The sequence below is a fragment of the Pseudochaenichthys georgianus genome, chromosome 4 (assembly GCF_902827115.2).
Source record: "Pseudochaenichthys georgianus chromosome 4, fPseGeo1.2, whole genome shotgun sequence".
Taxonomy (NCBI): Eukaryota; Metazoa; Chordata; class Actinopteri; order Perciformes; family Channichthyidae; genus Pseudochaenichthys; species Pseudochaenichthys georgianus.
In genome coordinates, this window is record NC_047506.1 from 26,955,798 (window position 1) to 27,027,886 (window position 72,089).

The 72,089-nt window shown below is 41.0% G+C and overlaps 1 long non-coding RNA gene across 1 annotated transcript; it reads right to left on the reverse strand.

Moving 5' to 3' along the window:
• Positions 1-31,646: 31,646 nt before the first annotated feature.
• LOC139433773 (uncharacterized) lies at positions 31,647-32,962 on the reverse strand. The gene is made up of 3 exons (XR_011643166.1): positions 32,942-32,962; positions 32,499-32,590; positions 31,647-32,117 (listed from the first exon to the last, which is right to left on the reverse strand). It is a non-coding gene; the product is annotated as an uncharacterized lncRNA (long non-coding RNA).
• Positions 32,963-72,089: the final 39,127 nt, after the last annotated feature.

The following is a 72,089-nucleotide window of genomic DNA, read 5'->3' on the forward strand; positions in this document are numbered from 1 at the left end:
CGCTGAATAATCGCTTTACTGGGTGCCGGGGTTTAATGACAGCGGGTGTTAAGGAGCAAATGAGCCCTCTGGAGCAGAATTACTCCTCGGCAGCCTGGACACTAATCACAGTCCTTGTTTCAGAGGAGACAGATTTAATAACACCCAGACTGTCAGACCTCAAAATAGTGCTTGTGCCATTCTTATGCCCATCTTGAGACAAAATGAAGCACGTCAGTCATTTAGTTTCATACTTAAAGGGACACTCCTTCATTTTTACACAGGAATGTCTGTTAACTTGTCATGTGATGTACTAGTCAGATAATACAGATTACACCGTTAGACTTGGGACTTGAAATGAATTGAGTGTGATCCTTTTCCACAGAGAAGATCTAACAGGAGATGCATTATCAAGGATATGTTGGCCTCTGATTCTCCAGTAATGGCGATTCATTCGACTAATCTGTCTCTTGCATGTTCCCATGTGTTCCTTCTTTGTCTAAATGCTTGATCCAAGGAAAATAAATATTATAAGGACATTTGCCCCATAAAGCTAAATATTAAAGGCACACTAATATACCAACGAAACCAGTACAACAACTTCCCCTGTGGTGTAGTTACAGTAGGTCTACAACAAGTTGAAATGAAAGATGATCTATTTAAAGAAGAAATGTGTGTTACGATCTAATATATTGAACACATGGGTTTTTTATTAAGTTAAGGCTGGTACAATGGGTGAATAAAAAGAGCAAGGAGCCAGAGTTAGGTACATTCGTTCGATATTTGCTCAGTGATGCATGAAGCGAAAACAGCTTGACTTTTGAGTTTAAAATCATTCCTATCTTCTGGCGAACTTCTATATTCCTGGGACCCATAGGGATAGATAGATTGAATAGAATAGATAGAAACCTTTTATTGTCATTATACAAAAAATATACAATGAGATTATGTAGGGAAATGTTCTATATTCCTGGCACACATAGAGCATGCCCACTTGCGTTTTCCTTGACCCCGCCTCAGTCACGCCTTCGTCGACTCAATCAAATGAATGAAAAGTGAAAAAGGTAATTTTTCAGATTTGGGTAGTAGTGCATTTCACAGCTTTTAGGCTCTAATGATTTAATTAAAGGCTTTTGGAGTGTTCATCGTGGAATGTTTTATGTTAACTCTATGAACAATAATCTGCTGATTTACAGTCGTCTCTTACCAAAGTCATTTTGAAAAAGTATTTTTAGGCCCCATGGCATTACCTGACTGACATGAAGGTTGTTATTCCACGTTTCGGCCACCCTGACGTTAGCTTCCAAGCCTGGTGCTCTGGGGGCTTGGAGGGCACAGAAAAATAATGCTGTCCTATCAGTTGACGCAATGAGATGTGACGGCCCCAGAGCCTTTGGCCTGTGAGTGTGCAGGTGTGTTGCAGGTCCTGTGATGGGGGTGGAGCTGAGGAAGCCAATCAGCATGACTGGGGACACTTGGCCGGAGCCAAGGTGCTACTTAAGCCCAGCTGCCTGGAGTCACATGGCCTTTGTGACTCTCTCCAAGCCCGCTGCAGGAAGACTCTCGCCGGGATCCTTTCCCCTCGCCCATCCTCTCATATTCTTGGTGTTGTTTTGGAACCCTCTCTCTCTCTCTCTCTCTCTCTCTCTCTCTCTCTCTCTCTCTCTCTCTCTCTCTCTCTCTCTCTCTCTCTTTCTCTCTCTCTCTCTCTCTCTCTCTTTTCCTGTTGTGGCCTACGAGCCGGTCATGGAAATACTTCTATAAGTTGTTTTGAAGGACCTACACAGTTTTTTACATATAACTCGAAGGACTTACATAAATGCACATAATGGTTTGCAGGTAAAATACTTTATAAGATACAGTTACAGATTATTGTTTTATTGGATATTTGTTTGGAAAATCCCTTGCGTACTTATTTCACAATGTTTAGCAACCATTGTCATCTTTTAACACTTCCTGCAGCCTTTCTATAAGGATGTAAGGACATAAGGACCTTGAGCTGAACTCCATTCCCCTACACACACCCCCCTCCCTCCACTCACACTTTACAAAATTTAAATTAATGAGATATGTATGCTTTATGAATCCTAATAAACCGGCTGCGTGAGTCTATTTGTCAGATGTGCTCGTGTCATTATGCGAGTCACAACTTGAGGTCTCTGCACAGTTAATACTTTCTCCCTCCTCTCCATCTATCAAAGTTAATGCTAAGCAGACAGAAAAATGCAGCTGTTTCTGGTCACTGTGGTAAATTACATGTTCACACTATAAAGTATTGCCTCTACCATATTAGAATGACTGGAAATAAACTGTCATATTGACTGCTTAAATTTCTAGTATGGATGTAAACTTTTTTTTGTATGTATTAAATATAATATGTGTCAGTCTTGTGCACTACCAAACCAAGTGTTTGCCAGTACAAGATATGTACAGTACTGCTTCCCATTTGACACATATATTACTTATAATTCCTCATCAGTTACTGTGGGGCTGCCTTCTGGAAAGACTTGCGTTATGAGCCCCTTCCTGAGAAAATGTTATCAATCTCAGGCCTATTATCAATGTGTGTATGTGTGTGTGTGTGTGTGTGTGTGTGTGTGTGTGTGTGTGTGTGTGTGTGTGTGTGTGTGTGTGTGTGTGTGTGTGTGTGTGTGTGTTTGTGAGAGTCTGTATGCTACAGTATATGACTTTACCAACCTTAGCTACATTGCTCAGAACACCAAACAGCCTTGAAGTGAATTAGTGAAGTGATTGGGTGAGTTATTTTCATTTAGTGTTGGCTAAAGTTCATGGTTTATGTTAAGTCAAAATTAGCAATTTGTAGAGCAATATTATAAAAAAAAACGCAACTGCAAAAATGTTTCTGTCTGATCTGTCTGGTCCTAAACCTTCCTGTATTCTGAGGCCTATAATCAGTCAAGAATAAAGCATCATTTATGATAAGTGGCGAAACGTCTTTGCGCTGACGTTGCAGTTTTGTTTCTATGGAGAGAGCGGTGGCGTGATACCCTCGGCTTCACAAATCACTCTAAATGGTTGTCGACCGCTGTGCTCAAAGTTCAAATTATTTTTACTTTGACCTAGTTACCTTAACCTATCAACGCGCAGTTAATCAGATAACAGCTGTGTTTATCCCTGCAAGCTAGCAGTAGACATAACCATTCACTTGTAACATAAATACTTGTTTTTTTATTGTCCAATGTGCTGTTCTTTTTTCTCTATTTCTTCTTGCAAATGTAAAGCAAATTGAGGGTTGTTGTGATAAATGTTCTATGAATTACTCGTTGCCTAAATAAAACATTGGATCAATACAATTTGTTTAAAAAAAAAAAACAGACTATAATTTACTTAAAAAACGGATTTCCCTACTCTTTATGCAAACTGAAATTAATTCAACCACAGGGTGATATCAGTTTGAATGAGTTAAGTTAAATAACCTGAAAGTAACAGAGCTGGTGTGCAGCAGAGATTCACACATCAACCCTCAGCAGCATTTTACCAGCAGCCCTTCCCACACCCCCCTCATCCCTCCACCACCACCCCCCCCAGTCTTCTTGTCCTCCTGACAGGCTTTGAAACATTGTGATTCTGAGAATAAGAGAGGTGACATTGGACTCAGGAAGAGGCAGGGAGGTAACACATCCAGATATATAAACCCAAAGAAAGACAGAGAGAGAGAGAAAGGTGTCATCTCCTCACACTCAAGCCTGCCTTCTTCTATCAAACTGCCTCCAGTGGTCTCTAAGCACAGCCACGGTGTGTCTCTCTTGTCCTGGAGAACATAAAAACCACATGACTGCTCCTTGTCCTGTTTATCAACCTCTCGCAGAAAAATAGCAGTGCAAAAAGTTGTCAGCCACTGAGAGAAAAGTCATTATTTTACTCGCAGGATGGTGCATTTACCCACAGTGGTAGTTTCACCCTTTAGCCATCGCTTTCAGGAGCAGGAAGAGAGGTCAGATAATAGCTTTCACGTTTGGGCCACGCTGCCCCACTCCACATAGGATCTGAACCAGACACCTCCTGATTACTGCCGGTAGTTCTCCATTCCTCACTCAGCTGTCCAGTTCAATTACGCACTGTGAGTGGTGAAGAAATGCAAGGAAATCTGTTGTTCTGCCCTGAGTCATACAGACAGAGAAGATTCTTTGTTCAGCAAGTCTGCCTACAACTACACATCTCTGCAGCAGATTCGGAAAATGTTTATTTAAATGACTTGAAAGCCCATTCATGTATTACAAGAAACCCAGTAAAACATGCTCTATGTTTTTGGAGTAGGTTTAGTAATGGGGCAGTTCAGCAGAACAAAAAACACCTGTCGTTGTGGTGAATATTCCACACTTAATCACCTTCTGGTAAGCAAAAACTAAATATACAAGCGTAAACCAAAGTTGTGTTATTTAATAAAGAGTTATAGCATTTAACAGAATCAATCTTATTTCCAGCTGGAAGAGGCTGAGTCCTGCACTGGCAAATAGTACCAAGATCTGACCCCGTTACACAGAAAAAGCTATTTCATTTATACAGAGGAGTAGGAATCAAAAGGGACATAATAAATGCTAATTATAACAGAGAACAAAAGGTTTCCAGTCTTTTGTATTAAAGGTGTAATAAATCCTGGGAATGACAGCCATACTGATACATTTAATCGGTGAATTAAATGAGACTTGTGATAAATTCCTACGATAGTCGTGATCTCAATACTGATATCAATTTAGACTGGTCTGGTGTGAGTTACCGAGGCCCATTATCCATTATTCAAGATAACCTAAACACTCTGTTGTGAATAGTTTCAAGTAGGAGCTATTTTGTGACCAAACTACACCATCCAACTGCAATACAGATTGCACAATGACACAATAAGAATTTCAAAAATGTTTTACTGTTTTTGCTAATTGAGGACAAATCTTGTAAAGGAGACTTGATGTTCCTCTTATGTAAACATCCCAATAAAAACACCAAATCAAACAATGTGTAATAATGTTTTCAACCTTGAAACTCCCACAGTGTGTGTTTGTGGCAGAAACGCATTGATTCATAAAGTAAAAAAAGGATTTAAAAAATGTTGATAAAAAAAACCTCTCAATGTTCTAAAACAGCTGGATTTGTTCCAGAAAGAATAACAACAGCCCTTATTAGTGATAGCGTTAATTTGTTTTACCGAAGACAGTAAGAAGAAGTGCAGTAATAAAAAAGAAGATCGGATTGCTTTAGTTAAAATGTAATAAACTTTATACAGCAACTACTTACTATTGACACAAATAGGTTTCTACATCTTATTGTCTAACTATTGGAACTAAAAGGCAGAGCTCAAACTATGAAGAATCTTTTATCTGCTTTTGGCATAATGTATTTATACAATTTAAACATTTGCTATATATCTTTAATCTGACGTCGCAGTTCTTTGTGCCGTTTCTCATTGGCTTAATCTTTATTTAGAGAGGCATATTCAGACAAATGCTATATAGCTGGGTTTTTCTTTGTAAATGGGGGAGAATGGGGTAAGATGAACCAGTGGGTTGTTGACCCAGCGCTATAGGGAACTGTGCACATTTGTTTTAATGTCACCATAAATTCAGGAAGCAACCATCATTTATATTTGGCTGTGAGGGAGAGAAGCACATGGTAAGTGATACACGTGTTTTTCACAATAAACCTTGTTTGGCTTAGTACATTTTAAACATGTCAGGTATAATTACTGTTATTTTAGAGCAAATGTATCCAGGTCTGAAAATATGTAACATACATGTTGGTTATTTAGCAAGGTGTAAAACCATGTGAATCATTTACACTGAACAAAAATACAAATGCAACACTTTTGTTTTTGCTCCCATTTTTCATGAGATGAACTCAAAGATCTAAAACATTTTCTATATACACAAAATAACCATTTCTCTCAAATATTGTTCACAAATCTGAAAAAATCTGTGATAGTGAGCACTTCTCCTTTGCCGAGATAATCCATCCCACCTCACAGGTGTGGCATATCAAGATGCTGATTAGACAGCATGATTATTGCACAGGTGTGCCTTAGGCTGGCCACAATAAAAGGCCACTCTAAAATGTTCAGTTTTATCACACAGCACAATGCCACAGATGTCGCAAGTTTTGAGGGAGCGTGCAATTGGCATGCATGAGTAGGAATGTCCGCCAGAGCTGTTGCCCGTGAATTGAATGTTCATTTCTCTACCATAAGCCGTCTCCAAAGGCGTTTCAGAGAATTTGGCAGTACATCCAACCGGCCTCACAACCGCAGACCACGTATAACCACACCAGCCCAGGACATCCACATCCAGCATGTTCACCTCCAAGATCGTCTGAGACCGGCCACTCGGACAGCTGCTGCAACAATTGGTTTGCATAACCAAAGAATTTCTGCACAAACTGTCAGAAACCGTCTCAGGGAAGCTCATCTGCATGCTCGTCGTCCTCTTCGGGGTCTCGACCTGACTCCGGTTCGTCGTCGTAACCGACTTGAGTGGGCAAATGCTCACATTCGATGGCGTCTGGCACGTTGGAGAGGTGTTCTCTTCACGGATGGATCCCGGTTTTTACTGTTCAGGGCAGATGGCAGACAGCGTGTGTGGCGTCGTGTGGGTGAGCGGTTTTCTGATGTCAATGTTATGAATCGAGTGGCCCATGGTGGCGGTGGGGTTATGGTATGGGCAGGCATATGTTATGGACGACGAACACAGGTGCATTTTATTGATGGCATTGTGAATGCACGGAGATACCGTGACGAGATCCTGAGGCCCATTGTTGTGCCATTCATCCACGACCATCACCTCATGTTGCAGCATGATAATGCACGGCCCCATGTTGCAAGGATCTGTACACAATTCCTGGAGGCAGAAAACATCCCAGTTCTTGCATGGCCAGCATACTCACCGGACATGTCACCCATTGAGCATGTTTGGGATGCTCTGGATCGGCGTATACAACAGCGTGTTCCAGTTCCTGCCAATATCCAGCAACTTGGCACAGCCATTGAAGAGGAGTGGACCAACATTCCACAGGCCACAATCAACAACCTGATCAACTCTATGCGAAGGAGATGTGTTGCACCGCGTGAGGCAAATGGTGGTCACACCAGATTCTGACTGGTTTTCGGACCCCCCAATAAAGAAAAACTGCACGTTTCAGAGTGGCCTTTTATTGTGACCAGCCTGTGCAACCTGTGCAATAATCATGCTGTCTAATCAGCATCTTGATATGCCACACCTGTGAGGTTGGATGGATTATCTCGGCAAAGGAGAAGTGCTCACTATCAGATTTTTTCAGATTTGTGAACAATATTTGAGATAAATGGTTATTTTGGGTATATAGAAAATGTTTTAGATCTTTGAGTTCATCTCATGAAAAATGGGAGCAAAAACAAAAGTGTTGCGTTTATATTTTTGTTCAGTGTAGTAAAAGATTAGCATGAATGACTGAGCCAGCCAATGGTCCAACACCCCCTTGAGGCCCTGAAGTTACAGTAAGTAAACTCTCTGTAGGATAAAATGGTATTTCAGTGTAGTTTTAGAAAACTGATTTGTTTTTTTAAACACAGTAGAAACAACAACATTCCTGTACCAAACAACTACAGTAGAAAGAGAAGGGTTAAGCAGGTAGGGTGTGCAAGAGATCACATGATTCAGTTGGTCAGCTCAGGTTAATTGCTCTTGTGTAGCTAAATACAGTATCTTGATAGAATGAATTATTTTCTTTTAGGTCTAGATTGGTTCAATAATTGTATGGCATGCCACCATCTTTCCTGCTGTATGCCTGCATCAACATCTATAGGAAGGGGTTACAGCCTTCAATACAACTTTAGTGGAGAAGTTCTTTGACAATCTGGTTACAGTGATAGACAGATGAGAGAATAACCACATTTAATAACATGAATAACTATCAATGACTATACATCAGTACAGTCCATTTACAATCGACTGGTACATGTGTTTACAAGCTACATTTACAAGGATATCATTTTAGGACAAACACCAAAGCAGGTAGTGGCAGAGAAAGGATGGGATGGAAGCACCATCAATGACCTCTGCACAAGCACTGAGGGACCTGCAATGAAGATTGTCCGAAGGTTGTCTACATCATTGAATGCGCAAACTGTCAGACGAGAAACCCGATTCCAACTTAATTACGCAATGGATGCAATATTGTTGGCTCAGTTTTGAAGCATGCAGTATTACAGGCAGAAAAACACCCTTCTGACATCCACATCTCAGCTGGAGTGCTGTGCCATCTACTTGAGAGTGATTCTGCATTGATCTTCCGCTGCGGCAAACACTAAAAGCAACCAGGGACCTCCTGGGAGCCCAACAGCACAGAGTATGTGCGCTCAGCCTGTTGTCATTGTGTCAAAATGAATGGAGGGCCTCCTGAAGATCGGTGAGTCATAGGTGAGGCGGATAGCGCTGACAAGCTTTGATGGCGTCCTGAATCTTTAGGTCAGAGTTCACCGCTATTTACATGCTGAGGACGAGATGGGTTCTCCATCCACAAAGGTCAGTCTCATTAAACTCCTTGCCTTGAGAGCTGAGCACGCAGAGTTTTCTCACACACGGCAGCTCTCTGCTTTTAGCGTTTCAATAGCAGGTATGAAGGAAGCGTGCAAATGACTTTACATATCAGTAGTTTCATTATAGCATTTCTATCGGCAGTTTGGTAGTCAAATTACTAAGGAGAAAAAGTAGTGTGTTCTCAAAATGATTGTTCGGTAAGTCTTTGTTATAAGTAAGTAATATGATGGCAATGGAAAAAACGTCAGCTAATAATCCATTACGCCCAAGTATTACAGGACAGTATTATTGTAAAAATAAATAAGAATTCAAGGTTATTCATTCTAACATAACGATTGGATTGTGATAAAATTATCTGGCGAGAATAAATTGTGAAATACATTCATAGTATGCTTTAATGTCTGTATTTTCAATATTAATCAGCTAGCTAATTGCCTTTTGATTCATTGCTTGATTACCAGTGTATGTTGTAAGCCAATTAGCTGAACGTACAATTAATGATGTTTATATTGTTCTCACACTGCACATTTCATTTTAATTTAAAAACTGCAATTACCTTGCACACTTAAAGTAAATAATATCTCATGTTTACACTTTGATCGTCGTAGGTTGGCCTATAATAGTGTACACTGATGTACATTATGTATATTTATATTGTATATTTGATGAAGATACTTTATATATTGATCTTTCACTGTCAATATGTATGTGTTTTAGTGTTTTGTTTATTTTCTACTGTTGATATTTATATATTTGCTGTTTGTTTATTTTCATGAGCAATGCCTTGTTTACATGGTTATTTGACAAATACAAATACAATATTGGGATCAATGAAGTATACCTAAACTAATGTAATATAATCTCATTTTATTTAATCTAATGTTAGCAGATAAACACACAGTTTGATTAATTTATTACATTTAGGCCATTGTGTTTTTGGGAAATGCGACGGAAAAATGACAAAATCCTCTGAACTCAACAACACGTGTAACATCATCAACAACAACAACAACAACAAAACAACAACAACAACAACAACAAAACAACAACAACAACAACAACTGTTGCTTTGCTGTAACAGAAGGACGAATAAAGGATTTCTAATTCTGATTCCTGTTCTGAGATAGCCAGTATGACTCCTTTTGGAATCCCAACAATCTCTGTTTGGGGGGGATTTTAAGGAAACAGATACAATACTCTGGCTCACCATCTGGAACTAATGAAGCACAATTCTACAAGTTCATTTCATTCATTCAAAAGTAATTAGAAAAAAAATATGTAGGCTACAATTTAATTACCACATATACTGTCCTGTCTGTGCACGTCACTTTCCCCTCCCTTTTCCATTCGGAAGGACCGGACTGCCTGCGTAGCTCCGCTTTCGTGAGGTGAACGTTCTCCACGGCTCTCCGTTTTAAGTAAACAGCTAATTTATAGCCTTGGGTGTATTATATTATACTTAAACAGGTAGCTTAATAGCTAACATTAACGCTATCGACTGTGTGTTTTAATAGATTAACATTAGCAAACGTTAGGTCTACAGCAGCTTACTGTTAACCTAGCTTAGTCGTGTAGTAATGTTTAAGTAACCTAATTGAAGTGTAACATGCATCATTAACATTATAAGATAACTTGATACTGCTCTCAAATTGAATACGTGATAAATTCAATCTTTGTCTTGTTAGACTTTCTTATTAGTTTGTGGCTAATACAAGTTGAATGTTAACTGCCTGTTACTATGCTTTTTATTGTAGCTTCACCTTCCGCACTGCCCCGGCTTGTATACTGGCCATTCCTACTGTGTTCCTGACCGACTGTAAGTATGTGTTTTTTTTACTTATTCTTATCACTGTGGTAATATTAGGACACAACTTGTGAAATCACGTTGGTAAGGGTGCTTTTGGTAACGTTACTCTCTAGCGGCAAGGGGTTAATGTTACCGCGGCTAACGTTCATATAATATAGGGTTTATAAGCCGCTTTCACACCAAGTACTTTGCCGAACTTATTTCCCAGCATTTAGTTCCCAGCACTTTGTTCCCCCATGGAACTAAAGAGCAGATCGCGTTCACATCGGAATAAATCCCTGAGGGAAGATTACGCAAACGAAGCCACTGACGCTTCTTCTTCTTCTTCTTCTTCTTCTTCTTCTTCTTCTTCTTCTTCTTCTTCTTCTTCTTCTTCTTCTTCTTCTTCTTCTTCTTCTTCTTTGGGTTTACTGGCAGGCCGCAAACAACTTCACGGCGTATACTGCCACCCGAACTCCCCGACCGGAAGGCTTCAGAACGCAGACACCTCCTCATCACTCCACCGCTCCCATGTTTTTTTTGTGTTGCCAATAGTTAGGTTGCGTTCCAATAGTCCATTTAGCTTAGGAACCTTCCTAACCAAATGAAATGACCCGGAAGTCCCTCAGTGGCAGCCATGATTAGTGCCGTTCCAATTCTCTAAATGAAAGGAAAGGAGGTTTCAAACTTCCTTTATAACCTCCTTTAGCTTAGGAACCACTGGACCTCCCTTACCGAAAGGAGAGGAGAAAATGCTGCCCCACAATGCATTGCAGCCGCACATTTGCCGTCACTCAACAGTCGGCCGTTCACGGAAACAACCGATTATGACCGAGAAATGAGATCATGAAAGTTACGGTGCTTATTAAGCAATTTAAAACGTATGTGGTAAGTTGCCAAAGTGCTTTTTTCTGAACGTTCATCAGTATTATAATCAAAAAGAGAAATTAGTTAGTTTTTACTGAAATGATCAAATAAAGTCAACATTTCACACTCTTTACTGAGCTGTGTGGAGTTTGTTCAACTTTTAAAAGATCTTTGAATGGTGATCTACACAGTGATAGATATTAAGGACTAACGTTTATAATAATAAATACATTTGTATTGATTTTAAGATCTTTTCATAGTTCATACAATCATACGTATTGGGATCATTTGTATTAATGTGGACCGGAGGGAGAGGGTGACGAGCATAACTTTCACTTTCCTTTTTTATTTCAATTCCAACTTTGGTCATGAAGAATATGTTTCTCTGTTGTCCACGTTCATAAAGCCTAAAGCAGCAGCATCAGAGCACGGTGCAGAGTCTCTAGATGAGTTTACAGTAGTCCGTTGTTCTTATTAAACATCCATGTTGTAGTCCGCTGTATAGAAAACTGTAGTTTCCATAGTTTCCCCACAGCAGCAGACGCACATTCATGACGTCCGCTGGCGCATCATAAACACGTCGGATAGTGAAAGTGCATTCGGATTCTCTAAAGTACCGCAGTCTCTTCTCATAAGTCCTTTTGAATTCTCCTATCCACTATCCCTTAACCCTGTGACGTTTCACTCAGAGGTCAAGGAATAGGAGATAGGGTTAGAATTTAGGAGCTGATTTTTGGATTATCGGAACGCAACCTTAGTCTCTCTCTGTTGGTGCGCTGGGCCAATGCTAATGCTAATAATGCTAATGCCAGCAAATACAATTGCGGCTGTCACTACCCGATCTGCCCGATCTGTACTGAGCATGTGCGAGATGGTCTGCCATATTGGACAACTACATACGGCAACTCTAATAGGACACTTGACACAGTGGCGTTTGGCAAAGCAGAAAAAGATGGGATTTGGATTCACACCAAAAAGGATCTGGAACTAGTCCCTAGTTTGCGCGAACCTTATTTTCACTGAGGAGGAAATGGTTTGTGGGTGTGTCGGCCCCACTGCACCGCAAACAACTTCACGGCGTATACTGCCACCAGAAGTCCCCGGAGTTGGGGACTGTCTTCTACTGAAGCCTTCCGAGTAAATCGTCAGAAGCGCTGACACCTCCTCATCACTCCACCGCTCCCATATATTCTTTTGTGTTGCCATAAATTAGTCAGAAATTGTTAGTGTGGCCGACACACCCATGAACCTTTTCTCCCCACCATCTCGGTAGCCTACTTGAGACATTTAAAAAATACATGTCATATGTATTGTTGCTACTTAAACATTATATTGCAGTCTTAGTTTCGCCAACACCGTTTATAATATGCAATAAGACAAAATGCGTCTATGATGTATTTTCGATCTTTCCAATCCAGACGAGAGATCTCTCTCTCCCCCGACGGTGTGCGAGGGGGCAGTTTATACACACGCAGCTGCTACATGCAGCAACACACACACGGCGGAGAGAGAACTAAGCGCTCAGAGGTGTTACCCGTCTTGAGGTGGACAATGTCAATTGTCCAAATTTTCCAAAAGTGAGAAATCATTTGCTTTTGGCTATAGAATAGAATATAATCATTTAATGTAATTATACATGTACAATGAAAGAAATAAATGCTTCTCCCTTTTTAAAAGGTTCCATCAAGTGCAATAACAGTTTAGCATGCAAGGGCGGTAACACAAGCAATTTGTCTAAACATTTAGAAAAAATGCACCACATCCAGTAATATTTAGGCTCTATTTAAAAAAACAACTTAATTGTTTGTCACAAAGGAGTTTGTAGGATTTTGAGTTTATTGGCCTAACACAAGTTAGAGTAATCATTGGCAATCAATTACCTTTTTTCACTTACCATTATTATTATTATTTTTGATTTCTGCTCATCTTTATTTTTTGTTAAGTATTACTTTGTAATAGCACCCTTACTCCATGTCCCGTTAACATGTGACGTCATAAGCATGATTAGCGGAGCGCTCGATGTCTCATGTTGATTACGCAGCACAGCCATGCTGGGTCATGTCCCTGAATAAATGGATGAGAGAAGAAAGATGACTGCGCATACTTTTGATTTAACAGGTTATGGGCCCAGGCAAAGTTGGACTCATGTTACTTTACACGGAACTTCTACAAACTATGTGGACCACTAAGTAAAGATGTGGCGGAAGATGTTACACGCGACGTATTACGTGAGAACCCAATGCTAACAGAGCAAGATGGCCTCGCCTATGTTGGCTGCTAGTCGTTTTCACTCACTACCGCTCCTGTTTGTCGCTTATCTGTTTTTATCGTTGTGCGTACGCAATGTCAAATCGGCAGTTTCCTACGATCGCCAAACTCTGCTGTATATAGGTGTTTCTGTGGCACAATCACTGTTGGATCGATCGGCACAGTGGAGTTGTCACGTACCCTGCGTCCCCAAGTACCAGAGGTAATCTGGTCTACAACCTGTTGCTGCCCCCGAACCTGGAGAGCAAGACGGGGAAGGCGAGCCGGAGCGGCGGTAAAGTTCCGCAAGCTGACAGAAGGCCGCTCCTCGTCTATACTGTGCACCATCTCCATGACAGCTGGCCCCAGGGTGAGGCCGTCATGCCTCCGTCCTATTCTCCCGGCATCAACATCCCACCTACCCGTGTTTGCTCCTGCCAAAAGACAATTCACAAAAGGACAATTCACAAAACTCACCAGTGTGGCTTCAGTGCCTGGGTGTCCGCATCGAGGGCCAGGGGGCTCTGGAAATTGACTATCGGCTCGTTTCGGTGTGGCTCCTGTGCCTGTGCCTGCGCTCACTGCCTCGGGCCTCGAAGATAGGAAGAGCCGGATCTGACTCTGTATGCTTTTGTTTGTTGAACGCCAGATCCATTGCAAACAAATCCCTTGTATTAAATGAATTCGTCGTCTCAAGAGAGCTGGATTGTATGCTTGTTTCGGAGTCCTGGCAGAGAGCCGGGGAGTTTTCCTCTTGAACAAACTTTTTCCTCCGGGCTACAGCTACTCCTGTGCTCCTAGGCGCACCGGCCGAGGAGGACTTGCCACGTTCCACAGAGACTGCTTCTCCACCAACATGGTGAGCACTGGATCCTTCCCAACATTTGAAGTGCTAATAACAAAAGTGGGTCGCTCAAACCCATTTTATTGTATTTTAATCTACCACCCTCCAGGCAAGAATGGCTCTTTTTTATCCGATCTTGGTGACTTACTAACCTCCATCATCCGCTATGAAAGAGTTCTTCTGTGCGGTGATTTTAACATTCTGCTCAGACAAATTTGCCAGTGATTTCCTTAATGTCACCGAATCTTTTAACTTATGTCAACATGTGTCTGGCCCAACGCATAACAAAGACATTGGATCTCGTGTTCACAATTGTTTGTATTGAAGAGCTATCTGTTTCCGACCATAAAGCCGTACTATTTGTCATGTCCTTAGATAACGCTGCCCCAGTGAGATGATAGTGAACTGTTCATGAACTTGTCATGAAAAGTTCATGGAATATCAGTGAACCATATTCATGAACAGCTCATAAACAGCTCATAAACAGCTCATAACAAAGTTGATGAACTGTTCATGAAATGGTCATGAACATTAAATGGCACTAGGGCAGTTCATGAACTACTCATGAAACTCCTGTGCTGGAATGGTTCATGAACAATTCATGGAATATGGTTTTAGGCAGGTTCTTGAACAATTCATGAAATGGAGTTTTCAGTGAGTGTGTAGGGATATTCAGTATTCAACCAAGAACATATCAAGAACTGTTCATAACAACTTCATGAACAGTTCATACCCAGTCACTGAATATGATTCAATGGCTGGCTATGAACTGTTCATGTACATGAACTGTTCATGAACCATTGACTGTGGGTCAATTGGCAACCATAGAAAACAACAATTATGTCAATCACAATGGAACTTTACTCAAATTAACATACAAACATACATGTATACAGGTGGAGCGCTACAATTAATCCTATCACTATTTGAAGCACAGTTCTTGATACTCAGCTGCACAAAAAAATGCGTTACGGGTCCCAAAAGCTTGGGTACCACAGTAACAATAAATTATTTCTGTAGAAAACAGAAGCAGCAATAATTATACACAGGATCCGGTTGATCGTCTGGATTGCTTCTTATTCAAAATTCAAAGTACACAGTTACATTCAAATAGCTGTACTTTACAAACATCACATTTCTCCATTTAAGAAATCCGTCTGTCACAGTCAATTACTGTATCTCAAGGAGAAATTCAACATAGTCAATATAAGTTATTACATTACATTGCATTTAGCTGACGCTTTTATCCAAAGCGACTTACAATAAGTGCGTTCGACCAACAAGATACAAACTTGAAGAAAACAGAATCATAAAGTACATCAGGTTTCATAGAGCAAAAACATTTCAAGTGCTACTCAACTGGCTTTAGATAAGCCAGTCCTTTATTAGTATATAAGTGCTTTGTTAATAGTTCTATTGCTCGAAGTGGAGTCGAAAGAGATGAGTTTTCAGTCTGCCCCGGAAGGTGTGTAAGCTTTCTGCTGTCCTGATGTCAATGGGAGCTCATTCCACCATTTTGGAGCCAGGATAGCAAACCCACGTGTTTTTGCTGATGGGAACTTGGGTCCCCTTCGCAGCGAGGGTGCAGCGAGCCGTTTGGTTGATGCAGAGCGTAGAACACGCGCTGGGGTGTACAGTTTAACCATGTCCTGGATGTAGGAAGGGCCAGATCCATTTGCAGCACGGTACGCAAGTATCATTGTCTTGAAGTGGATTCTAGCAGTTACCGGAAGCCAGTGGAGGGAGCGGAGGAGCGGCGTGTTGTGGGAGAATTTAGGAAGGTTGAAGACCAGGCGAGCCGATGCATTCTGGATGAGCTGCAGAGGTCGGATGGCACATGCAGGTAGACCAGCCAGGAGGGAGTTGCAGTAGTCTAGGCGTGAGATGACGAGAGCCTGGACCAGAACCTGCGTGGCTTTCTGGGTCAGCTGGGGACGTATCCTCCTGATGTTGTAAAGCGTGTATCTGCAGCAGCGGGCTGTAGCAGCTATGTTTGCAGTGAAGGACAGGTTGTTATCTATAAACACATAACGCTATCAAATAATACTTTCTATCAATATATCTATCTTTACCAAATATAACATATTATGGAGATCACAAAAATACACTGTCAATGTTAATAAACAAAAAACAAGGCAATGTGCCTGCAAGACTTCAGGTAAACAAAGCATATTACCCGTGCGCAGCAGCTAACCTGCCTGCGAGCCTTCGCTCAGGTCACATTTACCCAGGCGCGGCTGAAGCCCGCGAAAATGGCATCTATTGTTGCCGACAGTTTAGTATTTTTAAAATACCGTTACTATGTCAAACATGCTCAAAACTTTCTGACACACTCTCCTAAACATCTCCAACATCATATCTAATTCACACAAGTTAACATCGATCATTTTCATTATGTACTGACCTGTAGAAAACAGAAAAGTAAGCAGCAATAATTATACACAGGATCCGGTTGATCGTCTGGATTGCTTCTGAGGAGGGGGCGGAAGTGTCCCCCCTAAGATAACCCAGATGTCACCGCTCACCTGCCAAAGGTTCCACCTTGGCGCTACTTACTCATACTGCTTCTCAAACAGTACAGATAAACCATAAAATTATATGAATGTCACCAAAATAAATACAGATAATGTTCAGTTTCAAATTCACTATTGTTTTGTATTAAGATTAAAAGTTTTTAAAAATAAAGACATGTTCAAATAGTAGATGAATATTCAAGAGGTCTTTAAAATCATCACACTGATCATCAAAAGTTCATAAAATGCTCATGAATATTCAAAGATATTCTGAACTTGCCACAATCATCCAAAATTCATGAAATGCTCATAGTCATGAAAAGTTCATGAAATGCTCATGCAAACTTTTTGGGGTTTTAATTATAATTTTGTGATTGGCTGGATCATGAAAAGTTCATAAATTGCTCATAAAAGTCTGTCATGAGCAAAACAGGAACTTTATATGAATGAACAATGTTCATAAAAATTTCATGAACTGCTCTTTAAAATGGTTCATGAGCATTTTAAGAATTTTGGTTCATGAACATGACAAGTGAACATATAATGAGTTGTTCATGAATGTTTCATGAGTGCTCATGAACAGCTCATAAAGTCATGAACTCCATCTCGCAGGGGTTATGTTCAGGGGAAGCGAGTAAAAACCTAGCATATTTTAAATAGCGCAGCGGTTGAGAAATTTGTCACAGCTTTTTACAACAATGTTTTGGTGTCGCATGTTGATGACGTTGATTGTCAACGCTTTCAATACACACTGCTCCGCCATTTGAGATGACGTCACTCCAACAGTGACACGCAGCTCTCTAGCTGTAAACACATCCCCCTGGTTAACAGAGGACACCCGTATACTGAAACGGCATTGTCGCAAACTTGAGCGGCTGTGGAAAACCACTAATCTCCAGGTACACCGTCTCCATCTGAAGGACCTTTACTGTGATTACAGCAATTTGGTAAAAAATGCCCGGGCTACCTATTTTTCTAACCTCATCTCCTCTAGTAAGCACAACCCCAGAGTATTTAAAACCATAAATACCATTGTAAACCCATCCACCCCCTCAGTTCCTATTTATTCAAACGACGACTGGGACCGTTTTCTCACCTTTTTTATATAAAAAAGGTAGCTGATGTGAGGTCAAGCATCACCCCCTCCCACTCCCCCTCCCTATCTGTCCAGTTAGGCAGGCCACACTGAGTAATTTCAAGACAGCAAAATTCACAAATTCAAGGTAAATTCAACTGACAGGCAGGTAGGCCATCAAGTTATTTTAGCCGGGCCGTCTTCCACAGATGACATTTTTCTATGGATCTTTTGTCAAAGCACTTAAGATATTCATTGCTATCGGGATGTTAACATCTTTTAAGCCACAAGGTCCCCCTCGGCGGCTCCTCTTTTTTTTTTCACGACACTGTGTCTCAGGGGATCTTAATATTTAAGAACCTATTAATGTGTTATACCAGATTAACGGGAATAATCTCAGCTAATTTACGATACAAACCATTTTTACCAAAACAAAACACAAGTCTCATAAGAAGCATCTAAATGACCCCGAGCGAAAAATGCTAACGCACTTTGGCACAGAACTCAAGATAAAATATACCCTTATTACTTATCGTAGCTGCACATACAAGATATCCGATTAAAGTTGAGGTTCCACAGATTATTTAGGTATATATATCATCACTGAGTGATCCGAACTCGCGACAGGGGAAGCAAACATAGACATCACAACACGTACCTTTACGGAGCTTTTACGGGAGATCGTCTCAACGTAGCTGTCAATCTGATCAAAAGACGTGTTCAATGGCATTAAACGAGAACAAATGCGGCTGAATCGGGTAATCCATAGGTTGATAATGTTTCTGTGGATTTGAAAAAATTATTTATAATCCATAATTCCATTTTTATGTAAAAATCGGAGAGGAAAAGTTAGCTGCTAATGGTAGGCACCAGAGTTATCGCAGCTTCCGGTTTTAGCTATGCGTCAGTCTCACACACACACATTACCAAATAAGGAGTATGTGGGAGTTCCCCTCGATTCCATTGGCTCTGACAGTTAGAAAGAGATGTCAATCAGCAAAATCGAGCAAGGGGGGCCAGAGATACTGTAGGCCAAATCCACCCAAATGACCCCAGAAGTGTTTTTTTGTGCTAAATCTCTCTAAAAAGGTCACATTTCACTTGTTTTGCATCAATATTGATACAGGGTAATTATTATATGTTGTAGATATGTTTGATTCCTAAAGCTTTTAGTCTACCATCATGCCATCATTCAAGGGTGGTTTTCACTGTAAGTAATTTTCTTTTTTTGGACGGACACAATCATTTACATTTTTTTACTGTGTTCAATCTGAATTTACTTTAAAATAAAAACATCTATATTGATTCTGACACGTCTACATCCAACTCACAGGTGTAACCTTGCTTTGAGAAAAAAGATTATTAATTTAACCCTTTTAGAAGGGAAGATATGGTCATTTGTTCTGGGAATGTCATTTTCGAGCATGAAACCTGAAAAACAGGCTCGGGGCTTAACAGGTTAAGAGCATTCCATGGAATATAACAAAAAGTGTATCTCAAGCCGGTTTTTAAAATGTACCTACCCCACCTTTAATAAAATTAAGTAAATTCAACATAACCATTTGAGTGTTTATGCTTGCAGGTTCATTTTTTAAACCTGGCCCATAAGCAAATGGTGCACCACAGCCTGCCAATAAATTAAATCAGTTGATTAATAATAAATGAAGGTTTGTAATTTGCTTCAGTCATCAGTTAAATGACACAGCAAGCTTTGAGAGAACACTTTATTGATCAGCAGTATGCTGGGAGCACACAATCAATTATTGACACAAACATTTAGCCCCACTGTGGCTGCTTTAAGCAAAGTACTTTTATTTTGTTGATTTTACATTTTGTATTAAATGTAGCTGCTATTTGAAATCCTTTTTTTTTTTTTTAAATGTACAACTTTTACTACTGCAATTTTCCAAATGAACTTCTTATGATGTTTAACATTATGCCTGTGTAGTGATATTTATTTTTCAAGGAACCATTTTACCAGATGGTATGTCAAATATGTTCTGCTCAGAAACACTTCTCTCACATTGAATGTGATAATTAAAACGTGTCAAAATGCTACATGTACAATACTAGCAGTGCACTTTATCACATATTCAACGTCATGTTTGTTCGGATTATCATATGACTCATCATCTACCTGTAAAACCAACCTGATCTCACCAGAATGCGTGACTCCACCACGACTCCTTAACACCGCATTGCGTGGTGGAGTCACGAACTTTGTTACATTTACGTGTCGGCACCACGCAAACAACCCCAATGTAAAGTGAATGAGGCTCCTTTGTCGTGGTGCACACACACATTTCTACCACATCCTGCAGTGAGCTTTTATTCTAAAAAACGTTTTTAAAATATACTTTATAGCTTGTAGTAACTCACGGGAGGCTTCTTTTATTTTATTTGTATTCATAATAATTTGTATTTTTATGGTGCATTAGTTACGAATTTTTGGTCTAAAAAAACAGTGCATTGTGTGTAATACAACTGATTTTTATTACATTAGTTTGTTTTTAAGGAAGGCCAGAGCTTCAGCTGTGTCAAATAGATTGTTCCCTTTAGTTAACGTTTTTTAAAAGAACATTATATTCCGATTTGATCATGTCCCCTTTATTGTATTACGGAGAGCAATGTGAGCATCCATTCCCATTGGATAACGCAGGATTTTACACCCGGAAGTAAGTATACTCTTTACTGTCGATTGATTTTACAGTGATATCTGCACTACTCATCGACTAAAAAACACCAGATTATCCTTGTTGATTACACAACATTGGTTGGTTTAAATTGTGTACAATGCTTTTGTAATTTTCCCCTTCGATTCGGAGAAACAAACATTTGTTCAGTTTAGGATGGCCGAAGACACTACACTACCCAGAATCCTCAGCTATTGTTCTGCGTTGCCTCAATCTCTGTGATTGGTTGACTGCATTCCATATGAAAAAAACGTTTCGTAAAAGATAAATCATACTTTATTCAGCAGTGCTTGCTTTACTCTTTGAAAGTCTTCACATGAATGCATTGTAATAAATGGTTTGGCTGCAATACATATTACACATATGTCGTAGTTCTGTATTTGTATTTATCTACAGAGATCGGGCTCAGAATAGACCGGAAACTATTCTTTTACCGTTCTGTTTTAATTTCACAATAAAGTTAGTAGTAATAATTTGTTTTGATATTATTGTTTTTTATTAACTACTAGACCGCTGGATCATGTTAAGACCATCTTTTATGTGTTGCTGTGGGTTTTTTACATCACTTTTGTGTTACAAATATCAAAACAATAACTAAATATATCCGTCGTAAACTAAAACAGAAACAGCAGTATATTTTATTTTGTTAACACTGTAAACTTGACAGCTTTTTAACCCAAACCACCTACTGGTTAAAGCACGTTATTACACGTTTAGAGTAATATTGACATCTTGAAAAGGGATGTCCAAAATAGCAATTATATACAGTTTTTAATTTGTAGAGAATAACGAGTAATGTATATACTTTATAGGGATCTGCAGATACATATTTAGTCTTCTCAAGCACCAACAATCATTACATTACATTGCATTTAGCTGACGCTTTTATCCAAAGCGACTTACAATAAGTGCGTTCGACCAACAAAAACAACCTTGAAGAAAACAGAATCATATAAGTACATCAGGTTTCATAGAGCCAAAACATTTCAAGTGCTACTCAACTGGCTTTAGATAAGCCAGTCCTCCAATCAAATATCTCTCCTGATTGTTGGCACTTGACAATCACCTTCCCTGAATTTTACTCAGGTGTAACTAAAGTCTGCTTTAAGGGTTGTTTATATTTCATATCATTAATCAGAATCTGTAAAGTAACTAAAATAAATGTAGTGGAGTAAAAATACCAGGTTAACCTTAAAGAAAGCCCTCAGGATTATAAAAGACCCCCATCGCCCCAGCCACAAACTGTTCTGTCTGCTGCCGTCTGGCACAACAGCCGCATTCTAGGAGAGGATGTGGCTGTTGTGGAGGACTACAAGTACCTGGGAGTGCACTTATGGGCGGAACTGGAGGATCAACGATGACGCTGTGTACAAGAAGGGGATGAACAGACTCTATTTTCTGAGGAAGCTGAGATCCTTCCACGTGTGCAGCAAGATGCTGGAGATCTTCTAGTCTGTTGTGGCCAGTGCACTCTTCTTTGCTGCGGTCTGCTGGATGGGCAACATCAGAGCCGGTGACACCAGCAGGATCAATAAACTGATCAGGAAAGCTGGGTCTGTCATCGGCATCAAGCTGGACCCCTTTGAAGCTGTGGTGGAGAGGAGGACACTGAACAGGCTGTTGTCCATGATGGATAACCACCCATCCTCTCCACCTGCAGCTGGACAGTCAACGGAGCTCCTTCTCCAACAGACTGCTGCAGCTCCGCTGTCACAAGGACCGATACAGGAACACATTCCTGCCCACTGCAATAACTCTGTACAATAAATCACCTCTGGCTGGAAGAGAACTCTCTGCTCCATAGTTTCTCTAATACAACATCGCTGTACATTGTACACATATATAATCTGTTCAATATTTGATATTCCATATTCCATTGTCATATATTTTTAAATATGTATATTTGCATATATAATATCTACATGTATGTTTTCTATTTCAACACATATATTTTCTATTTTCTTTTCTTTTCTTTCTATTCTTGTTTATTTGTGGTTTTGTTTTATTGTAAAATGCCTTGTCTTTTATGCTGCTGCAACAAAAACAATGTCTCAAATTGGGATCAATAAAGTACCATCTTATCTTATCTTATCTTACATCCGGACTAAAACCATCAGACTCAGGGACAGTTTCATCCCACAGGCCATAAAACTATTAAACACCTGAACTTTGAAATAACATCCATAACATTCATCTGGCTGCTACTTAGAAATGATGTGTCTAATAATCATATATTCCAATCACTTGTATAGACTCTTATTGCACTATTTCACTTTTTTACTATTTTTCTTTTTGTATTGACTTGCACTATTTTTTCTGTGTATCTGTTTTATTGTGTTGCATTGTTGGAGGAGCCTGTGACCTAAGGGGGGGGGGGGGTAGGAGACGTTCGATTCCTGTTTTGAATAGTGTGCCGTCGATGGGTTTCATTCCATTTCAAAATGCTGTTTGTCACTCAGCGTAAACTTCAACATCCAACATCCAATCACAGAGCTTGAGGACAAACCACGGGGTTTGTCAAGCAAAGCACATGGTGTAGTCCCAAACGATAGCTGAGGATTCTGGGTAGTGTAGTGTCTTCGGCCATCCTAAACTGAACAAATGTTTGTTTCTCCGAATCGAAGGGGAAAATTACAAAAGCATTGTACACAATTTAAACCAACCAATGTTGTGTAATCAACAAGGATAATCTGGTGATTTTAACTTGATCAGTAATGCAGATATCACTGTAAAATCAATCGACAGTAAAGAGTATACTTACTTCCGGGTGTAAAATCCTGCATTATCCAATGGGAATGGATGCTCACATTGCTCTCCGTAATACAATAAAGGGGACATGATCAAATCGGAATATAATGTTCTTTTAAAAAACGTTAACTAAAGGGAACAATCTATTTGACACAGCTGAAGCTCTGGCCTTCCTTAAAAACAAACTAATGTAATAAAAATCACAGTTGTATTACACACAATGCACTGTTTTTTTAGACCAAAAATTCGTAACTAATGCACCATAATACATTCTGACGAAAAATACAAATTATTATGAATACAAATAAAATAAAAGAAGCCTCCCGTGAGTTACTACAAGCTATAAAGTATATTTTAAAAACGTTTTATAGAATAAAAGCTCACTGCAGGATAGTAGAAATGCGTGTGTGCACCACGACAAAGGAGCCTCATTCACTTTACATTGGGGTTGTTTGCGTGGTGCCGACACGTAAATGTAACAAAGTTCGTGACTCCACCACGCAATGCGGTGTTAAGGAGTCGTGGTGGAGTCACGCATTCTGGTGAGATCAGGTTGTGTAAAACGGCAGCCTGGCCTAAAAGTCTTTTAGCACTCAGGTAGCAGTAGCTGCCTGATTGTTACAATCAGAACGAAGATGCGCCCCATGCTGCTGAAGTGCACCTTGAGTCAAAGTGATCCCTACAATGATTTCTTTACATGATTTGTGAGGCACAAGACATGATTGATGACACATTATTACAATTTTTCTTTTGATTGCCAGAGGACAATAAGATATCGTGGTCCCCTGGGGAAAAGGCAAAACTCTTTTCAATTCATTTAGATTCAAAATAGGCTTTTTCCTGCTTCAAGGGTCTATTCAAAGCCAGCAGCCAGCAAGCGTGCAAACAGAAATACACATATACAATTCATGTAATCTAGAAATACATGTGTGACAAATGTGTTGACTTGGATTAATAGCAGCAGGTCAAAGTCTAAAAGGTCCAAAGGTCAAAAGTGCATTTATGATTCTATACACAATGTGTACTGACCTTTTCTTGGCTGTTTACAATTTGAATGGCTTCTCGATGCTGTTTGTTTGACAAACAGGTGCTTCGAAGTACATTCCTGACGACAACAGCGTAATGTATGAATAGATACTATCGTTGATAAATTTAAATGCTTTTTTGAAGACTCAGTATTAAGTTGTGCTGGGGATTTCTGTGTATACAATCATTTTGCAACACCTTGCAGTCGGTTCTTGTCTTTTTGGAAAAGGAGTCAAGTAACGGCAAAGAAAATGGTAACACATTATTTAGAAATAAGAATAGAATGTTGAAGCGTTGTTGGCCAATGGTCTACTGCAAAAGCAGAGTAGAGCCTTTCTAACAATGACATCTGTAATTTCACTGAATTACAATCTGTCATCAAATATGGATCTCAAGCATTTGTAAGTATAGACAAGGATTCAACCATCATTCATTGTCATTCTGCAGGGTCGCACACTGAAGTGAGAAATATTTTAAATATAGAACAAAAAGAGTGGGGCTGTCCTGTATGGCTAGCATCTTATCACAAATAAATGTAACATTAATTGAAAACTGTCCATCAACATTGAACACCAAGCATCATTGATGTAAAGTCTGCCTCCTCTGGTTTTATGACTAAAGGTTCACTGCAATTCATCCAATGCTTCATTCTCCCATGTTGATGAGTGTATTTCTGTCATATGTGTTACTGTCACAGTAGCCTTGCATTATGAATGACTGGTGGAAGACTGTCTATGTATTAGTGATTTAGTTTCTGTATTTAAATACATAAGAATGAATTTCAGCACTAGTCCACTTATTCTTGCATTATGGGTCCGTGTGATTGATGGGACTGATTGATTTCCTTATTTAATATCGTCCTTCTCTATTTATCTGTATTTATTTCTGACTTTGTGCTCCTGAATTCGCCCTCTGACAATCAATAAAGGCTTATCTTTTCTTATCTTATCTATTGTTCATTTTCCTGGCATCAATCCTTTGTGATTTCTGCTCTGGATGAGAATTCTCAGCAGTTGTGTCACTTTCTCTCTCTTCTTGTTTATCAAAATGCCAGTAGGTGTGCAGGTGTTTTGTGTCTATTTTTGAGTGTGCACAGTGTTTGTGAGGATTGAGGCAGTGTTTTGCTCCAACAAAAATCTATGTAAAATCTGAGGTATGAATGCCAGTTGATACTGAACTGCCAAGTGATCATTGAGTCACTGAGATTAAACCAAACATATTCACAGCAGCATGATACAGTTTATGGGACAATCAGCATTGTGATATCATTAGAAACACCTCTTTACAATTCACCATGAAATTATAACGGATATATTTAATTGGGGCACCATATGTTTTCCTGTAAATAAAGGAAATGGCTCCAGCAGTGAAACTACTTCAGTTGTGGTGATGTGAAACATCAAAGCGTTTAATATATGAGAGCGGTATTCTTTTTCATAATGAAGCTGCTATCAGGATAGAACAGACTGCCTCCTCATTCAAAGGCCTGAGACGGCAACACGGGGAAAATATCTTAATGACTAATTACATTTTAAGATGTGCAAATGGTTTATAATTCAAAGCTTTATTCCTGTGAGCAAAGTACAACATTATTTAAAAATACAACGCCGCCCAAAATTAGCTATTTTTCACGGAAACGTGTGGGCTTTCTTCGTTTTTGAAGGCTCTGTATTTACAATATTTGCAAATGGTAATTTCACTAGGAATAATTTTGGGATTTGGCTTGTACATTTAGAAGGGATCACATCATAAATTAGAAACTCAAAGTGTTTCGTGACAGTGTTAATGGATTAATGGCAGGCTTCGAGATGTGTGATTGAATCACACCGAAAGCTTGCTCGAGTTTTGAGGCTGTGTTTAGAGGCGCCAGAATGCAATGCTGTGTGTCATGACATATGAAATGAAATTCACTGCTGTAGAATATATTAGACTGCTTGTCAGAGCGGAAATAATAATGCAGTCATGGTTTATCAGCGCTTTCAAAGGCTTGTCATAAGTGATGAAATATGGTAATTGTATTTTTAGTATCAGGACCAAAGTGGGGGTGGTGAATGATGCAGCGTTCTTGGTAAATCTGGGGCTTTACGAATAAATCATTAAAGTTAATATGCACTGCTGGCTGGTTTAACAGCACCTAATGGATAATAACTGACTGCACTGCTTACAGTTGAGGGCTGAGTACACAAAGTTTAGTCTCCACAAATTCTCTGTGCATGAATGCTTGAAATAATATTTTAAATAATATTTTAATGTAGTGATGGAAAAAGTATTTAGAGTCTTATTGAGGGAAAGAAAATGCTTAGTTTTCTAATGCTAACATACAGGTGTAAATCAAGAATAGTCTGCACACATCACCGTAGTCCTAATAAAGCCAAGTGAAACACCTGTGTTGGTTCACTTTGTATGATAAGGGGATTTACAGTTGAACTCTGTTGAGGAAATGTTGGTTTTATATAGCATTCATAATAATGGGTCATTTTTGTACACTGCACACATTTCCTTATTAATCATTTTTGAGCTATACTTTTAAATGTATTTTATTTTAATGAGTTAAATCATTGTCATTGTGGTGTTAAGGACTTATCAACCAAAAACACTTTGAGAAAAGTCTATATCTTTCCAGTGTAGCAATTATTAAGCATGCATAGTAATACCTCATACATTATGTCGATGAAATCTTAATTTGCAAATACCTTTCAATACAAATAGTAGTACACAAATATGTTTTTTATTGAAATTAAGTACAAGTTGGTGCATAATGTAGCGTAAGATAGAAATGGAAAAATAATACTTTACCTTACAATTTAACTATATGAAAAATGTTTTATAAAATATGTCAAGAATGTAAGTGAAGCTATTGCAATTGAAAGGGACGAGCTATTTCACCTTTACAGATTGTTTCTTCTTATCTTTTTTATTTATTTATTTCTACTCTTCAGAGAGGGGGTCATTTCGCAGCGCTCCACGCAAACCTGAGGGACGGGGCGATCAAAGTGATATTATAAGCCGCTCTGTCCTGTATGAGTCTAATGCAGGCAGCTCCCAAGCTGTCAAATCTGACATAACATCTCACCCCTGCATCTTTTCTCTGTCTTCTTCTGCATTCTCCATGGACCTGTGTGTGAGTGTGTGTTTTTCAAGGGCAGATTTAACAATTAAGCCATGGGACTATAAAGGTTTGCTTTCAAAAGTTAACCCATGGGGCTCTTTTAATTAATCAAGAGGACGAGTGATCTCTGCCACAACTTCAGAGGAAGGGAGAGGGCAGATGTCACATGATATTATCTGGGAATGGAGGTGGTAATTAATCACATTGACGGCCCTTGATTTGTAAACATGGCTAATTTAGAGCATTTATTTCTTCTTAAAGTATCACACAGGTACGAGGTGCATCCTGCTGGCCATGACAGGTTTAATTTGTCCTTCAGGAAAAAATGGCAAACAGCCAAAGACTGAGATGCTATTTGATTTAGATTGAGTTTGACAACGTGCTTGAGTGAATATTAACTGTAAATAAGCTCCAAATGAATTAAGTATGTTATCCTTAGAGTTAATAAGTCTTTACAAGGAGGATTTAGAAACATACAGTGAGTATTTACTAGCACGTAATTGCACCCTTTAAAATGTAATCGTAAATGCAGTTTACTTTTATTAGCTCCAGCTCCATGTGCCTGCTTAATTTGATAATTCTGTCCTTGTCAATTATTAATCATCCACTAGTTTATAATAGTAGTTATATTGTGCTTTATAATGTAACTACAAACTATTAGGTGTATCTTTTATATTTAATATACCTATATACACACTTTCTATTCATAAAGGATTACTTTTCCAATTAAATACCTTGCCAAATTGTTAATTTTTTGTAAGTTTCCAACAACTCTCAATCGTTTCCCAACCTTAATCAAGTTGTTGTGCCTTACTTAACCATATATGTACTGTACAAATAGCAGATCAAACATAGTAAATACATTATTTCAGTACAAATTAAATATTTGATAATTTAATTTGTTCACTTCACCACTGCAGCTGAATCAAGTGATTACCAACATTGAATGTAATTGTTTGTGCCGTTCAAATTAAATAGATTCAATCAGTTATTAATGTTTTTAATTAGACTTTTTAGCTTTTCCTGCCAAAACAAGACAAAATGTCCTCCTTGAAAAAGGCTTCCATTGTTTGTCTAGTTGTGCAGAAAGAAATGCCAACATTGATTGTGCTACTTTATGACGTTTTGTAAAGTCTAATAATAAATATCAGAGACTTAAAGTATGAAAGCAAACAATAGACTGATTTGGCTGCATCTAAATGTGGTGACATTCTCCGCAGAGTCCTGGTACGTTGCCTGGAAATTCCCCCACTGTGTAGAGCCTCCAAGTCAACACAGCCTTGTATTTAAAAAAAAATTATCTGGGGAGAAGCAAGAGTGGATATTTACTTCAGCGATGGCCTTTGTGTTTTTCATGAGTCACTCACCTTCTGATTCCTGTTTTTTTTTGCTCTGGGGGAAGAGGAAAGGAGAATAAATGAAGACTAATGACTGCTGACATAAATTGGAAAAACAAACATGGAAACCTTGAATAATGCAGCATTATTTCTGAGCACACACACAGTTGAAATACACGAGTAAAATATTAAGCAGTGGGAGAAATAGTTTTCTTTAAAAGTTCAACTCTTTCTCCTGATACAGTCCATCCAGCCCATTAAGTTTCACAGGGAATATCTGCTGTTAACAAGTTACAACTTCAGAGAAGAAGTGCGCACCTTCATGCGTTTAAAGAAGACAGATCCATGTTAAAGTATAAGAAATGCTGCAGATTCTTTAGAAACTGATTCATCCTCTTTTCAGTTAGTCATGACAGTAGCAATTTAAGTCAAGATACATAGAATGACTTCATCCAGTATTCAATTGAAATTGACTTTTTTAGATTTGAGGAGTGACATTTTGGGTTTGATTTAAATGTAGGATGTCTCCACCATGAAGCATGAACCTGACCTTGGCCTTATTAGTGCCACTACCAGACCTACGAAACTCATCTGCGTCGTCCAATCAAGCATCGCTGCATGAAAAGGTTTCAAGATTCAGTCAAGAATCGATTTGGACTCAGTTGTCAATCATTCAGGCTAGAGCTCCCACTCCAGTGATTTGATTTAATGCGACCGACAGCATGCAGTGTAGGTGCGTGTGTGAAGGAAATCATATAAGATCCTTCTTTCTTTATACACTGAAATTGATGTAATGTATAATCAAAGTTAGTATTACTGGAGGAGTGTCTGCTCAACCTGTCTTCCTAAGTGGTCAAAATAATGAAGAAAATACTCGATTAAAAGAAGCAGTTAATACTAGTGGTGATGCAATACAAATCACACATACACTCTAAAAACAAATGCCTTGGCTCAACAAAGAAAATCAACGCAACAGTTTGCATCGATGTTTATTGAGTTAAAGGTGGGGTAGGTAAGTTTGAGAAACCGGCTCGAGATACACTTTTTGTTATATTCCATGGAATGCTCTTAACATCCCGATAGCAATGAATATCTTAAGTGCTTTGACAAAAAATCCATACAAAAGTGTCATCTGTGGAAGCCGTGATAATGTAAAAAGTACAACAAGGATTGAAGTCTATTTTTCGACGTGACGCAGCCGTAAGGTAATGTCGGGCAGGAAGTGGAACGGTGATAGCATCCGGCCCACCCCCCAAATAAACTAATTTGCAGACCCCCCTTCACATCACTACATCGTCTCCACAATGACACGCACAATGGACGACGACGTTTTTATATTGGAAGTGGAAAAACACTTGATTTTATATGACACAACGCATCTTTTTTACAAGGACAACACCAGAAAGGACAAGTCCTGGTTTTTAATCGCTGGAATTTTTGGAGTGGAAGGTGAAAACTACTAATTAGCCAACACATTAATGAACACTTGTAGGTACAGTACAGAGCCATTCAGTAGTTTCAAATCTTGTGAAAGTCATTTAATAGCTTTTCAGTAAGATCTTATTTCCTATATCAACATATGCCTATGTTTATATATATATATATAAATATAGATATGTAGAAGTACAAATGTCCAGGAAATATGCCCAAATCAACAAGAACTGCGAGCCGGCATGCACGACACTCTGCTTCCGTAATGCTTCTGAAACGCTCGTGAAACGCGCCCGGTAGGGTATGACGCCGGAGGAAGCCGGACCAAAACCGCGGCACAGCCGTAACGCGCCGCAGGCGGACCCGGTGGAAACTAGGGGTGAGAGGGTGAGGGAGATAGTCACAGAACAAGAATCGACAACTCGACCCTCTGCTCACTCCTTTCCTGTAAAATACAGGTCCAGCCCACACATATGCTCCATCAAGGATGGTGCTACAGGCAGCAAGGCAGTGCACTTACAACTACAATGCATGTTAATGTTGATCTAACCCCCAGTTTCCACCGGGTCCGTCTGCGCCGCGCTGCGCCGTGTTACGGCTACGCCGCGGCGGTCGTAAGGATCGCGGCCACTCTAGTCAATGGGTGCTATTCCACCACACGCGCCGCGTTACGGCTCAGACGCGTCCCAGAAGCGGCTCGGCGCAGCGCTTCTCTAAAATTAAGATAAATTCTATTTTTGCCACGGCGCAGCCGTAACATAAGGTCGGGCAGGCAGCCCCATAGATATATATAAACACTAGATGACTCACCCGCGCTGCTGGCCAATTGAGACCGACGTTGCCACTTGGCCGCCATCTTGCTACAGGCAGTTCTCTCATTCATAACATTATGGTTTACTATTTAAATAACCATAGCTTGCTCAATTTTCAACCAATTTTCAAACGGTTTGGTTTTTTATAAACATCAAAGATGTAGTTATGATACTGCATACTTATAATCATGGACTTTCATATGAAAATAATATTAATCAGATAAAGCAATAGCTATACACACACACGCAAGGTATTTATATTAAATATTTGCCGGTGTATATATTTCCATTTATTTTATTATATTGTTAATATTTCAAATAAATTATAAAATTAAAATACATTTATATTTTATATATAAAAATCGGTCTCATGTTACCACTCTGTAAGCCAAGAGTTGTTAATTTAGCAATGCCTTAGCTTTAAGAACAGGGACACAACTAATGACAATAGCATATAGCGTATATTATTTAGATATTCACACCTTTATCAGAAGAACCAAACCAACATAAAATGTGCTCACAGACAGGCCAGTTCTGTCTAATTTATCACAACTATTTTTGACATGAGATCTTCATATCATCCTAGTTTTGTATTTAGTTTCTAGATTTGTAAACAAATCCAGAACCTTTGAAATATGTTATTGAAAAAAGACCAAGAATAATATAAACTGTACCATGTGTCCTTTTGTGTCCTTCTGTAGTCCATTTGTGGTTTGTCTTGTCTCACCCCGGCTGATATATCACAAAATCCACTGTTTAAATTGTTCCCTATATTGCCCCTATGCAATATAGGGAACAATTTAAACATAAACTATCCTATGTGTCCTTGGGTGTTATGAAAGGCGGCCCCCCAAAATAAATGTATTATTATTATTAAGAAGAACACATGGCACACCAACAATCAATCACCGTCCAGCCTCAGCTTTGGTATTCTTTCACAACCATGTTATGGGTTTATTAGACTGAGCAAACATAAACATATGTGGGGAACATAGTGCTGCGTCTCCTGTCCGGTCAAATTCCTCACTCCTGAAGTGCTCACTGCAGAGCAGTGTCCTGTCACAGGAAACAAAACCGTCCCTTCTTTGGGCGAGTTCCCACTGCCTCCTCCTCTCTTTGGTTTTGGGAAACCTTAAAAACATGAGAAAGGTAGCCAGATATATAAATTATTGTCAACATGTTCCTCCCTTCTTTCCTTTAACATTAAGGGTAGGACAAAAATACACACCGAAATTATCATATTTTTGGTATGTATGCATGTATGTATAGCCTACTTTAAGAATAAGACAACCACACTAAGAGTAATAAAAAAGGTGTCCAATAGAAACATTAAATAATTGTGTAAAGAAATGGTAACAACATATTCTAAAGAGGCTGGGTCAACAACAATCTTGCAATACTATTATCTCACATAGCCCCACTGATCCTGTGTAGCAGGACTTGTAATGTACATACATCCACTAAGTAATTAACGATTATCCTAATTGTATTCATAATATTGTCATATCTTACACGTGAAAGGTGATCCCACGGGTTCTTGTTTCCAGACTGCGGTGATTAGAGCATCCGTAGGCTGCACAAAAGTCCGGCATAGTCAGGTACTTCTGTAAACACAAAGCCAGCAAATTCCTGTATCATAATGCAAGATGTTTTTAACAAGCCAAACCACTTGGAAGAAATCATGTGTAACTTAAGTTGTGTTGAAAAGAAAGAGCAGTTCTGCCTCTCCCACTGGTGGAGTTGTGGGTCAACTTTGTAATACTAGGTCTCACTGACAGCCTCTTGTTATTAGCCAGCTAATAAATACAACCACATACACAAAGAAAAGTTGCAATTTCAACATGTCAAAGCATCCTGTATCATAGCCATGCTAATCATGTTTATAATAAACCAAACCGTTTGTAAATCAGTCAAGATTTCAGTGAGTTAAGAGTATTTTTGTGCAGATCACTCACCTTACAACAGCTACCATAACGCAAATCAGAGTAACTGTTGACTGTAGCAAGATGGCGGCCGGTCAGCTACGCTGGAAAATCTCCCATGAGCCATCTAGTGTTTATATATATCTATGGGCAGCCCCCCATCGCAGGAAGTGGAAAGGTGAGCATCCGGGCCAGGCTCACCCCCCACATATACTAATTTAGCAGACCCCCCTCCTTCATCACAACACCTCCACTACGATACGCAATGGACGATGTCACAATGGACGACGAGGTTTTCATCATGGAAGTGGAAAAACACACTATTTTATATGATGTAACCAATGCTTACTACAAGGACAACATCAGAAAGGACAAGGCCTGGTTTTTAGTCGCTGCAGTTTGTGGAGTGGAAGGTAACAACTACATATTAATGTTTTAAAGTTAATTAATACTTGTAGGTACAGTACAGAGCCATTCAATAAACACAATTTAAACAGACACAAAAATAAAACATTTAACTACGTAGCCTACTTATTTTCTTGTAGAAGTACAAATGTCCAGGATGCCCGAATCAATAACAATGTAAAGTTTTTGTAAAACTACAGAAACAAACTCTCAATGGGCACCAATCTGCAGATCACACACTGCAGATCACACACATTGACAAAAGATGTAACAAAGATGTTTACACTGCCGACAGTCATTATTTCAAACAGTATGAACACATTTAACGCAGATTGCTTGCTCATTCATTTGTTTCCCTCAACCACGATGGTTGCCATCGTATGGTCAGATCCTGGGTGGACCGGTCACTGATGAAGGCAATATTCATGTCCTTTTGAAGCACATTAAATAATAGGTTAGCGCTAAGAGATAATGAATTAGGTAATTGCATACTTTTTAAACTCTTAGCTAATTCAGAGCCATTATTACCAGCTGCTAAAGCAACGCTGGTATTGTTTTCACCTATTGAGTCTGCATGTGTGTGTCGTCATGGCAATGTGGTCCTGAAGACACACAGAGGTGGTTTTGAGTACTTTGCCTAGTGTTTAAATGCATGTGGACAGATTTTGTCAATCACAACCGTGCAAGTTTTAGTTAATCTTTTTTGCAGGTTCCATACAATATTTGAACTGGTTAAGTGAAGAGCCACTTCTCAAATTGGACACAATCCTTTTCCCATGCCATTGCTGTCAACACCTATCTATGCTGAACGTTGCTAAGATATTATTGATTGGGGTGTGGTCAAAAGTGCAATATGCTTCAAAATGTAACTGACAGAGAGCAGTGCTTTTGTCCTGTGTCCACTGTGCCCATGGATTTTATGTTATTTCAACATTTTTACGTCGCTAAACTCCTTGAAAAGGTCCTCTTCCTTTTCTCCAAGGTACACGACAAGGCAGCGGATGGCTATAGTTCTCTGCGTACTTCAATTGTATTGTGCTATTTTTGAAAAAGGAAAAAAAGAGAAATGACCTAAATGAATATATTCTGAATGGGTGACTGCCAACAACTTCCATTTAAATGACAACTCTAAATAACGATCCTACCTCAAGAAGCCTGTCCTTGATCTGCTTCACCGAGATTCATTTTGAATAAAAAGCGATATCACAAAGTAACCAAAGTATTTTAACTCTCACAGTAGCCTCTACTACTTTGTACCCTCTACTACTTTGTATCCTCTCACAGAACTATTCACAGTTCAAAGGCTGCTAATTTTGGTCAAACAGCAATTTGCCTATACAGTGCAACTACAAGGCTATCTACTGTATTTGAATGACAAAAGATGACACTCACCTTAAAATGTCCTTTGTATATTTCTATTTGTGGCATTGAATACAAAATGAATGAACCATATCAAATACAAGATTTTATACAAAAATGACATGGTAAACAAGTTTGACTGCATGCCACAGCTTTATTACCCGGCTGATCAATACTGCAATATCACACAAGAGCAAGTTCACACACATATCCATCTTGTTAGCCTTCAAGTAATGCATTTGTGTCATCAACACAAGTATGAAAGTGTGGAGTATGTAGACTATTCTCAAAGGGCAATATGTTTTCGCTCTTTTCCTGAATAGCTTCGCAGAGTTTGAATTAACGAGTGGTGCCACTGGTAGTGAAATTGTAAAGGATGGTTTGAAGATATGATTGGTTGAAGTTTGCCAATGAATGATGGTGATTGAGAGATTCATCCGATCAAATCACATGCCAAGTTATGGTGCAGTTTCTGAAGGTTCCTGCCTGCCCTTTCCAAACCGTTAAGCTAAGCTAGTTTAAAGAGCCTGTGACACCATCCCAACAACTGTTGTGCAATGAAATATTGGGCTACTAGTAATCTCGAACCGTCAGTTTAAAAAAGAAAAAGCGATACCGTTTCGTTAAATATCAATAATTTCGAACATCGCGGGGAAATTCCTTCACTCATTTTGAAGTTTTGGGGGAAGCCGGAAGTGACGTCAATGCGGAAACGCTTCGAGAGCCAAACACGGACAAAGTGTGTTGTGTCATGCGTAGAAATGGTGAATTACTGAGTTTAGGCACGTTAATAACGTTTTAATGAAGTTGACTACAGTATATTCATATGTGTCAGTGCTTTCATGTCAATTCGGCGACATAAACATAAATGATCGTGGTGAAGATGATGATTACATTAGGATTTAAAATCGGGAGTGAGAGCTGCTGAATTTCCTCCCGTCGGATGTGATATAAAAACAAATCGATTATTTTTGTGGTTATAAACTTAAGTGGATGAAACTTCATTTATTAGTGCTTTCATGTCAATTCGGCGAACATATGATACATTAAATGATGAGTGAGGATGATGATTAAAAATCGTTTGTTTAGGCCGGTCTGCATTTACTGATGAGAAAACAAACCGATGCTTTTTGTAGTTGTAGTAGTACACCAACGTGGATTAAACGTGTGGTTTTTTTACCACAATGTTGGGGAAATTAATGGATAAAATGCACGGATTATTATTATTATTCCCACTCCGATCGGGACACTAGGTCCACCGTTTCCCCGCAGCGAGGCTCCCCCCGTTGACAGTTTACGTGGGCTGGGTGCAGTGGCGGACTGGCCATCGGGACGAATCCCGATGGGCCGGTACCGAAGTGGGCCGGTCGGATAAGTAACTAGCACATCCCCCATAGGCGGCGCGTGAGGCTCAGGTTTGAGAAGGCTAAATAACTTCTTTTACCTGACGCTGCCCGCCTCCGGTGTCTATAGAAAAGAGATTAACTCAGTGTGCGGAGTTTAAATCTCTCAAGTCATATTACAGGATAAAGGAAATACAGTTTAAACTGCCGTATGCAGAGAAGACGCCGACGTGTCGCACTTATCATTCATATTACATCATCAATCAGATCATCGATCATATAATATCATAATATATCATATATTTCCTTATCTGAGTCAGCTTCTCCAGCCTCATCTGGCCGTGCAACACTCACAGTGTCACAGACTGGATGCAGAAGTATTATTTAACACATTATGTTGACGAAACACTCGAGACAAATGTAATTAAAGTCAGATCCACTCGTGTCTTAGACGTGAACGCGCTCTCAGCTGGAGAGAGAAACCCTGGCTTGATTTACCGAGTTGATAACCAGCGTCGTAGGACCGCTTAGCGAGATCTCGTTTGTTAGTTTGTTGTTAGTTTGTTTGTTACTCAAACATATCCAGGGTCTGTTGAACTGGCTTCGTAGTACAGGGCACAGGTGGCTAGCAGCGCTAATGTCAAAGACACAGACATTATACATTATATTTGTATTTTACATCCCCCGCTCCCCCCGTTGACAATTTACTAGCGGTACCGAAGTGGGCCGGTCGAGAGTCCCGGGATGATTTTTAGTCCCATTCCACCACTGGCTACATGACCATATGATCGCCCATATTGACGCACCTCATTCCTAAACTTCTAACAGATACAACATAAACCGATCCTTCAGCCTCATATGAGCTCTCAGACACGTTCAACATTAACCTGTCATCGCTGTCTGAGCTTGCTGCTGTGTGCACCATCGTGCGTTTACATCTGACTGTATATATATAAAGGTTTACATGCAGATGCTGGGATCCTGAACGGTGCAGCTGGAGCGCTGTGCCCGCAATGACGTCACCCATCATTTGGCGGGACTTGAAGAATCCGCGAGAAGATCCAGAAAATTGTCAACATTGAAGGCAGATTAATGGTTATCAAAGTACAAATATCCAAAATCAGTTCAGTAACGGTTTTCAAGGGGACAATATGTACTCAAATTGATGGGTTTGGATGATGGGGGAAAACCGTGTCACAGGCTCTTTAAGCTTTAACACGATATTGAGTGTTTAGACCTGAGAGTGGTATCTTCTCATTGAACTCTCAATTCAAAATCAAATACGAGTTTTTTCACAAATGGCAAACTATTCTTTTATGTATGCCTGGATACAGGCAAATCCTTACAATAGGTGGATCACTACTGTGCATGAGTAAGATTTTTGGGGAATTTCAAATGTGAAACACATATACTGTAACACAGAATGACTATATTGGCAGGGGGTTGACAGGATTGAAAATCAATAGCGGTTACTCAACGATTAATATGCCACATGCTAAGATTTGTGGGTTTTAATGTCAGGCACATTTTCTCCTCAGACGGACACCGCTGCCCTCCCGCCTCAGGACGGGAGCGGTTATCCGGACCGCTGCATTGGTCAGATGAATAGTCTGATCCATGGGATGGCCGCCGCAGCGGGGCGGGTGATGTCCTTGTTCACAGTGGCGACGCGTCACCTGCGGCTAGGACTCACCGCCCTATCCAAGAAGGATCGAGAGGATCATCGGAAGACAGACTGCGGGATAACCGAAAGAAGAAGAAAAGACTGCGTGATATAAACAAACAACAAATAGCGTGTGCGTTCCATTTTCACTCTACAACGAGAAGCTCATGGGGCTTTCCCGAACCTGTGTCGAGAGCTGGAGTTGAATGAAATCTCAGATTTGCCTTCTTAATTGTTTTTTGGGTCCCTCACTTCCGTTTCGCTTCTCATGCACTGATTCACTAGCTGAACAGCCAATCAGAGTGATTTATTTTGCCGACTGTTTACAATCCATCACTAAATTCATGGCAAACCAATTTTAAAATCATGCAATAACACTAAAACGACATTAGTTGCATTGAACTGATCTTTTTAATAAGTTGTACTTACAATTTAGTGAGAAACATGGTCTTGTCATTCTCGGTGATAGGAAGGCCACTGCAATTATTACACTTTGCGTTTTGAAAATATGTGTAACTGTTAATATAAAACCCACACTGCTCAAACTTCATTACTTTTCCTAAAATTGGTATATTTATTTATTTTGGGTCGTGGGGAATGAAGAGAAAAAAATATATGAGCATTTTATGAGCATGGGATTTTGACCCCTCATATAAACATACAACAACAACAGCTATACTATAGGGGCTGTTGGTCAGTGGGCATCTGACCCCCTCCCCGGGCGTAATGTGCTTACGTTTTTTCCGGGGCCCCTGGAGGGTCCCGGGGGACATAGTGCGCACTGGGCCCATACAGCCCTCCACACTATAGTCCCCACACACTCTGCATTCAGGTAGGCCCGCCCCGGGGCCGGCTACGTTTATAGAAGTCTCAGTGGATGAATGCTTGCATGATATGATCAAGGAGTAGTAACCATAGAGTCCAGTAGAGGGCTTCTCCTGTGCTTATATGACAAGGGTTACCATACGTAACCCCTCGTTTTTGTGTTTGACAGGTCAAAGTCAGTGGTTGGAGAGAATGTCAGTGTTAGAGGTTTTAACTCATATTGATGTTGCTGCCGTTCCTACTGGTGCCAGAGAGTGTTCAATACATTTGATAGATGACTTATTGCCTCTTAAAGCAGCTCTCATGCAATTGGAGACTCACAGGAGCTGGAAGGTTACAGCCATTGTGTCTCTCTGAATATCCCAATGACACAAAGCAGCTCTACTGGAACCGTTTGAATTAAGACCCTCAAGGGCAAAGCTGATTTTATGTCTTACACTTAAAGTAATACTTTGAAATTTTTCTGAGGGTGAGATGAGAAGATTGATACCACTATTGTATTGTTTTAAATGGAAGTACAGCAAGAAAAGTGATAAACTTAGCATAAAGACTGGTAACAGGGGCAAATGGCTAGTTAGCTAGTGGATAAAAACAAACAAACATTCAACAAAACAACTACTTGAACCAAGAACCCTAACACTATTCAGGGTTGCCAACTCTCACGCATCTGGCGTGTGACACACGCTTTCACTCTCAATCTCACGCTCTCACGCTCCCCAAACTATTCTCACACCAAAAACAAGAATACCGAAGACTAGAAACGGTTTTGAAAACTTTTGTCACGTAGTGATTGTCTTCTCAATAGAACATCTTTGATAATGTCTCCTGGCCAATCAGAATCAAGATAACAGCGTGGTGTTGTTGCAGGAAGTCCCCACGGAGAATACTTTTGCTGTAGTACATCTCTATATACATCCAACATTACGTGTTGATAGAAATCAACACGTAATGAAATAAGACCCCACGGTTTGATGAGTGATAGGTGTGTGGGCTGTCTTTCATTTTGGCACACAGAACAATGGGGGCTATCCACCCTTATCCACAATGTAAAGTCATTCACACAGCCTCTTCCCTCTTCTCTCTGTGAGGAGCAGCAGGTTCAGCTTTCAGAACAAAGTAACAAAAAACTGAAATGGCATTCATTTTTTTAAATATGTCGTGTAGTAATAGATTTATTTTTTTTCTTCTCAAGAGAGTACCAGAATGTGTATTTTATGTTAGTATTTCAAAAAATCTCCTGGGGGAGTATCCCCCCAGACCCCCCTGCAGGGGTTGGGTTTTCAGCAAGTCAACTCTTTCACCTGTGGAAAAATTGCAGGATTGGCTCCAGGTCGCCCTTTTTATTTACTACAAGACAAATGTGCCTTTTTATTTCATAGGCTACAGTTGAATTTGGATTGAGACAGGAAAATAATCTAACCCTCACGCGTGGCGTTTCACTCTCAAGGGGAGCGTGTAATTACATTGCAAATACTGACTTGAGCCTCACCACTGTATGGGTTAGCCCTACCATAGATTACCCAACACAAATACTCTGGAGCCGCAACTGCCGACCCGTATTGTGCATGCGCAGATCTAAGATCCAGTCGAAATGAAAAAAAAGTAAAAGTCTGCTGCTTATTGTTCTAGGCCAAAATAGAGTCAAAGAGTATATGAGAGTGAGAGTGTGTTAATTAATATATTTGGCAGTTTGGAGTAAGTCTGTAGATTTGTTTGTGTGTGTGTGTGTTTCATGTATAGGCCTCTCACGATAATTAATTTTGTTGGATACATTTTCCCGGAAATTATTGTCGGCACCGTTGTATGACCATTTAGACCACTGACATAATGATAATATATAATAATAATTCAAGTACATCCTTTCAAACTGCTAGTCACATCCTCATGTAAATGGCAATTTATCGAGTTCATTTCTATTTATCGTACGATAAGTCAATTAATTGCTTATCGCGACAGGCACACAATAAAACAGTGGAAACAAACATGTGTTTGACTTTCATAAGTGAATGAAACTGTGTGCCCTTTATAGTCTGTGTCCAATATTGTGTATTTGTATATATTGTGTATATATATATATATATATATATATTGTATGTATGCTAAGGTCTCGCTGCTGACACGATAGCAGTCATTTTGTGCGCATGTGTAATTAAACCCATGATATCAAAATCTCACTCCAGCCAGGTACAACCTGATCTCACCAGAATGCGTGACTCCACCACGACTCCTTAACACCACAATGCGTGGTGGAGTCACGAACTTTGTTACATTTGCGTGTCGGCACCACGCAAACAACCCCTATGTAAAGTGAATGAGGCTCCTTTGTCGTGGTGCACTCACGCATTTCTACAACCCGCAGTGAGCTTTTATTCTATAAAACGTTTTTTAAATCTACTTTATAGCTTGTAGTAACTCACGGGAGGCTTCTTTTATTTTATATGTATTCATAATTATTTTTATTTTTCGTCAGAATGTAAAAATTACATTAGTTACGAATTTTTGTTCTCAAAAAACTGCATTGTGTGTAATACAACTGTGATTTTTATTAAATTAGTTAGTTTTTAAGGAAGGCCAGAGCTTCAGCTGTGTCCAATAGATTGTCCCCTTTAGTTAACGTTATTTAAAAGATAATGATCATGTCCCCTCTATTGTATTACGAGCATCCATTGGATAACGGAGAATTGTACACCCGGAAGTAAGTATTCTCCTTACTGTCGATTGATTTTACAGTGATATCTGCACTACTCATCAACTCAAAAACACCAGATTATCCTTGTGAATTACACAACATTGATTGGTTTGAATTGTGTACAATACTTTTGTATTTTCCCCCTTTGATTCGGAGAAACAAATGTATTTTCTGAGTTTTAGGATGGCCGAAGACACTACACTACCCAGAATCCTCAGCTATCGTTTGGGACTACACCATGTGCTTAGCTTGACAAACCCCGTGATCAGTCCTCAACCTCTGTGATTGGATGTTGTGCGTGAAGTTTACACAGAGTGTCAAAAAGGACTTCGAAATGGAATGAAACCCATCGACGGCACACTATTCAAAACAGGAATTGAACGTGTCCTCCCCCCCTCCTCCCCCCTTAGGTCACAGGCTCCTCCAACAGTGCTACGCAATAAAACAGATACACAGAAAAAATAGTGAAATAGTGCAATAAGAGTCTATATACAAGTGATTGGAATATGATATATTAGATAGATTAGATAGATAATTTCTAAGTAGCAGCCAGATGAATGTTATGGATGTTGTTTCTAAGTTCAGGTGTTTAATAATCGTATAGCCTGTGGGATGAAGCTGTCTCTGTGTCTGGTGGTTTTAGTCCGGATTCTGCGGTACCGCAGACAGAACAGTTTGTGGCTGGGGTGATGGGGGTCTTTTATAATCCTGAGGGCTTTCTTTAAGGTTAACCTGGTATTTTTACTCCACTACATTTATTTTAGTTACATTACAGATTTGGATTAATGATGTGAAATATAAACAACCCTTAAATCAGACTTTAGTTACACCTGAGTGAAATTCAGTGAAGGTGATTGTCAAGTGCCAACAATCAGGCGAGATATTTGATAGTTGGTGCTTGAGAAGACTAAGCATTTATCTGCAGATCCATTTAAAGCATATTCATTACTCGTTATTCTCTAATAGTTAATTAAAGACTGTATTGCTATTTTGTACATCCCTTTCAAGATTTCAAGATTTTCCAAGGTTTATTGACATATCATATACACAACAGTGTAGTTATGCAATGAATGAAAAACTTGGGTCACAGGTTCCTCAACAGTGCATTACAAGACATCTATCAATGTGTGTATACTTCCACCATTAAACTGTCGTATTCTGCACGTTTCTTATACTATCTACATACATAAGATTATAATTAATGTGTATAATATCAGTTAAAATAAGTGCTTCAACATAGTTAACATTGCAGGAAAGTTGATTGTCAAGTTCCAAAACAAACCATGCAATTTAGACTTTGCCAGGCTTAATATTTATCTGTAGATAGATACCCCCAAAGCTTTTTTTCCTATTTAAAAGAAGACCTTAACGTATAGTGTTCTTTAATGTTTAAATAAAGCCTTATTAGTTTGCACATCCTCCTATCAGGCACTACACTGTTTTATTCTAGATATCATTTGAGTATCTTCTTGATATTTTCTATTCTATATTTATATCATTGACCTTCTACTTTCCCACTATGTATGTACTCTTAATATTTAAATGTTTTCATAAAATATAACATATTCAAAAGTGCTTTACAAAAATGAAAGACATTAATAAAAAGGCATTTTAAACAGTCATTAAAAAGCAACACAATCTTCCTGCATTGCAATTACTCTAAACGTGTAATAACGTGATTTAACCAGTAGGTGGTTTGGGTTAAAAAGCTGTAAAGTTTACAGTGTTAACAAAATAAAATATACTGCTGTTTCTGGTTTAGTTTACGACGAATATTATTTTGTTATTGTTTTGATATTTGTAACACAAAAGCGATGGAAAAACCCCACAGCAACACAGAAAAGATGGTCTTAACATGACCCAGCGGTCTAGAAGTTAATAAAAAACAATAATATCAAAACAAAATATTACTACTAACTTCATTGTGAAATTAAAACAGAACTGTAAAATAATAGTTTCCGGTCTATTCTGATGCCCGATCTCTGGAGATAAATAAAGAACTACGACAGATGTGTAATATTTAATGCTGCCAAACCATTTATTACAATGCATTCATGTGATGACTTTCAAAGAGTAAAGCAAGCACTGCTGAATAAAGTATGATTTTCTCTTTTAAGAAACGTTTTTTTTTTCATATGGAATGCAGTTGGAGGTCAACCAATCAAAGAGCTTGTGGACTGATCACGGGGTTTGTCAAGCTAAGCACATGGTGTAGTCCCAAACGATAGCTGAGGATTCTGGGTAGTGTAGTGTCTTCTGCCATCCAAAAACTCCGAAAAAATATTTGTTTCTCCGAATCGAAGGGGGGAAATACAAAAGCATTGTTCACAATTCAAACCAATCAATGTTGTGTAATTAACAAGGATAATCTGGTGTTTTTTAGTCGATGAGTAGTGCAGATATCACTGTAAAATCAATCGACAGTAACTTAATTCCGGGTGTAAAATTCTCCGTTATCCAATGGGAATGGACGCTCGTAATATCTTTTAAATAACGTTAACTAAAGGGGACAATCTATTTGACACAGCTGAAGCTCTGGCCTTCCTTAAAAACTAACTAATTTGATAAAAATCACAGTTGCATTATACACAATGCACTGTTTTTTGAGAACAAAAATTTAGTTTAGGTTTAGTTTTATTATGAGGCCCATGTTGAGTGGGTGCTTTACGAGGACATTTTTCCCCGTAATCTGACTCCGCTCGGTGGGCATTATAGATAAAACCCTTCTTTCTAGAATCCAGAATATGAGTTGACTCTCTCTGGGTTTGTGAAAACAGATAAAGTATAACTGTTTTGAGAAGCCCAGGCAGATGTCGTGAGTATCTCCTGCTGTATGTTCCTTAGAGCCAGCTGAGATGTCACGCTTACGGCTCTGGCCGGCACTGCGCATGCGAGTGACGGAGGTGCCCTTACAGCTCTAGCCGGCACTCTGCATGCGCGAGACGGTGGAGCCTTCACGACCCCAGCCGGCACTGTGCATGCGCGTGGCGGTGGATTCACGGACCCGTCAATAATCCGCCTCTTGATAGATGCCGTAGCTGCTCTCAAAAGGGGAAGAATTGGCGGGCTGTCCTTTACAGCTCTAGCCGGCACTGTGCATGCGCGTGACGGTGGAGCCTTCACGACCCCAGCCGGCACTGCGCATGTGCGTGACGGTAGTGCCCTTAAAGCCCCAACCGGCACTGCGCATGCGCGTGGCGGTGGTGCCTTCACAGACCCGTTTATTATCCGCCTTTTGAGAGAGGCCGTAGCTGCTCTCAGAAGGGGATTTATAGTTAACGGACTGTTTATTGTTTTTCTTTTCATTTTTTTGAGCTGCGCCCTTGGCCGAAGCCTGGATGCGTCAGCGGAAAATGGTTTATTTAAACAACAAAGATGTGACATGTGTTTTATGCGGACTTGAGGATGACGTTGAGGCATCTCTCGAGGCAGCGGGGACACGTTTAGAGCCGGGGAAATAACTTCCAGCTCTGTCACAGAGGGGAGAAGGAGGGGCTGTCAGGCCGCTCGCTTCTTCTTCCTCGACTGCTGGCCGAAATTCTGGGTTGGCTGCGCCTGGGCTGCAGCCGGAACCGGAGATTTTCTAGGCCAACTCGCCCTTGTCTCCTGCCTGGGCTGGGGACTTGAGGTGGGCTGCGACCTCTGCTGTCCTGGTACTTTAAACCTAGCAGGGTTCGGTGCAGCTTGGGTGAAGGGCCGCTGTTGCGAAGGGCCGCTGTTGCGAAGGGCCGCTGTTTTGGGCCGGTTCCTGCTTGGTGACGGGCCCATCCTCGTTAGGAGGTGGGCTGCCACCAGCGGTTCCATAGGCGGTATGCGGAGCAGGCCGAGCCTCTCCATACCGTCACAGTCAAGGGAGGAGGCACCCTGGATTGGGGCCTTGTTGCTAAAGGGCCGGTCTCTCCACGAGACCGACACCTCATCCAACATCTCCGGGAAGACCGGAAGGAGCTGCCTCTTGTTTGGGGAAAATGTTTCCCCTCGTAACGGGACCTGGAGGTCTCCTTGGCCATTTCGGGCCATGGGATGTCTAGCCTGGACGCAGCGCGCTGACACACGGCCTGCAGGTCCATGCTTAGACAGGGCGAAGCTAGTGTGCTATCGCCCGGGAGAGCGGCCATCGCTCCCGGCTTTGCAGCCTGAGCCGATGACATGAAGATGTCGTCTTCCTGCTCATCCGAGTCAGACAGGAGGAACTCAGAGGTATCCTCTTCGTCCTCCATATAGTCTAACTCTAGGACATCTTCCGCGGGTGAAACCATGGTGAGGTCCAGCCGGGAGCCCCAGCTTGGTAAAGCGTGGGGCCCCGTTCCCGCGTCTTTTGCCGCCACCGGGTCTCGGCCTGATATGGCGCGGGATTCCGGTTCTGCGGCTGCCGCTGTCGATGAGCCCCAGACCGACCCAGTGAGGGGCTCCATCTCTGCGGCGGACACCCCCGTGTCTTGATTGCCAGCCGGCAAACCAGTGGACATGAGGGGGTCCTGTCCCGACAGGCTAGCTTGTTGTGCTAACCTTCGGCGGAGGCTCTTCATGGTGAAGCGGGCACAATGCCCGCACGAGCTGGGGTTGTCAATGGCCTCCAGGGCGTGTTCCAGCCCGAGGCAGGACGAACAGATCTGGTGTGAGTCTGTGCCTGACACTTTCAACCCGCAGCCGCAGAGCCGAGCCTCCGAGTTCCTGACTCCTCTGGTGTGAGGGAGAGAGGCGTCCATCTTATACGCTGCGTGGCGTGAAGAGGACCCGCTCGTAACAGGTACGTCGAGAGAAAAAAATAGTTCCCAACCTGTCTTTAATCCGTAGAAAAAGGACGGTGTGGGTCTTTTTTCTCAAAGAATATTACCTGGTGTGGTAATATCCTTTTAATCCTTTTTCTCCTTCGTGGAAGAAAAAAGTAAAAAATCCGTCCTCGCTACCGTGGTGTCGGCAGTGAGGGAAAAAACAAGCTAGCAGCTGGTGTGTTGCTAGCTTGAACAATCAAAACCTTACTTTAATTCCTGAGGAAGAATGGCGAGGTTGATTATAATACTAACTGGTGTGTTCGTACTATACTCTTCTGCGAGGCAGAATAGGGTAGCCGGCTAACGCCCGTCGACCGAAAATTAGCTTTTGGTTCAGTCTGTGGACTGTTAAGCTAGCCCGGCTACCATTAGAGATGTGCTCTGAAGCGAGAAGAGGTGTTTGAATGACGCATGCGTCGTGGCGCAGGCTACTTATAGGGGGTGATTTCCCCTGACGTTGACGTCAAGATCACCAGCCAATCAGGATTGGCGTAATGAGATTGATGTTTCTGTTTGCTCCGCGATGAGGCGCATCCCATAGTGAGACATCGAACGGAGTGTTATGAATGAGAACTGAATTATCCAGCTGTAAAATATGTCGTACTTCCTGGACAAGTAACACTATTTTACCTGTGATGAAGTTGATGCAATATATTAGACGTTAATTACTTTGTCAGGCTTAATATTTAATATTTAATGTTTAAATAAAGGTTAATCCGTTTTTCTGTTTTGCACCTCCTCCTATTAATATCTTTGTACATCCTGCACTAAACTGTTTTATTGTAGAGATCACTTATAGTATCTTCTTGATTTTTTATATTCTATATTTCTATATTTATACTTTCCCCCTATGAAAGTATGTACTCTTAATATTTTTTTAATCAAATATAACACATACAAACAATAATTCAATAACGTGCTTTAACCACTAGGAGGTGTACACAAGGTACACACAGCCATAATAACTTTGTATTATTAGTGTGTATGTACAACATCTGAAGATGTATAGTTTCATGCATGCTTTCACATAATTTTACAGCATATTGCTATACTATTTCAGACTCAGTATTTACATTCTTACATTCCAAGAAAATCAGTAATATCTTTAAAACTACAGTCCTTTTCTATCAGCTGTGCACCGTTATGGTGTAAATATAACCTATCTATGAATTAGATCAAATGTAAAAGTCAGCCGAATTAGTGTTAATACTGCAAGGAGACGTATTGTGTGAAGAGAAATTGAAGATGTTGTTTAATTGTTGATATATTTATGATCCACGTCAAGTATTCAGTTTCGGCGGCATTTCTTCCAGTTTTTCCAAAGGTCTTCTCATCAGGGCTCTCTAAATAAAGAACTATGGCAGATCTGTAATATGTAATGCAGCTGAACCGTGTATTACAATGCCGTTATGTGAGGACTTTCAAAGAGAAAAGCAAGAGCACTCGGAATTAAGTATTATTTTATTCTTTTAAAATGTTTTCCGGATTTCATATAATATAAACACCAAATCCCAGCATGCATTGCGGCTAACACATCCAATCAGTGAGCTTAAAACCATAGCTGAGGATCTTGGGTAATCGCTCGAAATGCCTACGTCTGTTTCCGGATATATTTATTTTGAAATTCAGTTCCTGACGGACGCCAAAAAAGCCCGAGATTATGGAATTAAACCAATAAATAAAAGCAAGGATAATTATGTGTTATTGGTGAGTAAATAACAGTGTGTTATTTTGAAAAGAATAACAAATTAGAAGGAAAAACAGATTTAAAAAATACAGATTTCAGTATCCTGAGGCTCTGAGCCCCATTTATTACCTCACAGACGGCAACAAAAGTCCGAAATTATACGATTTAAAGTAAAAGCAATAACTGTGGCTTGATATTGAGTAAGAATATGTTTTTATGAACCACACAGCTTCGGGTCTTCCACGACCCGACCGGAGAAAAAGACGTGCTGCAGCCTGCAGGCACGAAACACATTACCAGTAGAAATACATTGCTTTTAAAATCGTGCTGTGCAACACGAAAAAAAGGGGCAAATCGTGTTGGTGAACACGAATCAATAGATTAAAAATCGTGTTGTTGAACACGAAATGCCGTGAGACTGGGTTGACACTTTGGTTACGCTGGGCATCAGTAGCTCACATGCAATGCACGGATTGGACATCTACATAAAAAGTGGCAAATGTTACCTTTAAGTTTGGTGGTAGGCTTGCTTATAAGGGAGAGTTGTAGATCAACATTCAAACCCTAATATAACAACAAAACTAATGTCTTTCAGGCTTCTTGGAGCTGGTGTTAATTATTGGGATAAGATATTCACAAATTCGAGGATTACGTTTGTATGTGTGAAAGAGCAATAGGGAAAACATATCCACACATCAACACCTCTTGGGCTATTAACCCTAACAGTGTTTGCAAGGTCTTTAACACATCCCTTTATCTAGACATTTGGCACATCCTGAGTTCAATTGTCATGTTATATCCATGTTATATTTATTTTCTTCACTTTTTCAGGTCCTTACCTGTATTCACCAAAGCGGCAAAAAAAACAAGGCACATTCCATTAACGGAAAACCTTCTTGCAATAAATCTCATTCTGATTCTGTGTATCTTATCTGAAAATGGAGCATCTGAAAAAGCGTTCTTCAAGGCAACATTTCCTGAGCAGCTTTCTTTGCAGGGCTGCAACAATAACATGCTGTTGTGACTCGACAGATATGTTAGGTTTAGTTATGTTTTTATTTTGAAAGTAATCTTTCCTGTCATTTCAGATCCCACAGTTCCTGTCTTTGTGTGTTTCCCGCCAGTGAGATTGCTTGGCCCTGCCCTGATTGTTTTCACCTGTGCCCATCCCCCTCACCTATATATAGCCCTGGTGTTTCTTTGTTCCTTTGTCAGTTCGTTATGTTTCATGTCGTGAGCACCCAGGACTTTTGACTCCTGATACCTACCTTGGGATTTAGACCTTTTGTCAAGTTAGTTTTTGTGTTGCTGTACAACTTTGTTTTGGCTTTTTATCTACTTTCTATTTTTGTTAAAGTACCATTTAATTTGTGATTAAAGAACATTCTATTTTTGGACATCTGTCTCCGAATCCTGCTTTTGGGTCCTGCGTCCTGTATCTCCGTTCATAACAGTACGAACTGACCAAAATATGGACCCAGCGGATTCAGAGACAGTGAAGATAGCTCTGCGAGATCAAGGAACAAGACTACACCAGCATGAGGAGCAGCTGGGCGCAATCAACCTGGGGGTGAGGGAACTGACCGGCTGTCAGGAAAACTTTCAAGCCTCAGTCAATACTCAGGTGAATCACCTTGCCGAACAGCTGCACCGTGTCCTCGCTCACCTGGAAGCTGGTTCATCCCCTCAGCACCCTGCTGTTGCTCACACACCTATTGTTCCAGCTGACCATGTGCCACTCCATGCTCCACCGCCTCGTCTGGCATCTCCAGAGCGATTCTCCGGAGATTCCGGTGACTGCCGCCCTTTCATTGTTCGTTGTGATCTCCATTATAAATATAACCCTGCTGCATTCCCCACTGATCACTCCAAAGTGGCCTTCATGGTGAGCCACTTAACGGGGAGAGCAGCGGCCTGGGCTACGTCCGAATGGGCGAGAGATTCATCTACCTGTAATTCTCTGGATGTATTTACAGACACTCTCAACAAGGTGTTTAATCGCACGGCTCCTGGAAGGGAGGCAGCCAGAGCACTGATGCAGATTAAGCAGAGTCAGCGTAGAGTATCGGACTATGCCATTGAGTTCAGGACCCTTGCAGCAGATAGTGGCTGGAATTCTGCAGCACTGCTCGACGCCTTTTTGTCTGGTCTTTCGGATTCCATTAAAGACCAGTTAATACCTTTGGACCTCCCAGAAGACTTGGATTCTGTCATTGCACTGGCAGTTCAAATAGACAATAGACTGGCCGAAAGACAAAAAGAAAGGTTCAAGAGTGTGGCACGTCTGCCTCGACACCAAGGGGACACACCAAGCCATCGTCCCGCCTGGAGACCTCCTACCGATACTCCTCCTGGGAGAAGAGTGCTCCCTAGTGTTTCAGAGGAGCCCATGCAGTTGGGTCGGGCTAAGTTGACTCCGGAAGAACGTCTTCGGCGCATTCAGGAGGGCAGGTGTTTTTACTGTGGGGAGCAGGGGCACCTCCTGGCTTCATGTACAGCAAAAGATCGGGCTCATCAGGGACGAGGAGGACCCTGGTGAGCCGACTGTCATCTGGATTCCCTCCTCGTGCCTTGACACAGGTACAAGTAAAAATAGACAGACATGTTTTAACTCAGGGGGTTCTCATAGACTCTGGTGCGGATGAAAGTTTAATGGATTGGGGGTTGGCCAAGAAGTGGAACTGTGGGGTAATTCCTTTGACGCAACCGTTAAAGGCCTCTGCTCTGGATGGTCGGTTATTGTTTACCGTTACCCACTGTACTATGCCCATTGAAGTAACCGTAAATGCAACACATACTGAACACATGACTTTCCATTTATTTTACTCAGCATCCACTTATTCTTGGTTACCCATGGTTAGTCAAGCACAACCCACACATAGACTGGAGATCTGGGAGAGTTAAGGGATGGGGAGAGGACTGCAAGCATTTCTGTTTGAGAGACAATAAGACTGATGACAACACTCCCCATGCAAGAAGGATTGCATGTACAGAAATGACTGAGGCTATCCAAGTACAGGAGCAAGATTTCCCTGACAAGTCCAAGGTGCCCAGTTGCTATTGGGACCTAAAGGAGGTTTTTAGTAAAGCCAGAGCCACTGCCCTGCCACCACATAGGCCTAATGACTGTGCAATAAACTTGGTACCTGGCTCCCCAATTCCAAAGGGTCGCCTCTACTCTCTTTCCGGACCCGAAAGGGAGGCCATGAACAATTATATTGAGACCTCCTTGCAGGCCGGACTCATTCGCCCTTCCTCGTCACCGGCGGGAGCGGGCTTCTTTTTCGTAGACAAAAAGGATGGATCACTCCGGCCCTGTATAGACTACAGCCCTCTGAACGCAATCACCATCAAAAACAGGTACCCTCTCCCACTCATCTCCTCCGCCTTTGAACTTTTGCAAGACGCCAACATTTTCACCAAACTGGATTTAAGGAATGCTTATCATTTGGTGAGAATCAGGGAGGGGGATGAATGGAAGACTGGATTTAACACACCTAGTGGACACTATGAGTACCTAGTGATGCCTTTTGGCTTGACAAACGCACCGGCAGTATTTCAGGCCCTCATAAATGAGGTGTTGGGGGACTTCCTGAATAAGTTTGTGTTTGTATATCTTGATGACATTTTGATTTATTCTCCTGACAACATAACCCACCAGCAGCATGTCCGTCAAGTCCTCGACCGCCTGCTACAGAACCAACTTTATGTTAAAGCAGAGAAGTGCGAGTTCCATGTCCAAACCACATCGTTCCTGGGTTTCATCATTGCCCCCGGTCAACTAAAGATGGACCCTGCCAAGGTCAGTGCCGTGGCCGAGTGGCCAGTTCCTGTCAACAGGAAAAAACTACAGCAGTTTCTGGGGTTTGCAAATTTGTATAGACGTTTCATCAGAAATGTCAGTTCTATTGCTTCCCCGCTACATGTACTTACCTCTCCTCATGTCCCGTTTGAATGGAACTCCAAAGCTGCTAATGCTTTTCAAGCTCTAAAGGAGATGTTCACCTCTGCTCCCATCCTCACCATCCCAGATCCACTTCGACAGTTCGTGGTAGAGGTGGATGCCTCTAACCTCGGTGTGGGGGCAGTTCTCTCTCAGCGGGCTGCAAAGGATAATAAGCTCCATCCCTGTGCTTTTCTCTCCCGTAAGTTGTCCTCAGCGGAAAGGAACTACGACGTGGGAAATCGTGAACTACTGGCAGTGAAACAAGCCTTGGAGGAGTGGAGACATTGGCTAGAGGGGGCCGCTCAGCCATTCCTGGTATGGACAGACCATAAGAACCTCGAATACATGAAAAAGGCTAAGAGACTGAATTCACGCCAGGCTAGATGGACACTTTTTTCAGTCGTTTTGATTTTACCTTGTCATTTAGACCTGGCTCCCAGAACACCAAGCCAGATGCCTTGTCCCGTCTGTTTGACCCTGAGCCTGCTGCCAAGGAACCAGAACCCATCCTACCACTGAACCGTGTGGTAGGAGCGGTAACTTGGCAGATAGAAAAAGAGGTGCAGCAAGCAAATGTTGAGAGTCCAGCACCTAGTGAGTGTCCGCCTAATAGGCTGTCTGTTACAGTGCCCTTACGCTCCAAGATCATTCACTGGGCTCACACGTCCTTGCTCACTTGTCATCCTGGGATTAGAGGAACCATGTTCGCACTTAAGCAGCGTTTCTGGTGGCCGTCCATGGCTAAAGATGTTGGTGAATATGTGAATGCTTGTCCTGTTTGTGCTTGCAGCAAAACCTCTTCCATGCCTCGGGCTGGGTTGCTGCAGCCGTTGCCCATTCCCCAACGGCCCTGGTCTGACATATCCATGGACTTTGTTACTGGACTCCCGGTGTCTCAAGGTAAGACCACTGTACTAACAGTGGTAGATCGTTTTTCGAAAATGACTCATTTTATTCCATTGACCAAGCTACCCTCGGCCAAGGAAACGGCGGAAATTATGATGGTCAATGTGTTCCGGATACATGGATTTCCCAGGGATATTGTGTCAGACCGGGGCCCACAGTTTGTTTCCAAGTTCTGGAAGGAGTTCTGCAGTCTCATTGGAGCCACCGCTAGCCTCTCCTCTGGGTATCACCCCCAGTCCAACGGACAAACGGAGAGATTAAATCAAGTGTTGGAGACATGTCTGAGGTGCTTGGTGGCTCAGAATCCCTCATCATGGAGCAAGCATCTAACCTGGGTGGAATACGCCCACAATTCTCTTCCTACCTCTGCCACTGGTATGACTCCCTTCCAGTGCGTCTTTGGCTACCAACCACCCGTGTTTGCTGAGACTGAAAAGGAGGTCTTGGTCCCGTCTGCACATGCCCTGGTCAGACGTTGCCATCGCATCTGGGCGGCTGCCCGTCGAACCCTTCTAAGGAGTTCTTCTTCAATGAAAAGGGGGGGCTGACCGACACCGCCGGCCAGCTCCAGTGTACCAGCCTGGGCAGAAGGTGTGGTTGTCCACGAAAGATCTACCCCTCCATGTCGCTTCAAGAAAATTAGCCCCCAGGTTTGTTGGTCCCTTTCCAATAACGAAGATCGTGAACCCTGTGTCTGTGCGCCTGCGACTCCCCAGATCCCTGCGGGTCCACCCTACATTCCACGTTGGGAAGATCAAGCCTGTCAAGGAAAGCAGTTTGGTGCCCGCAACTAAACCTCCGCCACCCCCCAGAATGGTTGATGGTGGCCTTGTTTATACAGTAAAAAAACTGCTGGCAGTCCGGAGAAGGGGACGTGGCAGGCAGTTCCTCGTTGACTGGAAAGGCTATGGAGCAGAGAATAGGATGTGGATCCCGTCTCGCTACGTTGTGGATCAGGAGTTGATCAGGGATTTCGACAGGCAACATCCTAATCTGCCTGGGCCGTCAGGAGACGTCCCTAGAGGGGGTGGTAATGTTGTGACTCGACAGATATGTTAGGTTTAGTTATGTTTTTATTTTGAATGTAATCTTTCCTGTCATTTCAGATCCAACAGTTCCTGTCTTTGTGTTTCCCGCCAGTGAGATTGCTTGGCCCTGCCCTGATTGTTTTCACCTGTGCCCATCCCCCTCACCTATATATATATAGCCCTGGTGTTTCTTTGTTCCTTTGTCAGTTCGTTATGTTTCATGTCGTGAGCACCCAGGCCTTTTGACTCCTGATACCTACCTTGGGATTTAGACCTTTTGTCAAGTGAGTTTTTGTGTTGCTGTACAACTTTGTTTTGGCTTTTTATCTACTTTCTATTTTTTGTGAAAGTACGATTTTAATTTGTGATTAAAGAACATTCTATTTTTGGACATCTGTCTCCGAATCCTGCTTTTGGGTCCTGCGTCCTGTATCTCGGTTCATGCTCTCCAACAAATGGTCCCTACCATGTACTGTCACTACCCCCGTCACAGGATCCTTACTGATTTCACAGGTTCACATACATGATGAGAAAAAAACAGAATCAAGGAAGTGGAAGTCTTCACGTCTGCATCACAAAACTGCTGCGGCATTACATTTTTAAATAGGCTTTGGCCTGTTAAATTCTTTCCAAAATGTCAACATTGTTTGATAAACAAGGGAAAGGAGTGTGGCATGGTACAGCATCAATTCATGCAGGGTATGTGCAAATGAGTTCTGCTTCTCTGACATTTAATTTTCTCCAACCAAACGTTAAAAAATAAATTATTTGGGGATATTTTCTGGGGCTGCTACAAAAGTATGTATGTGTGGCCTCTGCTGGACTTAAGCGATTAACAGTACAACCATGTCTCAAAAGAGTAAAGTGCATTTTTTAGTTGCTTTATTAATTTAATTTAATAACAATAACACTGCCACTATGCAGGCTGGGGCAAATCTGCTGGGTGCCTCTGTTGCTGTGACATACTGCACAGCTCACTGTAATACTGTAACAGCGCATCTAATGGTGTATGTTCTTTCCAATGTGTGCTCATGCTTCAACCCTCCCTAGGGTCGTTATGGGGTTTAATATCTGTGACAGCTGCACAGTAGGATTTAGAGTAGCGGGGAGGTCATTTTTTTTTTTTCAAGAATCAACATTACAAGGATGCACTGGGGCAGATTTATACAAGCAGAAATGTCATTGAATTGTTACCAGTGCATTGAATAAGATTTCATTGATTTTATCTACACGTAAACACAACAACTTGAGTAGTCATTTTTGAATAGAAACTGATAAGCTGCCTGCATCCATTTGTCTCTGTATTGACTGCTCACTGGGGCTAAGTGGTGTGATTAGGGTTGGATTTAGAAGTGTATATAATTGAACCAATTTTTTGTTCATCATCTGGAGAACAGTTTATAATTAATTCTGAATAGTTCTCAATTAGTCCTGCAATTAGCTATGCAATTACTGTATATAGTGCTACACAAGATTGAATTACGTGTAAAGCTTGTTCTGCAGTTTGACACATCATGTCAGCAATCGCTGTTAACTGGGCTGCAGAACGGTACAGGTGGTAAATGTTTTAAAAAATTGTCGGAATATAAAAAGGAAATGTTCCGATGCATGTGGGAGGTAAGAAAGAAAAAAAATCGGTTGGTGTTGCTACCTAATTGTGTAAATGTCTGACTTGGCACACCAGGTGCTCGGACTGTGTTACAGCTCTTGCCAATGGCACTGGCAGCCCAACCGCCATTCAAACAAACAACAGAAATAAAAAGGAACATTGGCCATTGTAGCTTGCCTTGAGAATGTCGGCAACTGTGGAGAAGGAAGCACTTTAACAGCCCACTATCATCCATCTGTGCCTGTGGTGGCAGCTACGGCTGCAGACGCCCTCTATTCATCACCACAGACAGGTTACAGATCTGTTGATTCGTAGAGCGTTGGGAGGAGGCGGGGTGTGTGAAGGTGAGCCTCAGATGGAGCGCAAGATGGAACAGGCCAGACAGTGGGGGCAACCACAGTGCCTTTCCAACTGCAGCAATTGACAGTTTCACCCATTCGGTTTGGAGATGCCTGATTTCCCCCTACCATAGTTCACTTGGTAAAGGCATGCTGATAGACCCCGAAGATAATTTCACCTTTGGGACAAGCCCACCAGCTGCTGGCTTGGTGGGATGAACATGTGACAGTTTTACAGAGGATGTATACAACCACACATCAAATATCTGAAAAAACAAACACTGATTATGTTCCCTTATTGAATACTTTAGTGTTGTTGCGTTACAATTGTAGTTGAATATTTTATATCTGTTTTTCTACATTGTTATTATGCTAAAGTACATGCTACTTAAGGGCACAGCCACCATACTTGTTTAGTTGGTTAACAAACTCTGGAGTGTTTACTGCTCTTTGTGTACTTTGCATGGTTGTGTAAAAGCCGTACTCAAACTCTTATGCGGACCAACAACTGCACTCTGGTCTGCTTATGTGGTGGTATGAGACTGCTTTCTAATGTACCTTGGATCAATTCATTTCTGATGTGAAGACCAATCAACCAATCACAGAGATCATACTATTGATGTGCCCTGTCATTGGGTAAAAACGTTTTATTTTCCTGCTTAAGTGACTGATGACAAGTAGTAAATGTGCATGTTTGCTACCACACAATCTGAAGCATTAACTGTTTTTAAGAACATAAACCAGATAATATTTAGCTAGCTAGTGCACCCTGCACTCCCACGATCTTAATTCCCTAAAATAGAGCATTGTGCTAATAGCAGGCTAGCTAGATAGCCAGCTGCTAAAAGAGTACAATTGAACAACTTTGCTTCATCCGCACAATCAAAACTTGGGATTCAAAGCCAATAACATAAGGCAATATGCCAACTGTAAGATTGATAATCGAACACCTACGACAAATTAGTTAAGTTAATAATTTTTAAAACGTTGGCGTTTTTTCTTTGTGAACTGGATCAGTTGGAAAACTTAAACATCCTTTAATTTTTTTAATGGGGTTTTGCCTATTTCCCAATTGATGATCTTAAGTGTGTAAAGTCAAAGTATTGAATGTGGTGCATTACCAAACATTTTGTGTTCTAAAAACCGTGATAAAGCTTAACCTTGAATACAACTGCAAAAGGAAGGAAAATAATTAGTCACAGTGGGTATTGTAAGAGGAAAAAGAGGGGAAAAAAATCACATTTGATAAGGCCAACAGTGGTCGTCACAACATTTAGCTTGTGTTGAAAGTCCTGCTATTCATTACTTACCAAGCACTGCTGACAGCTCGCCACGTCGAGGGAGGCCAGAGACGCCAATGTGCCTGTGAGTCTGATCAAAGTGCTTGTTACAAATGTATTCACGCCCCATGGTCACTTTGTTACCAAGCCAATTATATCACAGCTAAATGTTTAGTCAATCAGAGGGGAGGGAAATGGTGCCCTCAACTCATTCGAGTGCCTGGCTTCATTTCACTTCACATCAGCTAGTAGCACATCACTATGGAGGAGCAGTGCAATTGCTAAATCATCTGCTCATAATCTCTCCCCAACTTGAATTAAATAGTCTGAACATATGGTGCTATTCAAAATGACAAATGTAATACCAATGACAATGAAATTAATTGAAATTTGCGGTGGTGGTGCTACGTCTCCACAGATCATTTGCATATTTAACTAAAGCAATGTTGATCTGTAGATGTGTGTGCGTGAGTTTATGAGATAAATCTAAGCATGCAGTGTTGATTGACTTCCAGGTGTTCATTAAAACAGGCTTATCTATTTACGGATGGCTGAGTATGAAACAGGTGAGGTGATGAAGGGAGTCAATGCAAAGTAATGTACTGATAACATTTTGTGTGATGTTGGAAATTCTTTAACGAATCAAGCCTTGCAGGGAGACAATAAAGCAGGTACAGTGTTGTTACTATAGGAACTACAAACAATCCCGGTACTTTATATTTTTCTAGTCTCTGTTGCTTTTTGGTTACCCACAGTAGATCATTTTGATTACATACACTTTAGATCATAACATTTTCTGAGTAATTATGTACTTAAAATTAAACAGAATCACATTTAACAAGATTAAAAAAATAGGATTGTGCATTTTCTAGGGTCATTGTCATTATGATAAAGCTATAATTCATTTTTTAAATAACAAGTATTTTGCAAAAAACAAGTAATAATGACTTGTTTTGTGTGAAACTTTCCTCACTTAATTGGCAAATACATATTAATGCAATCTTATCCAGGCGCCGTGCCTTTTTATATAATGCTGTTTGAAATGTAAATGTTCTAAATAAAACTGCTTAGCAACTTGCAAATAGTTGGCAGTCTTGCTGATATAGAGTGAACTTATCTATGTGAGTGAGAAATGTTGAATTGGGACAACTAGCTGACTGGCATAGTGCCACCTGTTTCTCCAGGTCATTTACAATGAGGTAAATTGCATGCTTGTTGTTCAGGAGAATATACCAATAGTTGATAAACAATGAAAACTTGTAAAAACACATCTTCCACATGGTGTAGCATTTTTGGGCCTAATAGGAAAGGATTGTACAGATACATTGAGTAATATCCTGACTTTTAAGCATTCAACTTCAAAAGTTGGACCATAGTAGGTGTGTCTCTCACAACCAGAGCTGGGTCTTTGCATATGCAGGCACATAGGATCTCTTGCTAATAGTGGCCCAGGCAGAATTGTAAAGACATTTTTACATACTTTTTATTTTTTTAAATCATACATGTTTCTGCCTGTCCAGTGGAGATCATTTATGCTAGCTTCAAGTATGGCAAGGCTCATCTGGCTTGAAGCTGTTAGTTGCCTGGTGAAGCAAAGGACAAAGAAAGCAAGTAAACAACTGATGGGGGATTTACAGAAGTTTTTTTCTTGGAATCCCCTGTAGATCGTGATCGTTGTTCTCGAACCCAGGAGGAAGTTAAAGACATAATGTAGTCCCGGAAAAGTTCAAATGGGTACTTTAATGAAGTAACGTGGTTTTGAAATAGACAAAGGAAGTCAAACCCAGCGCCATGTCGGGAAAGAGGAAGAAGAGAGCATCTACGTGTGTAGAGGTTTCTCAATACTCTAATTTCCCCTCCTCGACTCCTCGGTCCTCCAGTAGTGACCCGGAAATGGATTTCAGCACGCCATGTTGAAGGACATCTAATTTCTCTAAATACACATCGAGGACCGAGCATCGAGGAGGCTCTCTGGAGGAGCTATAACCGAGGATACACCGATGCATCATTTTCCATCCGAAAAACACGTTGTCTAGCTGTCCTGTACCAGTTGTTATGACTTCTCTCTCTGGCGTATTCCGTTAAGACACACCCCATCTCACTCTTCGTGCTGAAACCTACCAATCAGATTAGGGGCGGGTCTTCACAGAATACGTTTGGGGAACAAAATCAAGCTTTTTAAAAGGCGAGTGGATTTTGGCAGGCAGTGAGTGCGGACCAACGATTGAACGATAACAAGAACGGCTCTCACCAAGTACGACTCGGTTCCCCTCGTTCGTACCAAAGAGCCGTTCAAAAGAATCATCTCGTTCGCGACCGACACATCACTAGCCCACATGCTTAATTCAAGTGACATCTGTGTGCATTTTGACCCGGTGGCGACAATACCTATTGACGCAGCAACCACTGTAAGTACTATTCTTGTTTAATTAGACTTCTCTATTTCAGTTATTCTACTCTGTATAATTGTTCTGTAGTTATTGTGGCTAAAGCGGCGCTTTTGAGAGAATTTAAATCTCAGATCTGATCACGTGAACCTGTTACACTGCTCTCAGTAGGCAATCAAGGCTGCATTTAAATAGGCAGGGCCTCTCAGCTGTCGCCCATCAGCTGTAGAGAGTTAACTAATTAGAGGGGCGTGGCACGACAGCTGTGAGAACTCAGCAATCAGGTGTCCATTTAGGTAGTTCTTTCTTTGAGCGTCAGACAGCCGAAGACATTGGAGTCCTGCGGGAGTCAAAGACTGACAAAGACAATAGAGTTCTGCGGGAGTCACGAGGGTGGCAAAGAGGAGGCAAATCCTACTCTGATTGAGCTAAGTATTGCTGGTGTCTTATTTTTCTTTTCTTTAGCTTTCTAGCCCCTCATGCAATAACCATGTGTATTTTCTCCATTCCTGTTCATCTGTCTTCTCGCAATTATCACTGGCCCCGTGTATCGCCTAATCGCTATAACCGGCCTGCTCTCGTCTATCCCACGTGCTCCACTGACATCCAACATCTAGTTTCAGGCGGCCTGTGGAACTGCCAGTCAGCTGTTCCTAAGGCTGACTTCATCTCTGGCTACGCTTCTCTGCAATCTCTGGATTTCCTTGCTCTCACTGAGACCTGCATTACTCCATTCAACACATCCACCCCAGCAGCTCTCTCCACAGCATATTCCTTCTCCCATACACCCAGACCCACTGGCAGAGGAGGTGGCACTGGTCTCCTGCTCTCTCCCAAATGGAGCTTTTCCCTCTTCAAGCTACCTAACTTCACTCCTTCCACCTTTGAATTCCATGCCGTCACAGTAACCCATCCTATACAATTAACCATTGTTGTTCTCTACTGTCCACCAGGCGCCTTGGGGGACTTCTTGGAGGAATTGGATAATCTCCTCTCACACATCCCTGAAACTGGCCCTCCCGCTGTACTTCTCGGAGACTTCAACCTCCAGACGGGGAAGATAGACGAACTAACATCTCTGTTAACCGCCTTTGCTTTCTCACTGTCTCTGTCCCCACCAACTCATAAAGCTGGCAATGTCCTTGATCTCATATTCTCAAGGAACTGCGCTACTTCTAACCTCTCTGTAAACCCGCTCCACACATCCGATCACTTCTTCATTTCATTCTCTCTACCCCTTTCCAAACATAACAAACTAATCTCTTCTCATCCTGCACCTGTCCGCCGTAACCTCCGTTCCCTTCCCCCTCTACCTTTGCCACATCGGTGCTCTCAGCCCTCCCTTCCTCTGACTCGTTCCAACTCCTGCCTCCAAACTCTGCTACGGAAACTCTCCTCTCTACTCTCTCATCATCTCTGGACTCTCTCTGTCCTCTCACATCTCGGCAGGCTCGTCAGTCCCCTCCTGCTCCCTGGCTAAATGACGCACTGCGTGCTAATAGAACCGTCCTTAGGGCAGCAGAGCGGAAATGGTGGAAATCCAAACACCATGACGACCTCCAAACCTATCAGGCTCTCCTCTCCTCTTTCTCTGCTTCGATCTCTCAGGCAAAAAGCACTTTCTTTCAAGATAAGATCCAATCTTCCTATTCCAATCCTAAAAAACTATTTTCCATCTTCTCCACCCTCTTGGACCCTCCCAAAGCCCCTCCCCCTCCTCACTTCTGTCAAGCGACTTTGTTAACCACTTTGAAAAAAAGGTTGATGATATTCGCTCTTCTTTTTCTGACTCACCTTTACTCACCGATGGGTCACCAGACCCTCCTTCCACCCGCACACTAACCTCCTTTTCCCCTCTCTCGCCAAGTGAGTTTCTTACCCTCATTACCTCTGCCCGCCCTACCACCTGTCCTCTGGACCCTATCCCTTCAAACCTCCTTCAGACTATCGCTCCTGATATTCTACCGTTTCTCACCCATTTCATCAACACTTCTCTAACTTCTGGTCACTTTCCAAACCGTCTCAAGGAGGCAAGAGTAAACCCTCTCCTAAAGAAACCCACTCTCAACCCGTCTGATGTTATAAACTACAGGCCTGTCTCTCTCCTCCCGTTCCTGTCTAAAATACTTGAACGTGCTGTCTTTAAACAACTCTCCTGTTATCTCCATCAGAACAACCTTCTGGATCCGCACCAGTCTGGTTTCAAGGCAGGCCATTCCACAGAAACTGCTCTCATTGCTGTCACTGATGAACTGCACACTGCCAAAGCAGCATCCCTCTCCTCTGTCATCATCCTGTTGGACCTGTCTGCTGCATTCGACACGGTGAACCATCAGATCCTCCTTCGCACTCTCCAAGAACTTGGAGTTTCAGGCTCTGCACTTTCCCTCCTCACCTCATACCTCAAAGACCGTACCTACAGGGTAACTTGGAGAGGGTCCGAGTCCGACCCTTGTCAATTAACTACAGGGGTCCCTCAAGGCTCTGTTCTTGGTCCCCTCCTCTTCTCCCTGTACACAAACTCGCTCGGATCTGTCATTAGCCCGCATGGTTTTTCATACCACTGCTACGCTGACGACACCCAATTAATTCTGTCCTTTCCCCGCTCAGAGACCCAGGTCGTCGCACACATCTCTGCTTGTTTAGCTGACATCTCTCAGTGGATGTACGCTCATCATCTCAAGCTCAACCTTGACAAAACTGAACTGCTTTTCCTTCCGGGAAAAGATTGTCCCACTCTTGACCTGACTATCAACATCGGCCCCTCTGTTGTTTCCCCGACTCAGACTGCAAGGAATCTGGGTGTGATCCTAGATAACAACCTTTCCTTCACTGCAAACATCGCTGCTACAACCCGTTGCTGCAGATACACGCTCTACAACATCAGGAAGATACGTCCCCAGCTGACCCAGAAAGCGACCCAGCTTCTGGTCCAGGCTTTCGTCACCTCACGCCTAGACTACTGCAACTCCCTCCTGGCTGGTCTACCTGCATGTGCCATCCGACCTCTGCAGCTCATCCAGAATGCAGCGGCTCGTCTGGTCTTCAACCTTCCTAAATTTTCCCACACCACGCCGCTCATCCGCTCCCTTCATTGGCTTCCGGTAACTGCTAGAATTCACTTCAAGACACTGGTACTTGCGTACCATGCTGCAAATGGATCTGGCCCTTCCTACATCCAGGACATGGTTAAACTGTACACCCCAGCGCATGCTCTACGCTCTGCATCAGCCAAACGACTCGCTGCACCCTCGCTGCGAGGGGGACCCAAGTTCCCATCAGCAAAAACACGTGGGTTTGCTATCCTGGCTCCAAAATGGTGGAATGAGCTCCCCATTGACATCAGGACAGCAGAAAGCTTACACACCTTCCGGCGCAGACTGAAAACTCATCTCTTTCGACTCCACCTCGAGCGATAGAATTACTAACAAAGAACTGCTAACAGAGCACTTATATACTAATAAAGGACTGGCTTATCTATAGCCAGTTGAGTAGCACTTGAAATACTTGGCTCTATGAAACCTGATGTACTTATATGATTCTGTTTTCTTCAAGGTTGTGTCTTCCTGGTCGAATGTACTTATTGTAAGTCGCTTTGGATAAAAGCGTCAGCTAAATGCAATGTAATGTAATCTGGACTGTTTGTTGTGGTTATAGCTTAAAATAATTATTGTTGCTGACATTGCAAATCACATCCCAACACAGCAGAGTTTTCTGTGTGCCGTTGGACCTGTTGGGAGATTAGTTTCGTAAAACCTTTTGGGAAGCCAAATTCTCTGTAGTAATGCTCATTCTAAGATGGCAACATCAGATTGAGTTGTGTTTGTGCCAATGTCCCATTTTTCTGACTAAATATATCACTTTTAGCTTCCAACATTGATTTCTTGCTGGCATAAAAAACTGCAAATGGTCAGAGAAGGCTAAATTGATGATTAAAGTTCATCTTGCAGTTTAACCATACCATACAACCATAACCTGTGAAGAAAAGGCTTGCCATGGCAAAGGCCATTGGCAGCCCAGTTTCATGAAAATGGACATGGAAAAGGAACATATTGAACAATTTAAATATTCTGATATGGATTAATTTTAGCAGGGAGAAAAATGTTTTATAAACTCCAATCTGGGAATGTGTGTGTAGTATGGTGCTGAGATCTAATCAATGCCCCATATCCAGTGCCTCCATGTGCTGATCTCAGAGAGCATCTGGCACAAAGTGGAGAACACACAGCTGCCTGGCTGGCATCAGAGGAAAAGTCCAAAGCATTGAGTGTACTTTGGAGAGAGCCCAATTCCAGCATCAGATTTAAGATGCGTGCCATTTCACTGATTACATCAGTGAAGAAGATTAAACTGTGATTTTCAAATAATACTTTTGCCGTGGCTTAGCATTTTAGAGTAACGGTACGTCCACACGGCAGCGTCGCGTGCTTCAACGGAGACGCTTCCCATTCACTTTGAATGGGGTGACGTCACGCTTTGCCAAACTGCATTGTGGTTCCGTCGCTTTGCCTCCGTTGCTCGCTTCGAAAGTTGAGAAAAGTTCTACTTTTCAAGCGTCAACGGAAGCGCCAGCCAATGAAACAGCGTGCTTGTGTCTCCGGGGCGGGAGATTAATGTGATTGGTTGTTGGTCGCACGCCAGACACGCCCACCGACAAGCTTCAACGCGACGCTGCCGTGTGGACGTACCTTAAGACACATTCCTTTATCTGAGAGCAGAGTTAATAACTTACAATTCTTTCAGGCTACAGCACGGTAGGCCTACTGATGAATTATGGCTCCACTTTTGGAGCCATAATTCAGTTCAAAATTACAAACTGCCCCCTTGTCATCATTGCTTGTGTCCTGCAAAAACCTAATACCTAAAATGTCTGGGCATTTATTTAACTTGTTATTGCATTTGGTTGCTGACATCATCTTTCATGTGTAGAAACTATCTGCCCAGCCAAACTATTGATGGGCTAAATTAATCAAAAGTAAACTTTCTTGAGAAGGAAGGTTTCTACACAACGCTGATGACATGCATTCACCGAGAGGAAAGCAATATTTCTATGATATTATCCGGCACCAGATGGAAGGATAACATATGCTGATTGCACCTGCCAAACAGGTCACAGTTGGCAGAAAATAACATCCCAACCATGAAAATGAAAAATGACAACGGGCTGACAAAAATGAGTACATGCATCAGTTTAAGATATAAAATAAAGCGACAGAACAATTTCCAATGAAGACCTAATAGGACGAGTTTTTATTACATCCAACTGTCTTTAAATGGCATAATTTCATTAACCGTTAAATAAAACACAGCAAGGCATTGATTTAATGGCTTTTTAATTCAAACCTAAATGCTAACCATTAGGGAGTGTGAGCCAATTTTAACCTATTCTGTCATGTTGGTTATACAAAACCCATGGTTTCCCCGGTAACAGCAACATTATCTATTTTTCAATATCCAAATCATATAAAAATCAAACACATATTAAAAAGAATGTGGCATATAATAATATAACACCAAGAAACAATCTATTAATTTGAGACACTGTAATGAGCTCACTATTGCGTGTTATTAAAGCCAAAGTGACAGGAAGGTTGAAAGGCCAGCACTCCCAGTCACTTAGCTCATGGACCTGTCTTCAGCCTGCCAACATTCAATTATACAGGCAGGGACCAGACATGACAAGTGTTCACATCTGTTGACACCCAGATCCAGGTCCAGATTCTGTAATGACCACACAGCCGGGCTGCTGGGATCTGTCTTTTGTTGTGTAGGAAGGGCTCAAACTAAAAATTATTTCTACACTAGAGAAGATTTTAGAATGTACCAACAAATAATTATGAAAAATATAATTTGCTTACAATCCTTTATGATTAACATTTGAATTAGGAATGTTTCCCAGTGATGTTTGTTAACTTAGAAAATACTGTAAAGACTCCTTCCTGTATTTGTTATTCACCTTAAAGACATGTAACTCTTTGGTTATGCATTAGAACTTTCTGGGTGATAGGCCTATGTTAATATGTGTCTACCCTTCTGTTAGAAAAGACTCAAATAGGGCAAAAACAAAAAACCCTGTTTCCTTGCCTACAGTCTAACCTAGTTAGGAACTTATCTTAGCTTCTTAAACCATACATTTGCATGGTTTATTTATATAATCTCACCAGAAGTGGGGCACTGTGTGTACTGCTTTATATTAGCAGTCAGTAGCTAGTGGTTCCCCTTATTAGTTTCTCCCAATAGAAATGTAAAACTATGGACGGCAGCGTACAGTATATAAATGACGAGATAAATGGTGAAAAGCTCAAGGTCCAATGTTACAATTAATAAATATGTCTCAATAGTATATATGCAGCAGTACTAAAAGTGAAAACACAGTTATTATCTGCAATAAATCAATCAATCAAAGTTTATTTATTTAGCCCAATATCAAAAAATATACATTTGTCTAAGGAGGCTTAACAGTTTGTACAGAATATGAATATACGAAAGCGACACACTCTGTCCTTAGACCCTCACATCGGACAAAGAAAAACTCCCGCGTGGCTTGCCTGGCAATTGTTGGATTGACAGATTCTAAAAAGCACTATATAAGCGTCACATTCTTACAAAAAGTGAAACTGTCTTATGTGTAATACTGTATTAATATGTGTATTTGTAATATTGAACTCTGTAGCAAAAGAGAAGATGAAAGTTAGCCTAGCAGGCTAGGTAGTAGCATAGTTACAGTTTTTCTCGATTGCTAACACACAAAATTATGCATAAAGCACAATTATTTTAACTGACACTCAAAGAGCAAAACATCGGCTCAAATCTCCAAAACTCTAAACACGTTTTCAGCTTTTCACACAATTTTCAAATCAACATGGCACTTTTTGCAAACCACTGCACACGTTTCTCCACATAAGACACAGGAATCTGACATAAAGTCACGTGTTAGCAGGTTTAAAACACTGATATTCAAAATGCCTCACATATGGACCAATGATCAAGAAACACGTTCCACCTGACCAAACACCTGATAGCATAATTGTTGGCTCATCAATCAGGATGTTAGCACTATAAAAAGAACACAGATGAGTACTTTCTTACAATGGAAGCCAACATGGAAGCAAGAGCAAGCGCAAGAGGAAGAGGAAGAGCTGGGCTGAGAGTGAGAGGAGGAGGAAGAATGAGAGGTAGAGGTAGAGCTGGAGGGAGAGGACATGGACAAAGAAGAATACTCTCATGATATATCAGTGCTTATATCTGTTGTGTGAAATGTATTTACTTCATTACTGTAATTGAATTGTTGGCATGTTGCATACTATAACTGTACACAAATCCTGCACAATGGGGATACCAGGGACAGTTGTAACACGGGTCGGTTGTAACACCTTCAATATCTCCAATCACAAACAAACTAGAGTGATGAAACTCACTCTGCACATGCGCAGTTAGATGGTAAGATCGCTGAGAAAAAAAGGAGCCACGTTTGAATTTCTCGCGTAAGATATCAGCAAAAGTGTGTTTCAGAGGTAAAATATTATCTAAAATTATATGATGTATTTTTTGGATACTGTCTTGAGTTCAAATGTCTAGGAATCCAAACTATTATTATTAGAATCACTGTTTTGTAAGCTACAAATATAACTAGCTAAATATGGGTCAAGCGAGCAATCAGGCAGGTTCACAGGGGGTGGAAGCAAGACTGGTGGTCCTGGGACGGTTGTAACGGGACGGTTGTAACATGGCACATTTACAATGATGGCTCATTTGCTTGAATGATCAATTGTTCATTCAAGCATACAGTTGTATTGTTGATTGGTGTGCATTGTCCCTGTAAAAATAAACAGAATATAATACTGTACAGTAGGCCTAAAGTGTGTGTGTGTTTACAGTAGCCTATGCCAAATGTCAGAAAGAGGAAGACAGACAGGGGAGTGCCACTTGCTCTGCTGCAGAGGGCCTCAAATGAAGTTGAGAAGGGCAAATCATTCAGGGAAGTGGCAAAGTCCCTGGATATATGCCATGTCACCCTGTACCGGTTCCATAAAAAGAGGCTGAGGTTGGAGAGTCAGGGATCACAAACTCCCCCAAGAGTAGGCTACTGGACACCAAAGAAGGTGTTCTCAACAGAGCAGGAGATGCTTTTGAGAGACTACCTGATGGAGGCAGCTGATTTATATTATGGTCTCAGCTCAAAGGAGGTAGGTCTACATAATTAAGGTAGAAGCACCTCTCAGAGAACAGTTTAATCCTTCACAGAGGATGATGATGCTGTGTGTGTTATCTGTTATCCTGTTCATTGTTTGTTGGAGGATGTGTGAAACTCCATTAAAATCTTGTTGCCTTAGAATTTGACAGCTTTCCCTATTTGTTGTCATGTAGTGTGAAAAAGGTAACCGTTATTAACATGTTACAACCGTGCCTGGCATGTGTTACAACTGTCCCTGTACACAAGGACAGTTGTAACAGTTGAGTTTTTAAAAAAAAATACATTTTCCAACCTGTACTTATTTCATAAAAACATCTTAAATACATTGTTTCAGTAGCTGACATATTGATAATGTATAATATAGCAAAATGGCTATCCTATTGTAAATGTTTTTTTACTTATTGGGGTAAAACCCAAAAAGTGTTGAAACTGTCCCTGGTCTCCCTACTGTGGTATACTTACTTTTATGCAACACAGACACTGACTAACCGCTATATCTTTGTTGTTTATCTGAAGGACTGAGAAACAAAGAGGTGGAAGGCTAAGGATTTTCAATGAGGCAGGAAGCAGCAGTTACAAACTGGGTTTTGGCAAACAATGCATCACACTTAGAGAGGTCCGCAGCATAGTAGCTATGTGCTGAGATGCATGTTGCACAATGTTAGTTTTGAATAAAATGTGATTTTTTTTCAACAACTCATTTGTATTTCTTCCTTTACTGTATTTCTGTAAACTCAAGCAATCTTTCTCTGCAGAAACCTCTATGTACAGAGCACAGCCCATAACAGATGAAAGTGCTTTAGAGTATGCTCAGCAGTGTGTAGTTGGGTGGTCAAACCATCTACTATTATGAATGAAGTGTGTTATATTTGGTGCTAAAGTTTGCATTTGGAAAGTGTTTATGTAGTTTTGAGGGCAGTTCTTCATTTAGCAGGATAAATTAGGAGTTTTGCACTTTGGGTGTGTGGTTTTGTGAATTGTGTTTAGTGTTCTGAGAATCTGAGCAATTAAAAAAAAAACGTGTGTTAGCAATCGAGAAAAACTGTAAACAAGGAGTCCAGTGTTGAGACAGAGGCCTTTGCAAAGGCCAACACAGGAGCCTACGATGAAAATGGAAAAAGATGAAAGGCGATAGGCATCGGCTAGTCACTGACGTGTCAGCACTCACAATCACAGTTTATGGTGCTCTCTGTTTCAGCTCCATTTTGGAAGTTTCATTCTGTTTCTAAAGGGCATGAATTACATCAAACGGACGGTGAGGAAGTCATTTAGCCATCCTGCGATAGATAGGGGGATTACAATTTGACAGAGGGACTGATTTAAATGACAGATAAGGGGAGGAACAATAGCGTAATGTGTGCTGTCAAGCAGAAGATATTTGAAAGGGAATCAGACCCTGGCTGTCAAGAAAGGTTTTCTTTTTTTCTTTGAAAGCCCTTTTTTCCCCCAGATACCTGAATGGTCCAATTTCTTTTGAAATTTGAGGTACTGTAGGGGCCATAGGAATACTGTCTATCTGCTTCTCTCACAACAAGATGTGACTGATACCTTTTTCTCTCCCAAGGTCAGTCTAATTTTGCCTGCACAATATACTATTATTATACGATATACTATTATACAAATTTAAGTTGAATGCATTGTTTTTCAAGTTAATTAATCAAACTATTTCTACAGCAACAGCCTCCACTTCGCAAAGTTTTGGTTCTATGGATGAAAAACACCAGCTGCATATAAAGATACATTTTAAATTCAAATGAATGCAGAGTCACATTTCCATTTAACGTCCGTCCATAGCAGTGATATTTGCTCATCTCAAAACCGTATGTAACTTTGCATTTGGCAAATACTATGACCATTTATTATTATGTGCTTGTGGATTATGGGATGAAATCCCCAATATGCCTTTCTCAATTCATGAATATTGAAATGTGCGCATATTAATTTGCATTCATAAAAATGTAATAATACCCAATTTGCTTGTGCTGTTTGTCCAACAAACAGGGAGGAAGGAGACATAATTAGACCCCAGAGAAACTGTGCTGCTGCTGTTTTCTTTAGCCTTGTCACCCCATCCACACCATTGGAGTGAAACACAGTTTTAGATTTTGGCTTTTGTGTGGACCTTCGCAGATCAGCAATCCCAGATTGAGCAACGTTGATGATAGCCGCTGCGGTGATTAGCTTGAATATTGGGCTGTGTGGACAACAGATGGACTGAAATCACCAGCTCAATGATGTGCCGCCGAACAAATGTGGGCTTTTGGCAGCAGGACCCTTGTTGTTGCTCAATTTTCATGGTCCAGACGTTCACTCAGGTTCACCAAGAGAGAAAGGATTTGTTTTAAAGCAGAGCAGAAATCCTTTCTCCTTGGCTAATAAGAAGAACCCTAACATCACCTTATTTTCAACCTGAACTCTTGTGTGTTGAGAAATAATCAGAATGATTATTGTTCGAAATAGAACTGCTGAGTCTCGGCTAGCCCGATAACCTTCCCCAGATTCAGCTCGGACCCAATTGTCTTGTAACACTGCTCTGCAGCATTTTCAATGAAATTGCCTACAATAAGCCTCAATCATAGAAAAAGGGTAATTTAGCCTACTTGCATTTCGGAAGAAGTGGAGAGCCAGGTGCTCTTAATTTCTCTTGAGCTACATTTCCTGTCTTCAGCAACAATATCAGCATCTTCATTTAAATGCTGATATCCCTTTACGCAGAGCTCTTCACTCCTCTTAGGCTAAATTAAAGTCGCATATCACATTTGTGAGGCAGTATACTGTAGGAATTATACTATACTAGGAAGTAAAGGAATACAGTTTGGGATGAACATGTGCTTTTACAAGGCCTATTATAGAAAGCTTTAGGTTTTGAATGTGCGCACTGTGGGATATTGTTGGCTCTTTGTAGTTATTGGGGAAAGTTGTTGATTTGTTCATTTGTTAGCTTGGTAAAGACTCGGAATATAGCCAAAAATGTGTGTTGGACTATTTTGTGTCGGGCATGGAGAAAATACCATAAGGCCATGTTTTTAAGAATATGTGTGACGTTTGGATACTACTTGGACCCCAAAGCAGAGACTGACAAAAATAAAGTTTCAAAGTGTTTAATAAAGGAAGGTAGTTCAAGGCAGGTACTGACGACAGGGAGCTGGCTGGCTGCAGTAAGTCCAAAAACAAAGCTGAGGGAAAAACGTTCCTGACAAAAACTCCAAAAAAGCTCCTCAAAAACTGCGAAGTGAACAAAACAGACTCCAGGCTGCAGAAAGGCACTCCGGACCGTGGAACAGCATGTAATTCTCTGGCAGAGAAGTGAGGTGACAGGCTCTTAAAGAGCAGGTTGATCATGTGAGTGGGGACAGGTGTGCCTCATCTGCAGCCAGGAGTATACCAGCCACGCCCCCTGTCACACACCAGCCCTGCAGAGACGGAGAGACAGAGTAGTGAGGGGTAAAAGGAGCAAACAACAAGTAAAACACAACAACAAAAACCCCATGCATAACATAACAATATGGTTAGATGGTTACATTTCTAATCATATCATTCTTATTATTTTAAATGCAATAAGTTTAGCATTCAATAATATATTAGGCAAGATGAAGTTTAACATTAACACATGACTGCAATAGGTCCCTATACTGTAGCTGGTTCCTACCAAACTATCATTTATTTGACATTATAATATTGTTGTAAGGCTGCTTTAAATCAATGCACTCAAGCTGTGTCATATAGAAACCTTTTTTAAACATTAAGCTATTCTGGACCCTTTTATTTTAGCATTTGTTCATAACAAGTATGATCAACTCAGAAATCTTTCAGAATGGAGAAAATGTGGAAAAGGAGCTAAACACACCCTTGCCTGTGATAAAGAATGCAAACCGCTCCCAATGCACATCATTTTTATTATTATGATGAATGTACATCATTATTAATTTACATCCCACCAAACACTTCACTGATGTGGCTATCAGGTGCAATATTCATTTTTTGAACACATAAATATTGATGAGCAGTCACATCCAAGGTGAAATAAACAAGGATATTATGTCTGAAAAAGAGGCAGTTGGTGTGCCGACTGCAGATGTTTTTTTCTCGCTAATTGTTACACTGTACATGCAGCAAGTAAGCAAAAAGCACAACTCATTTTCCAGCTCAGTGCAGTATTCAGTCACTGTGCATTATGAGCTTTTGATTTATTCTACTCATCAATTTTTTTTTTGCATAAATTGGACACATTTACCACTTGCATCTCTATGATGCTATGTAAATGTGTGCTTGTACTGTAATATACTAGATATAAGTGACAAAGTCAATATACACTGTTAAATGTGTAACTTTGCCCATTCATTAGACAGAGGAGTGGTCATTTAGTAAAAGTACATTACAGAAGCACTGGTTCTGAAAACTAACACACAGACAAAAGAAGATGAGAGGGAAGAATAACACTTGAAGGAGTTTTGAAATAGAAGAGGAGATGAATGTCTGCAAGAAGCAGAGCAGCGCTGCAGCTAATAAACGGCTCCTGATTATATTTAATTGTCCCCAACTTCATTTAAATTCTTCCTTGCAATCAACCGCTTTTACTGTCCTTCAACCAAGGTCTTTGTACAGTAGCCAATTATAACTAAATAGGTAGTTCTCCAAAGGTAGGCAGCAATTACCACACCTCAAGTAGACATTTTCTCAGCTTAAGTTGTAGTCATGACAAGTCAGAATTAACCATCACCTTGATTTTCTCTAAAATGTGTTGTTC